Source organism: Amaranthus tricolor, chromosome 1 (assembly GCF_026212465.1).
Source record: "Amaranthus tricolor cultivar Red isolate AtriRed21 chromosome 1, ASM2621246v1, whole genome shotgun sequence".
NCBI classification, from domain to species: domain Eukaryota; kingdom Viridiplantae; phylum Streptophyta; class Magnoliopsida; order Caryophyllales; family Amaranthaceae; genus Amaranthus; species Amaranthus tricolor.
The window spans coordinates 8,390,644-8,462,732 of NC_080047.1; the positions used below are offsets into that span (position 1 = coordinate 8,390,644).

Consider the following 72,089-nt stretch of genomic DNA (forward strand, 5'->3'; position numbering starts at 1 on the left):
ATAGTGCTAATTCAGGGGACAAGACAATAGAAAACAACAAATAAATTAGGGAGTACTATTAAGTTAGTTATTCAACAACTAATTAAGTTGATTGGACACTTTGATAACTCATATCATTATTTAACTATTAATATTGTACCTAAAGTACTGTTTAGTCTTGTCAATAATTATATATGAATCTCTTCGATTTACATCATCTATTAAGATGTAAATCACTATCAGAAGATAATTAATTTTATTTCAGTTGGAAAATAAATATTCTTTTCGTTACTTTTTAAATGTTTTATTTGTTTGTTTTGGGTTACTATTCATCAATTACTTTCAATTTATATTTTATTTTTAATCCATACATTAAAAAATAGTCAAATGAGATTGTATTTGATTCGTCTCAATATAAGGTTTATTAATATCTAGCTTTTATAATTTTTAATTATATATAATTATTGCTAATTATTGCTATTAATTATTAAATTAATACATTGACAAACATGCAAAAAGCAATAAAATATTTAAAATGGAACAGAAAGAGTATTATTTTTTCAAATAAGTTATTGTAATCCATTCTCAATTAATGATCATCTTCTCTCAACATATACACCCTATAATCAAAAAAGGTCTAGACTTAATTTGCAAGTTATTTTCCTTATTAAAGGTAGGTTAAGAAAAGGAGCTGGAAACCTAGAAGGCTATATGAGGACAGCGAAAATTAAATTCATATTTGTGGTATACACACACTCTACTGAGATATAACTTAAATTCTCTTTTTCTTTAAAAAAAAGTTCATTATTAAATGCTTTATATTAATTAACATACACAAATTCTCAAATGAGACGATCTCATGGTAACATCTAACTATTTGGTTGATCTAACTTAATGTACATTTATTATATTAAAGTGATCACTTATAACCTTAAAGTGATGACTTACAATTTTAAAGTGATCACTTTTTATATATTTCTCTTAAAGCGATCACTTATAACCTTAAATTGATCATCTACAATCTTAAAGTGATCAATTAAAAAAATAAGTTAATTATATATAAGCACGTATCGTAAAGAGACGGTCTCATAGAATGAGTTATTGATTAACATAACCCTAAATTTAAGTTAAAGTATACTTGCCTGATATCCATCAAAGTCGCAATAAAAGGGGCAAACACCACCTCTTATATCTGAATTATCACTATAAGCTCCTCTATAACTATCAGCAAATTGAAATGCCTTGATAGCATTTCTAATCAACGTTTCCGAGTAGCCGGGATCGGCTGATCGGAACGCCATTGAAGCGGCTGCCAAGGCTGCCGCAGTCTCTCCGGCTACATCGGAAGCCGGATTTGGTGCATCAACCACATAGACTGTCCTTTTAGTGTCCATGTCCTCCGGCCTCTCCCAACAATCATGGTCACTAAGAGGATCACCCACCTGCATGTACGTGCACACCATTAATAAGGAATGTTTACGAGAATTAAAAAAAAATAAAATATTTTAAATGATAAACATATTGTTTTATTGAATAATAAATTTGATGTAGGAAAAGTGGAAATTATAATCATTAAAAAATATTAAAAGAAAGTTAGTGGAATATATATAAGGACCACAATTATAAAAAAATGTTTTAATAAAGTTAGTGAGAAAAATGTAGAAATCATAAATATTATAATAATGTCAAAAGAAAGATATGTGGAACTTGGAAGATATATGGAACTTGGAATATATGTTTGAACCATAAGCACTATAAACATTAAAATATCAAAATGATGATGGAGAAGTTAAATTTTGTCTAAAATTTGTGATATAAAAATTATTTATGAGAACAAATAAAATAACTCAAAATGACAAATAGAACAACTTTAAAGAACAAAAAGAATAGTATTTATATTTCTTTTTTCTTTTTAGTTACCGGTTAGAACGTTACTTAAAAAAAAATGGGATACATACTGTCATTAAAACAAAATCTAATTTTCGCATTTCCTCTCAAATTACATATTAGTCTCCAATTTATTCTTTTTCAATTATATGAAATGGGCTATAGATAAATCTAAATATTTACCCTTTAAATATTAATGATTTTATCTTAGGATTTTATACACCAAAAGTGCAATTAGCAATGCAATTTTACCAATTGGCTCATTGCATGGTAACAAACACTTCAAAACTCAAGATGAGTGCTAAATTTTCTAACTATGGCCCACCCGTTCAACTTTATGGTTTATAGAACATTTATAGATAAAAAAAAAAAAAAAAAAAAAAAAAAAAAAAAAAAAAAAAGTTGAAAATTACAGGTACACAAGAACCATGACATTGTCTAACCTCCTCTAGTGAAACTAGTTTGGTTAATCCCACTATACTTGTAAATTGATAAGAGTACAAAACTGATCTTAATGCTCCTTTTAAGTTATTTACCTCCAATACGGTTGTAGTCTTGTAATTAGTTTTTCAATTTGTATACTTTCTTTTTCTTAATTTCTGATATTAATTAAAATAAAATATTTAAATATTATGTCGTAAATTCAAAAAGAATTAATGAATGAATTCATATTAACTTCTATTATAAACAAAGACTTCATGCATATTAGCTATTGCTCCTATTACAAATGATGACCCGTTACAACCCAAAATAGATAAGAATATGATAATTAAATGAGTAGTATCAAATGTACATATAGTCTTATCCTATTATTTATATTTTCCATTATTTTACTTGTATACAAATTTACTTTTGTTTTATATATTATTTTATGATATTTAAAATATATACTTATGTAGAATTTTATTTTATTTGTTGTCACATATATAGTTTTATGATATCACATTTTTATAATTTTACTTATAGATAAGTCTTTTACTTAATAGATAAGTCTAAATATAAATAATCAGACAAAAGCATAATACTTTATACAAGTATTTAGGTGCAAGTAAAAAGAACTACAAGTATTTTATAGGAATCCAATGAATCCTTATAAAACGATGCTTGGGGTTCCCAAAAGTGCCATGCAATTTCAAAGTACTATATTACAAAAATAAATTTTTAAAAATAAAGAATAAAAAACACAAATTATCAAATGACACGGTTGTATACTAAGACTATTTCTATAGCGCTGATTTATGTACATTCAATCAATTAAAATAAACATTACTAATTTTAAAATGATTAATTATAAAAATAAACTAATTAATACCCAAACTTATGAGAAACTTCTCGTACAAGACGAGCCGAAAATAAAATATTACCTGAACATAGATCCTATTAGGCTCAGCAATGGTCTTAAGGAGGTAATCAGTGGCCCACTTGATAGCAACCAAGGAATTCCTCAACTCATTAAGAGGCATTATCTCCCCAAATTCCACCACACTCCATGCTAACATTGTAGTGGTGAATGCCATTGGAAAGTTAAACTTAACATTATCACCGGCGTCGTAATACCCGCCGGTTAGGTCAAGCCCTTTCTCGGACCCATCCCCAAGACCCGAGTGAGCCCGCCACCCGACCCGTTGGTCTTGGGGAAGGTAACCCGACCTTTGACCCTCAAAGAAAATTATACATTTTGTTAGTGCTTCTTGGTAATCATGGTAACAATATACCAATTTTTGCTTTCTACTAAAAATTAGTAGCAAAAATGTAACCAAGAAATTACAATAATTAACGTTTTTCATTTTTTTTTTCTTTGAATATTATGGGTGGTTTTTGGGGGTTGTTTGTGTTTGTTAGTTGGGAGAATGAGGAAATTTGATTAAAAAGAGGGGGATTTATATTGCCAAATTTGGTGGAGTTAGTTGCTGTGTAACTTTCTCATTGGATTTTATCGCAGTAACAGAGCAAAAACACACTTAAATTTTAAAGGCCCAATCTATTTTATATTTTTTTATAACTTTAAGGTCTTAAAAAAAATAATTAGATTAAATCAGACTAATATTAACTGATATTTAAATACTCTTTATTTATGCGATCAGACACCTTGTATATTTTCAAAACCATCATGTTATTTATCATTATTTTTATTTTTTAAATTTTCTTTGGTTTATCATTAGGGGCATCACGAGCTAGAAAGTAGAAAGAGAACGAGTAGAGGTGGGGTTGGGTGGGGAAAGTTGTAATAGCCGACAAAATGGTTAATGTAATTTGTAAGCTCACATGCAGAGCAAATATGTACTTCTATATGAGTCACAAAAAAAATTAACTTAGATGAAAATTAAAGATTTTTTTTTTTTAAATCATGAAAATTTTAAGATTATAGTAGTTTACATGTGGGTCCAACAAATAACGAGAAACATACTTTTCGGCTCTACTTCCCCGGAATAGTTATGAGCTTATGAGTAAGATCAGACTCGGATTTAATTAAAATGTAGAGTTAGATCCATAATATCTAATAAAGTTTTAATCTATTTTTTTGTACTTTTATAGATCATGTTATAGATAAATTAGTGCTCTCTCCATCTCATTTACTCATACTATATTTTTTATTTTTAGTAGTTGAAATCATGATTCATTCGATTATATTTATAAACTTACTCATTTTTATTATCTTATTTGCACACGTATTTTTTTTTCTCGATTCTTTTACTTTTCCCTCATCCACTTCTTAGCAAAATACATATTAACAAATGTAGGCTATATCATTATAAAACATCCTTCATCCTCGTTTTTATTTTAAATAACACAAATTTTTAAATAAAACGATCTCATAGTGAAATTATCTTTATTGAATTAGACTATATATATTTAGTCAGTTAAAATAATCATTTACAATTTTATAATGGTCAATTAAAAAATTAAACTAGTTATATAGACTTGTTTCATCGTAATACTATTTCATACAAGACGAGTTGTTAAAGATATAATTGAAATAATCTTTATATACATCTCAATGGTGATCTCCTTTTGAGGCATCGAATTAATCCCATATAAGAGTTTTACTACCAAACGTCTTCCACGAAATATTAAAGATCATACACTGTTTTTCTCTTGGTGTTCCTACCATTACCATTTTGCTTCTCTCCTTTTTTTTATTTTTAGTTTTTTTGTTTTGCTTTATTTTGTAGTTGGTTCTGCTTATTTATTTATTTATATGTATTTAATTTATCTTTACCCTGTAACCACGTCTTCTTATCTTTCTCGAACGGGGGATTCTTTTGGCCGCGCTCTCCTTTATGGGTATGAGTTGCCGCCGTCCTTTCCTCCTCAAACCCTATCCATAATTTTTCTATAAGCGGAATACACTGAGTATGATGATGATGAGAAACTATTTTTCTCTTTGGTATAAACACACCAAGAAAAGCTTTGAACTATATTGGTGTAAGAGATACCTCACTTTCTTTCTAGCTTGAATACAAGTACCATTTTATATAACCACAAATCTATTCCCATCAATATTTGTTATTGTTGGAAATGAGTTATGATATTTGATGAAGAACAATAAACAAACTAATGCAAAGTAAACACCTAAAAAACAGAGCAGCAACAACAATGGCAAAACACAAGAATATATGACGTATCTAGTGATACCTCCCCCTCAAACAAAGTATCTTATCATTAATATAAACTCATTTACACTAATAACTAACCTTACAAAGCTTTAAGAATAATCTCCCAAAAGAAAGAGTGAACCTTTACTTCAATCTCTCACAAATATGCAAATACAAAGAGGAAGAACTCTTATGGTGTGAATCATAGTTTTTACTCTCTTGTATATGCCTCACTTTAAACCCCTAATGATGTTCTAAGACTCCTTATATAGCCCTAAAACATTTTAGAATAACCTAGGGCAAAACACTTAAAAGCCCAAACAAAACCGGATACAAAACAAAATCGTGTACTATGGGCTGCTGTACATTGCTCAACTAGTCGAGCGCCAGTTCTGAGCTCATTGGACAACTTCTGTTTTGTGGCTCGATCGAGCTCTTCATGCTCGACCACTCGAGCCACCTTCGAAACCTTCCATGAGCACTCTCTTGCCTTCATCAAGGCACACACTCCCACTTTGATCACTTCATCAAGTGATCCAAAACATAAGTTTCCATACCTGTTTGCATACACACTATCAGCCTCCAATGTGCAAGCCAATGAGTATGCTACGAGGTAATCAAACTCACCTCCATCATCTTGAGATTTGAGGCCTGACTCAACAGTTAGCTTACCCCAATCCCCATTCCATAATATTTTTTTCGTTCTATTATACTTATAATTGATAATGACATATATATATATATATATATATATATATATATATATATATATATATATATATATATATATATATATATATATATATATATATATATATATATTATATTCAGTTGTGAGTATTTCAAAATAAAACTAATAAATAGTAAAAGATAAATCATAATTTTTATTTTTCTCTTTTTAAAATAATTTTCTCATTTGTTTTTTTAAATACTATTTATAATTCACTTTTATTTTGCATTTAATTTTTAATTTATAAATATAAATATAGTCAAGTGAGATATTGTTTGATTCGTTTTAATGTGAAGGTTATCAATTTTTAATTTTTAATTTATTTTGCATTTAATTTTTAATTTATAAATATAAATATCAATTTTTACAATTTTTGATTATACAAAACTAGAGATATTACCGATTAAATTAATACATTAGCAATTTTGCAAAAAGCAAATGAGACATTAACTCTAAACCGGAGGAAATATTTTTTTAAGTGAATTGGAGTGAGTAATTTATTTTTCACTTAGCAGTTATAGTTATTATTATTATTATTATTTTTAATTTATTACTTGGTAAATGGCATTAAACTACTAATGTAAATTAGAAACAGTTCGTCTTGTATGAGACTGTCTCACCATGAGATGGGTCCATATAATTAGTTTATTACTTTAATTAATTACTTTGAGATCGTAATCGATCGTTTTAAAGTTATAAGTAATCAATCTAAAACTATAAAAAGTAATTATTTTAAAATTATATATAATCACTTTAACATTATAAGTACGCACTTTAAAACAAAAACATATATTAAACCAGCTCAACAGAGATAGTCTCACAACCATCTCATTTAAGAAATAGTGAATTAAAAAAAAATAGAAAATGACATTAAACCTTGGAATCGACAATCGAGTAAGATGAATATATGTGGGTAGGTCTTGTGAGTGAATAGCGGCTGCACGTGAAACCCAGTTTGCATCAGATCTTTTTCATTTGCTTCAGACTGACTTTAGACTCACTCACTGATTTCTCAACTATCAAACCACCAAACTCATCCATTATTATGTGCCTTAAAATTAATTTTATTAAATACTTTTACAAATTAAAATTAATTTTTATTTATTTTAACTAAGTAATATAAATTTTTCTGATTAAATCTGTGCTGATTGTAATATATTTGTAATAAATTATAATTACTGAATTAAACTGTCTTTTACGAATTGCAACTGATTTAAATATGATTGGTTTTTCTTGATTATAACTAATTTTTATAGATTAAAACTTATTTTACTAATTATGTTGATTTTGGTTTGAAGAAAAAATCAGAAACATCAGAGAAGGAAGGGAAGGAGAAGAAGAAGAGAAAAAAGAATGCTTATTTTTGAATTGATACAAGGATACAAAATTACATTTTTGATAAAGGGGAGGGGGAAATATATACTAGTATAAAGGAGGAAAAACTAATTATTATTTCTAACACCCCCCGCAAGTTGGAGGGTGTTAACATCCCCAACTTGGAAGTCAGATTTTGATGAACAGGCCCTGAAAGGTTCTTGGTGAAGACATCAGCTAATTGGTGTTTAGTGGGCACATACTGCAAACTAATTAGACCATCTTGCAGCTTCTCTCTAACAAAGTGACAATCAATATCAATGTGCTTTGTGCGCTCGTGATAGACGGGATTCTTGGCAATGTAGATAGCAGCTTGGCTATCACATTTGAGAGGAACAGGAACAATAATAGGTAATGTGAATTCATGCAATAACCTGGTAAGCCAAGCAAGCTCTGCTGTAACTCTACGCATAGATCTATATTCTGCTTCTGCTGAACTTAAAGAGATCGTGGCTTGCTTTTTACTCTTCCATGAAATGGGACTACCACCTAGACCACTGACTGATTTCCTGGTGTTGGGACAGGAAGCCCAATCTGAGTCACAATAGGCTTCAAGGGTTAAATCTGTGGAAGCATTAAGATGAATTCCTTTAGTGTGGTCTTTGCTCAGATATCTCAAAGTATGTAGTGCTGCTTGCCAGTGAGGTTCTCTTGGATCTTGCATGAATTGACTTAAGTATTGTACTGCATAAGATAGATTAGGTCTTGTGTTTGTTAAGTAATTCAATTTACCAACCAATTTCCTATAAAGACTGGGATTTGAAATAGGAGTGCCAGAGTCAGGTCTTAACTTCAAATTACTTTCCAAAGGACAATGTGCAGGAGTAGCATTCTGTTGATCAAATTCTTTTAATAAATCTTCTGCAAATTTTCTCTGTGTCATGATTACACCATGAGGTTCTTGTAAAAATTCTATACCAAGAAAGAAATGTAAAGAACCCAGGTCTTTGATCTTGAATTTGGAATGCAGGAATGTCTTTAAAGCATCCATTTCCTCTAAATGATTTCCAGTAAGTAAAATGTCATCCACATAAATTGCTACAAATATAGTACTTTTGCCTATGGTTTTGTAGAAGAGGGAATAATCATTCTTGGATTGGATATAACCCCTTGATTTTAGAGCTGTAGATAGTTTAGCATGCCATTGTCTAGATGCTTGTTTAAGCCCATATAAAGATTTCTTTAACTTCAGCACTTTAGTTGGATCAGAAAGAATTAAACCAGGAGGAGGCTTCATATATATGTCTTCATTCAAATCCCCATGTAAAAAGGCATTATTAACGTCTAATTGATGCATAGGCCAATGCATTTTAACTGCTGTGGCAATGAGACTCCTTATGGTTGTCATCTTCACTACTGGAGAGAATGTTTCATTATAGTCAATTCCAGCCTTTTGAGTGCAACCTTTGATAACCAATCTACCTTTGTATCTTTCCACATTTCCATTTACATGTCTTTTGATCTTATAAACCCATTTGCTGGAAATTGGCCTTTTGCCCTTTGGTAATATAACTTCTGCCCATGTGTTGTTAGCTTCCAGTGCAGATAATTCTTGTTGCATAGCTTCTTGCCAAGCAGGAACAGTGGCAGCCTCTTCATAACTTGTTGGTTCTTTTATATTATTAGTAGGATCAAGCAGCTGGTGATTGGGAGATGAAGTAGTGAAACAACAGATATGGTTTGGAATAGAAAATAATGAGGTTAATGTGTGAGGACAATCATGAATATAAGCAATATCAGAAGGAGATGAATTTAGGATAACATGATTGCAAACATAATCCTTTAAGTATACAGGTTGCTGTGTAGTTCTAACAGACCTTCTGATAAGAGGAATGGGAGAATGATTAAGAGGTGGTGAAGAAGAGTGTGTATTTGTAGCAGAAGGTGAAGAGTGACTGGTGGGAGGAATAAGAGGAATGGACTGACTTGATGAAGAGTAATTAAAATCAAATGGTGTTTGTGTAGAAAAAGGAAGAAAAGAATCTGTGTGTTTTAGTGAGGGAAATGAAGTTTCTTGAAAAATAACATCTCTAGATATCTGAATTTTGTGATTATCAAGATTATAAAGTTTATAAGCCTTTTTTCCTAGAGGATAACCTAAGAAAATACAAGGTGAAGCTCTTGGTTGAAATGTATCACGTCCCTGTTTTAGAGTGGATGCATAACATAGGCAACCAAAGGATCTGAGGTGTGAATAAGATGGAGGATGACCAAATAGAATTTCAAAAGGTGACTTGTCATGAAGAATTTTCATAGGGAATCTATTGATAAGGTATGTAGCTGTAAGGATGCAATCACCCCAAAAAATGATAGGTAGCTTGGATTGAATATAGAGGGCTCTAGCTGTTTCCAGCAGATGGCGATGCTTTCTCTCAACTACTCCATTTTGTTGAGGAGTGTCTCTGACACTGGTTTGATGAAGGATGCCTTTGGATTGAAAGAAGGATGTGGCTTCTCTACTGGATCCTAGTTCAAGAGCATTATCAGTCCTGAAGACTTTAATTTTGATGTTAAACTGTGTGAATATCATTTCAGTGAATGTTTGAAGGAGAGGGAAAGCATTGCTTTTAGTTTTAAGAAGGTGAGTCCAAGTGGCTCTGCTAAAATCCTCAACTACGGTAAGGAAGTAATGATAACCTCCATGAGTGGGAGTGTGATAAGGTCCCCAAATATCAACATGAATAAGATCAAATAGATTAGAAGATTGAGTTTGACTGAGTGGGAAAGGAAGCCTGTGTTGTCTAGCCTTTGGACAAATATCACAATTGCTAATTATATCAATAGAATTATCAGGAAAGAAAGAAAAATTTTTGAGTTTATACAAGGGTAAATGACCCAATCTTTGGTGCCAAATATGACCATTTTCATTATTTCTGACAGAATTACACAGGGTTTCATGTGCAAAAGAAGGAAAAGAGGAATTATCAGCTGATTTATGTACATTAGGCAATTGAGAAATGCTAGGAGTACATTTATTTGTATGAGAAAGATCAACAGGATTACAAGCTTTGTTTGACTGAGCATGATCTTTGTGGCATATATTTGCGTCAGATGTGGACGATTCGTAATGTGTTTGAGCTTGAGAAGCAGGAGAATGTTGGAGCAAATATAGCCCTGAGTGAATATCACCAAGATGTAGAGGCCTCTTCATTGAAGGGCCCTGAAAATAACACTTAGAATTAGTGAAGAAAGCGTAAGAAAAGGGTTCTTTGCAAAGTTTGCCTATTGAAAGCAGATTATACTTAAATTGAGGAATATAAAGCACATTATGCAAGGTGATGTTGGGATGAATGTGCACAGAACCAACCTTATGCACATTAACAACATGACCATTTGGCAAAGTAACATGATGTGCTTTAGGAAGGATTTGTGTTTGAATAAAAAGCTTTTCATTATGACACATATGATCACTTGCACCAGTATCAATGATCCAAGTACAATCAGTAGCTGACCAACAACTACAACCAACACAATCACCAGAAGAAACATGAGGAAAACAAGCCTTTATACCTGAACAATTGGAAGCTGTAAAAGCTTGACAAGAAGATCCTTCAGAATGGTCAGTGAGCTTATTGCTAGTTTGTAGGTTATTCATCATGGCCATGAGTTGATTGAATTGAGCTTGAGATATGTTTTGATGATTATTATCATAATTCCGGGTTTGAAGATCATTTTGACTTTTAAGTTTACAAGAATTCCGATCTTGATTATTGTTGTGAAGGTAATGTTCTCCAGGTTGAGAAGGATCATCATCTTGATTGCTCATAGAATTTCCAGCAAGTCTTTTATTTTTAGTGAACTTAAAATCTTTAGGAAAACCCACAAGTCTGTAGCATTTGCTTGCAATGTGCCCTGGTTTCTTACAGTGGTTACATACAGTTCTTTTGCCATCTAATTTCTGTTTGTAATTTTGGTCATATTGAATTCTTTGCTGTTGATTTTGATTGTGATTTGATGCATACATTGAAGCTGATTCATTAATGAATTCTGATGCTGCTTGAACTTCTCTTTGCTTTTCTTCTTGAGACAATAGGGCATATGCCTGACTTACAGAGGGCAATGGTTTCATCATTAAAATATTGCCCCTAATGTGATTGTAATCACTATTGAGTCCCATAAGAAATTGAATAAGGCGTTGATCTTCGTTGAACTTTTGCATAGCTTGTGCAGAACCGCAAGAACAGATAGGCAAAGAAGACAAGATGTTCAATTCATCCCAATTTTTCTTCAATTTTGTAAAATAACCAGCAATATCATTCGTACCTTGGCCTGATAATCGAATTTCTTTTTCCAATTGAAAGAGTTTGGCACCACTTGCTTGACCATAACGATCTTCAAGTTCTTTCCAGATATCATAGGCTGAATCTGAGTAAAGAACACTTTCAGCTATTTCTTGAGATAAGACATTCAAAATCCATGATGTAACCATATCATTGCATCTTTTCCATTGACCATATTTGAAGTCAGTTATATTAGGCTGAGTATTCGAATTGATAAAGATCAGTTTGTTCTTTGCCGACAAGGCTATAGACATTGATTTCTTCCAGGAACCAAAATTCGAACCTTTAAAGGGTTTTGAAACTAACAATAGTCCAGGATGATCTGCAGGATGAAGGAAGAGATGATCTGAATGATTAAGAGAACTCGAACTAGAATCTTGAGAAGGAGAATCTTGATTTATCATTGTGAGAAGCAAAATCAAATCGAAGCAAAAGAAGAAACAGAAGAAAAATTAGGGATGATGCATGTATGAGAATCAGATCTGAGAGAGCGGATCTATGGCTCTGATACCATGTTGATTTTGGTTTGAAGAAAAAATCAGAAACATCAGAGAAGGAAGGGAAGGAGAAGAAGAAGAGAAAAAAGAATGCTTATTTTTGAATTGATACAAGGATACAAAATTACATTTTTGATAAAGGGGAGGGGGAAATATATACTAGTATAAAGGAGGAAAAACTAATTATTATTTCTAACAAATTACAAACTAAAGAGGACATAAGTTGAAATAAGAATCATTTTTTTCTAAATAACTTTTTAATTTTAAATTTGATTTTTATTCATCTTTATCCTTTTCTCATCTTACTATATAATCAGTTAATATTATTTGTCTACTTTCAAATATTAGTATTGTCGCTCCAAATTTTCTATTTTTAGTTACTTAAACTTTTTTGGATTTTTACATTTATATTTAAATATTATTACCTCAAGTAATTTTATTAATTTTTATCCATATAATTTTTCTATGTAGTTTCACTAGTTTAACGAGGCTAAAACTCTACTCTACAATAATTAGTTATTTTCTTGAAAATGAACACGGATATAAATGAAAATAAAAATAAAAAATCACAAAATAATGGACGCTTGGAATTTAAGGCAAAAAAATTTATAAATCCTCATATTTTGCTGGCAAAAGCCGTTCATTTGTACTTATGAACTTGATGTTTAAGCTTGTCGAACTTCTTCGATAAGATCAAAACTTTACTCGAGAATATAAAATTAATTTGGTGGATAGTACTATTTTGATTTTTGACTATTAAAATACTATGTACTAAATTTATAAAAAAAATTTCTCCTAAGAGTTTTTTTTTTATGTGTATTTGTTTTTATAATTAATAAGCATCTAAGATGATGTATTACTCTGTATTTTGAGTTTGACATAAATATTTAAAAAATTTTGATTGTTAAAAGAATATGATTATAAAATTAAATTATATATATTGAAAAAAAATTATTAAAAATATAACTGAATATGTAGGACATATAAAAAAATTAAATTGTCTTGCTATATACTTTGAACTCCTAATTCCTAATTAAATCCTACTTCGTTCGTTCTTATTTGATGTTTTTATAAGAAATTTTTTTGTGGGTTAAAGCTCCCTTTATCCTATGAAATTTAATCAACTTTTCTTTTTAATCCGTCTCATTAAATTTGTCATCTTTCTATTTTCAACCATGATGACATATACTTCTTTTTTTATTTTAATCCATACATTTTACTTACATTTTGATTTAATTCACATTTTTTGTAAAATACCACTTTATCCATTTTTTTCACCAATTTGTCAGTGGAGCAATTTTCATGAGGCAGAGGAAGTAGAATCTTTAAAATAAAAATAATAATAAATTAGATAGTCAAAATATTTTATATTAATTTTAATCGTCAGCAGATAAGCAGTGAACATATAGACCCTTATAAAACAGGATAATTTTTAAAACACTATATATTATCTTCGTTATTCTATTTATTTTTAACCTTTTCTTATTTCTTTATTTCCTAGCTATTTTGTCACACATTTAATTGCAACTATTGTGAAACTACACTAGTAATGCAATATTGCACTTTACTTTTTTTTTTTTTTTGGTTACAAGGTTTGAGGAGGATTAATGGTCGTCTAAGAAATATGATACTTGTTGGTATTAAGATATCATTCACCCGATTTTGCACTTTATTTTTTTATGCTTTATTTGGTATTCATTTTTGCATGTGGAACTCGGCATGTTTGGGATTGTTTGTCCATAGAATTATTAATAAGGTTGATACCTTTGCGGATGTCTCAAGTAAGGGAATAATAGTGTAAGAGTGAATTCAACCTCACAACATTTATACTATTACTACTTTATATTCTTTTGCTTTTGATTTTCCTTATTTGAGTTTTGCTACTTAATTCAATGTGTTTATTGGTGGTAAAAGATGGAGATTATATTCTTCTATATATTACACTCATTAATTTTCTTAGAATATCGATTATTAACTTAAATTTTTAATTTAATATTTGAGTTGGTTTTTTAATATAGTATCAAAATTTTAAATTATGGGTTCAATCTCATTCAGTCTTTCTTTAAGGCGTCATTATAGCGTCATATTATGAGGATAACTTGTAATGCATCCAAACTTCAAGCCCAAAGGGCTCTCAATGTAAGGGGGCTTGATAAAGTATTTAACATATATTAAAGCTTTATCCATCGACTTTAGATTTTGGTTAAGTTAATTCCTTAATAATTACACAAATTTTCAAATGAACGGTCTTATATAATGAGACTATTTCTACTAGTTGACCCAATGTACACTTACATTCTAAAAATAATCACTTTTAACTTTAACATTATTACTTACAATCTTAAAGTGACTAATCTTAAATGATCAGATATACTATAATCTTAAAATGATCACTTATAATTTTAAAGTGATCACTTACATTCTTAAGTAATCATTTACGGTTTTAAAGTAATTAATAGTGATCACTTATAACTTTGAAGTGATTACTACAATCTTAAAGTGATCAATTAGATGAATTGACTGATTATATGAGTCATCTCATGATAAGATAATCTCACATAACTTGCTGTAACAATTTCTATACACCCATAATAGCATAATTAGTATACATGAATTAATCAAAAATAATTAATTTATTGTAAGACATTATTATAATGAAATCATTAACTACAAATGTCACGAGCAATTTCTATACACCCAATTCGTTTTGCAAAGAAAGTTTTTTCCCTTCTTACAAGGGTCACAAAATGACGTCAAGAATACTCAAAAACACTGCACCATTTGACTAGAAGAAAATTTCATTATTTTGTTTTGGTATGTTTTGATTATGTTATTTTTCAAGCCAGTGCTTCCTAATTTCACTCATTTACATTGATGAAAAATAGAAATGCCACTATTATCTCATTTATAGAGTATTATTTGATGAATACACTCATAATAAAATTTTAAGTTAAAAAAATAGCAAGAACCAACAATAAATAATTCTGTCATAGGGCAGATTAGAAACGCAGATGAAATTGAATTGGTGTGTCACACTAAATCATTAACAATACCATAACATTAACCCAGAAGAAAGGTCTGTCTGTTAAATGAATTAGGAAATCACACATTGAAAAGAAAACAAAGGGAACTAACCATACCCACAAGCTTAAGAGTAAGATTGAAAAAAAATGAGCTTATTGTCAAAAAAAAATTTCAAAATAAGCTTTGAGAATTTTTAATTCCTAAAATAAGCGTCTATGTGTCTAAGCCTAAGGTTAAGTATGTTCACTGTTACTAATAACAAATAAAGAAACTGGTTAAAAAAAAATCAAAATTTTTTATTCGTTGTTACTACTAGAAAACAAAAGATTAAAAGGGACAAAAAAAACATGGTTGTTAGTGTTACCAGAAAATGTTTCAATAATAAGCTTATTTTTTAACAAAAACGAGCAATTCAAGTCCACGGTGTATCATAATAATTGTACAAACAAACAAGAATAGAAACAATCCAACAATATTGAACTCCAAATCCAACCCCAACTTTATATCAAAACTTTACAAGAAATTTTGAAATAGACAAAATTATCAAAAAAAAAATACATTAAGCTATATTTCAACTTATTTTCAAATGTAACCGCCTCCAGCTCCACAGAGCTCAGATTTAGTTCTGTTTGCAGTTAGTAACTGTGAATAGAAGCAAACTGGTAAAAAAAATCAACCAAGTAACTGCGAACAGGGGTTCCTTTGTTCGCAGTTAAGTGATTTCTTCTGTTTGCACTTAATAAATGGGAACAACCTGTTTGACTATTTTTTGACTTGTTCAAACTAGCCATTATATTGTCAAACTAGCCCTTAAACCAATTTTTTATAAATACTAAAACCTTATAACTCAATTCATTCATTCTTATTCACAAATTTATCATCCTAAGTTAAGGTAATTTTGTCAAAGTTTAGAGATTATGATAAACTAAATAAACATATATATATATATATACAACTAAATATATACAAATGTTTAACATATACAACTAAATAAACATATATATATATATATATATATATATATATATATATATATAAATATATATATATATAAATATATATATATATATATATATATATATATATATATATATATATATATATATATATATATATATATATACATACATACATACATACATAGATATATATATATATATATATATATATATATATATATATATATATATATATATATATATATATATATTTATATTTATATATATATATATATATATATATATATATAAATATATATATATAATATATATATATATACACACACACACATAGTCAATCAAAACCTAACGCTCATCACCCTCATCTACCCTATCCAACTGAGTTGGTCTTCTACGCCTCCTACGGTATTAAGAGGCGTTTGTGTATCACTCTGGTAAGGGAGGGGACTGGTACTGTGATGGCAGGGAGGATGGCCCAGCCTGCGAGGTCCCCGTAACGTCACCGGGGTATAACAAGTCCAAAGCAAAGCAATGGCAGTCAATAAGGTATGACGATATATACCATACAAGTGTGTGTCGTCAATGGCGATAAGAGGTTTACAATGATTGAAGCCCTCAATGCAAGGTTTAAAAGCCCAAGAGACACGTTGGAAGGTTCTAATATTAGGTCGCACATATACACCCGCGTCATTGTCTTACTTAAAAAACCACTCAACTACTAGGCCTGGGTTAAAATGTTGCAAAACTTTTAAAAAGCATGGAAGGAGAGAGTAAGAACCTTCCCAAGTTCCATATATGGACAACAAGGCTTGTTGCTAAGCACACCATGCTCGCTTATAATTCACTTCTATACCAAAACGATCTTTAACCATCTGCCGCACGACAGAGACCTTAATGGATGGGTCTTTAGCAACACAGTTTCTAATGACATTGTTAATGACAGAAGATGTCAAGTGAATGTGTCCAGCCGAGACAGTGTCATTACCCAAAGCACAAGACCCAATGCTCACCATTGTAAGTAACAATACGCCATGAAGATGAGTATGAATCGAGCGTAGCCCTAAGTCTCCACAAACAGCCCCGCTTACACTTCAAGGTAAGGACGGTTTGGTTTGAAGTCTTCATTCTATACTCCATATTTCTACAAATATGATACACTCTTATAGCTTCCAACAAAGCATCTTTACTATCGAACATCATACCCTTCTCCAACTCCCCTTTTTCGGTGTAAGTAGTATCACAAGCCCAAGTCCTTCAGGAGTTGTCCTCCTCATATTGGTCTAGAGGTGGACATAGGGCATAGGGTGTAGGAGCAACGATTATAGGAATGTTACCTAAGGTCATGTCATTTGCTAACGCATCCTTATCGACATCCACATCATCCTCATAAGGATCGTCAATGAGCTCATTACTCTCATTACCATCATCCCAAGGTCCTATCTCATTACTTTCTCCTAAGTTAACCATTTAATCAATTGGAACTTCATACGGAGGGGGTTGAGAAGGAGTACAAGATGGGGAAGGAACAAAAGGATTTTGAGTTTCTTGAGTTGATATAGGCATAGGTGTAGGAGTAGGATTAGGGTTGGGAATTAGGCGCTTACATTTGAAAATAAATTAATATATAGCTCAATAAATGCTTTTTATTTTTGATAATTTTACTTATCTATTTTAAAAATTCACTTTACAAAAAGTAAAAAGTTGACCATGCAAGCAAATGAAAAACTAAAGCCCAAAGCCTAGAGCCCCAAAAGCCCAAAGCATTATGTCCCGTCACTTGTGTAATCACGAAAATTTAAAATCTTTAAGTCAAAAAATCAAAAAAATGAACCAATTAATTCAACTTTCAAACTTATTCCAAAAGTAAGCGTGAAATTCCCAAACCTGAGGTTTGGGATTGTTCGCAGTCAGGTCAAAAAAGACAAAATAGTTGTTCGCAATTAGTAACTGCGTACAACTATTTTTGCGAACAACTATTTGACCTGTTCGCAGTTAGTAATTGTGAACAACACGAACAACATGCTCCACAAAAACAGGTCAAAATAGTTGTTCGCGATTACTAAATGCGAACAACTATTTTGCCTTTTTTGATCTGTTCGCAGTTAACCTCAGGTTTGAGAATTTCACGCTTACTTTTGGAATAAGTTTGAAAGTTGGATTATTTGGTTCATTTTTTTTATTTTTTGACTTAAAGATTTCAAATTTTCTGTAATCACTAATACATGAGCATTATTTTCATTCTGGCTTTTAATACTTGTTTAACAATTGGGTGACATCTAACATGAAAATCAACCCTTGAGAGACCATCTTATTTAGAGACGCTTCTTATGTTCAATTTATTAAAGTTTAATTAAACTAAAAAATGATGAGCTCACCAAATTATGGATGGTCTCTCAAAGAGACCGTCTCTCACAAGAATTTGTGCATCAAAATTTATTCAGCAAGTCTTGTATGAGACCGTTTCACCGTGAGACGAGCCCATACAAGCAGCCCATTAGTTAAAAAAACATTTAAAAATGATGAAATTTGAATAATATAGGACAATAGTTTTTTTAAAGCATTTGAGTTAATCCAATTGAGACCGTCTCATGGTATGATAGTTGCAATAAAGAATTGGTGAAATTAATGTATTCTGGAGGATATTATATATATTGTCTTGCATAAAATTATATAAAGAGGTCAGTGTAACTTGTAGTTAACTTGTGAGTTTGTAAACTTTTGTGCTAAGACTCTTTTCCTTAGTTCTTGAAAGTTTTAGCCGCATTATTAATTTTGATCTCCTCATCGAACTGGATTATGGATGAACTAAGAACTTTAATTTGGACTTCTGTAATATTATTTTGGATGTTAATTGTGTAATTATTATTATTATTATTATTATTATTATTATTATTATTATTAGTCAATGAATATTACTCCATTCTAATCTCATTATGAATTGAAATTATATCAAAAGTGCGAAAATAAGCTGCACTCGAATCTGTAAGGTCCATAGATTCGGATCTAGGTCTTGAAAATTTAGACCCGCGAATTTGGTAACAGAACAACCCGTTGCCATCCCTACTCCCCATACATGAGTTGAATAGTTCAACTAATATATTTATTAGTATATGAACTATTTGTTTTGAGGTTATTTTACCAAAAGACGATCTCTAAGTAACTCTTTTAGTTATCATTGAGGAAAATAAAAAAGAAAAATTATCTAGAATAATTTAATCTTTTACTGATTTTCCTACAATAATCCTAACTTTAGATTAACTACTAACTTTTGATTAACTACAAATAATCTTAACTATAAAGCATGCTTACTAAGAATGTACCAAGGTAACCTCTTACCTACACAAGTCATTTTGCATAAAAAAAAATTTAAAAGTAAATAAAAAATTAAATTATATAAAAATAAAAAAATATTTAAAATTAAAAAGAGAAATCCAGTATGTTTATTATATGATTTTAACTTTATTTTTTGATATTTTGATTTTTGGTTTTATTTTTCCTTTTTCTTTTGTGTTTGAATTAACTTACAAAAATTGATCACCATTTGGGCCAAAACGTTCATAGGTAAGTGACCCTAAAATTCTGATAATTTATGGTGAATCAAAAATTGAAATTATTGAAGGAAAATCGATAAGATTTCAGATTATTCTAGGTAAAATTTTCAAATAAAAAAGTTAAATTTAATTAAAATTCATTAAAGGTAGGAGGTTATCAAATAATACTGGAAAAATAATTTGGAAAACTTACTTAGAATAATTCTAACTTTTCATGATTTTCCTATAATAATCTACCTATTGATTAACCACAAATAATCCAAACTTTAGGGAGTATTTGCCTAGAGCAAGCTCGGTAATCAGATCTATAGGAAGTTTTATTTTTTTAAAAAAAGATAAATTAAAATAAAATTTTGAAAAACATGTTAAAAAAAATTCTGAATTTTTTATCATCTATAATTTTTGATACAAATTTTGAAAAATTTTCTCTAATTTTACATTAATTTTAAAGTTATTTTTTTAATAAATTATCTACTATAGCAGGTCATTCGATTATCCGAGTTTACTCTGGCAAATACCCTCTAAAGTTGCAATTATTTATAATTAATCAACAAGTGAAATTAGTATGAAAATTCGTGCAATGCACAAAATTATTTGTATAAAACTATCTAAATATAAATTTAAATAGATAGAGAATTTTAGAATATATTGTGCTTTTAATGAAAAAGTCCAATTGCTAATATAAGTATTAATTAAAGTTCTCTTTCTTTATAAGGTAAATATGGATAATCTTTCAATAACGTTATCATAATTATCTTTGTCATTCTTAATATTTTAATGAAAAAACTTTATTAATTAGCAAATACTTCAACATAAAGAACAAATATATATTATATAAGAACTTTAATTGGAAATCTTATGTAACTTTTAAATTCAAAAGTAAATACTCTAAGAAATTTAACAGAACATATCTAATTGTGATATACTACTCATATATTAAAAGAATAAGTTGATGCTAACTTTGATAAAAATTATTTCTTATGATTTTAAGTTGATGTTACTTTTGGTAAAAATATTTCATATGGCAAATCAATATGAAAATGCCATGTGAAATTTTACAAATATTTTATTATATTCTAGATTATTTTACCAAATAAATTTTGTATTTATTCATGATTAATTAAATATTAAATTTTTTTTATGATAATTTTTACATACTAGAGTACCTACTAGTTTTAATCTTTTCGTGCAACAAAAAAAGGAGACGAGTCTACTGCGTTTTCTATTTTTTTGTGAGAAAAAGAAACTTATATAAGCCTAGGGTTTTTCTATCCTCGCATTTTCTTCAATTCAATTTCAGTTATCAAATCCTAGGGTTTTGTTTATTGATTCAATCTATTCTCTTTCAATGGAGGACGAAGATGATACTGTGAAGTCAGTCGACGCGTTTCTTTCTGCTGTTGAAGAGCCAACGTCAGAGGGAGAACCTCAAGTTTCTGAGCAATGCGACACCGTTTTAACTGCGGAAGATGTAATTGAATCTCGTTTACCGGAGCAAAATGTGGTGAAAGGTGAAAATGTTGAGGAATTGAACTTAGAGGATACGGAAATGCAAGAATTGGATGAAAATGGCGTGAAATTGGAAGATTTGGAGGAGAAAAAGGAGGAAGTGGTAGAGGAGGGAGATAAGGAAGTGGATAACGTTAAAGAATTGAATGGGGAGGGCGCGAAAGTGGAAGTTGATGGAAAGAAAATGTTTGTGGATGATGATGGAGTGAAATTAGTGGAATTGAAGATGGGAAACAAGACGGTGATTGAGGAATTGCAATTGGAGGATTCAAAAGAAGATATTGTTGGAGAAATAAGAGAGGGGTTAGTTGGCGAGGGTGTGAAATTGGAAGATTTGGATAGGGATACCGTGGTAGTGGTGGAAGGTGAAGTTGGAATTGTGGAGGATATGGTGAAGGCAGAAGACGATAAGGAGTCAAAAAAGGAGGAAGAACGAGGAGGAAGTGAGGACGATTTGAAGGAGGAAGTAGTGGTGGGAGAAGGAGGAGGTGAGGAAGTTCCAAAGGAGGAAGAAGCGGTTGGAGAAGAAGATGATGAGGAAGAAAAGGAGGAGGAATCGGTCGGAGAAGGATGCGAGGAAGCCGTGAATGACGAGGAGTTGGTGGGAGAAGGAGGTGAGGAAGCTGCCGAGGAGGAATTGGTGGGACGCGAAGGAGGTGAGGAGATGGAGGATTTAGAGGCAAATGTTGATGAGGAGGTGCCGCAAGCTGTGGCTGAAGAGGAGGAAGAGACACCTGTCGCTGAGACAGAAATGGAGACAGAATCTGAGGTGGTAAAAAGTAACAGTGGCAGCAGTGGGAAACGGAGGCGTGGTAAGAATGCTAAGGCAACCACTCCGGTGAAGGCGCCAGCAAGAAAGATTGTAGGTGAAGATGTTTGCTTTATATGTCTTGACGGAGGGGACCTAGTTCTTTGTGACAGGAGGTTTGTTCTATGTTTTATCATTGGAGAGTTTATTCTAGTCTTTGTTAGTTGAAATTTCAATTGTGTATTAGTAATTGATATTCTATCCTTTACTTAACCAATGTCGTGTTTACAATTTTACATGTTAAGCTCTTGTTAGTTATTGCATCAATAATTGCATCAAAATGGACCAAGTGTTTTCTCCTGCTCCCCCTTTGTTGTTTTAGGTAATCTTACATAAGGTTTAGGGATGTATTGATTGAAATTTAATTCACAAGATTGACATTTTCTTGAGCGGCAAATAATATGAAATGTTTTCTTGTGATTTGAAATAATAGAAACACATTTCTGTAAAATTAGTTTTGATGAAGTAATCGTAATGAATTGTTTTAGGTTGAACTTCAATGAATTAGGAAATCTACTTTTCAAAAAGATCAAATGGAAATATATTAGCTTATGATCTTGGTATTTCAGGGGTTGCCCTAAGGCGTATCATCCTTCATGTGTGGATCATGATGATGAATTTTTCAAAACAAAGGGTCGGTGGAATTGTGGTAAGTTGTACATTATCATCCATTGTTGCTTATTTTGGATCGAAATTATTCTCAGATTTTTGTTGTTCTTTTTTGCAATCATATTTTATGGTTCCTAGAGATTTGTGAATGGACGATTTTCAAGTCTTTGTCTTAAATGTTTACTTATGAGAAAGTCCATGATAAAGATGCAGTGTTTGATTTGCACAATCTCATCGCTAAGTAACAACTTCTACGAGTTCTTAGATGTTTTGTCATCTCCACATGTGAAGGTAATCCATCATTAAACAAGTTGTGCACATTGAACAATCGTTTGAGAATACATTGTCTTGTTCTACAGACAAAATGATAGATTAACCCAATATTTTGAATTGCCTTATAGATGACCTCTTGAAAGCCCTAGTTGCTTTATATTAGTTACTTTCTCCCTTCATAATTATTATGCAAAAAAATTAAGAACATCAGAATTGAGGGAGGTCTATTCCAACTGCTCACACTACAAGAATACCTTAGCACATAGTGGAACAACAAACTCCTCCTTTTCCTTTCTAAACCTAACATATAAAATCTACACCCTGTAGATTATCCTTCTTGGATTTACTACTATATACATATTCTTGGCATTTAGCCCATTCAAAATAAATTGATTACTAGAATGACACGAGACATGAGGGCTATTTGGGTACTATTGAATTGACCTCTAAGATGGTGAAAGAGTGAGAAGATGATTGTTTCTCTATATTTCAGCTATTGCATGTAATTAAAACTATATGCACTTATTTTTGTTTAGAGTTGCTGATGATGTCTGCAAAAAATAAAAATAAAACCTTATTTGCTATTACAAGGATTAGATTGTGTACATCCAAAGTGGGAGCCACTTTGACTTGGAGGTAATGAACAAGTTGTTTCTTCAAAAGTCAAACAAAGTTCGAAATATAGATAACAAATGTTGCTACTTGCAGTGTTTGATATTTTCACTAGTTGAGGATGAAGAGGGTTAATCGAATAGATAAGTGAAGAAGAGGGATCATATGAAGTAGTGAAGATGACATAGGATTTAATAATTCTAACAATTTCGCGTTGCTTAAAATGTTTATAAATAAAAAATGGTTTGCAAAGAGATGGTTAATGAGTTGGGAGGGTCGTGAGAGACAAGAATTTTGTGGTAGCTAGGTAGGTGAAATCATAGGATTTGAAAGTGTGTGTCCCTATATGTTTTCTTCACTTTCTCTTTGAGTAACGAATTTAAATGATGATTTTTCTTATAAAGTAAGAAATGTCTAAATTAACTGTATAGAATCTTCAATAAACGTGAAGTGCTAGCCTCTCATAATTATATATCATTCATTAGTTCAAAAAATGTAAAAGTACTATCATGTTTCATGTACAATATAGCATTTACAAAATCTACTTTCATACGAATAATTAAATTAGGAGTTTTAAAAAACTAATGCCTTTTAGCTAGTCAAGCATGGCCATATGTTCCTTGAAAATCTTAGTCTCTAAGGAAAGTGCAACAACAATGCCAAACATGGGAAAAAGCACATATATGACATTGGGGCCACTCCACCCTATTTGATTGTTTGACTTTTGAACTCTTGTGTATCTACTACTTCTATGCATAATAAAGGAAAAATAAAATTTGACAATTACATTAAACTCACTTGCAATGTAAAATTAGGAAACATATCGAAAACTAAAAGCAGTATAATGTGATTATGACATTAGTAAATCAATTTGAATGAGTATGGTTGGCTATGATTTTACTCAAGCTAATATCAATTGCCAATGTTCTTTAGGTTTATTAATTGTTGGTCTGAATTTAAATTTCTCGGTTATTTACAATTGACATTTCTAAGCTTTATATATTCACCCTATTTATTCATAGCAAATGGACAATGTAGGTCTGCAACAATTTTTCCTTACCTTATTGCAATTGAAATGAGAAATTTAGTGGTATTTATTACTAATCACAAAAATTTTGTTTATATGACATTCACGTTGTGGATGACTTTGACTTTTTTGAACCCATTTAACATAATGTTTGGATTTGCCTCAACAAAAGCCTTACTCCAATGAAATGGGGCACGCTACATGAACAAAAACAAATCAGCATAGGATTGATGGTAACAAAAATTATTTGATAGTGTAATATTTTCATCTATTTTAATCAAATGTTCGATTTGGAAATTCACCAATTTTTAAGAACAAGAGGGGAAGAACCACATGGGAAGAGTGAGTTACGAAAAAAGTAACGGAAAAAGTGATAATTTAACGATAATTGTTTAAATAGTTGGATTCCATGACGGAACACGTAAGGGAATAATGTTACCTAACTAGAAATGCGACATTTATTGTGAATATGCGAAAAGAGAAAACGAGACATTTGATTAGGAGATACTAATTTACTAGTGACAAAATCAATTCCAATGATCAACAACATATATTCTCCATCTTAATGCATTCCTATCTATTGTTATATATCCGAGCAAACATGTGAGGTCAAACATGACCTATCTTTTTTTGCTCTCATAAGCTACTTAAATTTTCAACCTTTAATCCTTCAAATGATGTATTTTTCAGTCTTCTTTGCACATGACTAAACTAATGTAGTCTATTTTCTCTCATTTTGACTTATGGCAATACGCTTTCTAATGTTTTCATTTTGAATTATGTCATTTAGGGTATGTCTACTCATTCATTTAGACATATGCGTCTCAACTATACTATTTTTCGACATTGATCTCTTTTGAAGGCTTAATTTTCTGACACTTTTTTTTAATAAATGGCAACGTGCAAGATTTTTTTTCGTTAACATTAGTGACACACCTTGATCGTTTGATATTCTTTTCGTAACTCTATTTGAGCCTCAACATACACTAAATTCTATGCTCAACATCTTTATCAAGATTTATTTTCTTGTGGAAAAATCTTGCGCAGCATTCGATTTCTTGTCAGTTGGGTTTGACCCAACAGGGTACATATTTATTGTTAATTTATTTGATCGTTATAATAGCTAAAAATATCATGTAATTTTTGTCGTTAAAACTCTAAAAATAGCTTTTCTTATTATATTTGGTAAAAAACAACTTTTCAAGTCATACTTGTACAATACTAAACTCATAATAAAAATTGACAAAATTGATAGTAGGTTACAACCCTGTCGGTCGAGTTGTATCAAAATTTTACATTTGTAATTGGTCGTAAGCTAGATTTATCCATTAATACAATGTCATCAGTAAACTATATGCACCATGATAACAGATGCTAACCATGGCTTTCTTGAACCCGCAGTCATGAATATTCATGATTACAGATGCAAAGCTACCATGTCTTGTTTTTGAAGTTGCAATCCTGTTTCATAGCTACTGTAATGTTTAAATAAGCCTAAATGTAATTTCCTTGTTGCTTTGGTTGGTGTATGAATTTAAAATTAGAATTTCTGGTTTTTACATGATCTAGTTAGTATTTCTTTGTCACCACAGGGATGTATATCTTGTGCATCCTTCATTCCTTCCTTATTTTTGATGTCACTTCTGCTTCACTTTTCTCTCATGTCGACACTCTTGTGTTTTGATTGATTGTTTTCTTTCATGTACAGGTTGGCATCTTTGCAACCAATGTAGAAAGACCGCTTATTTTGTGTGTTATACTTGTACGTTTTCATTGTGCAAAGCTTGCAGTAAAGATGCTGTTATATTTCCTCTTAGAGGTAGCAAAGGGCTTTGTGAGTCCTGCATGAAAACTGTAACGATGATTGAAAATAGTGAACAAAGCACGATGGTAAATATTCGCTTCCTTTATTTCTACATTATTGATATTAATGTTTATTTTCCTCATTCTTATTTTGTGTTGATGTATCTCTTAAGGTAGTGGCATTGATCATCTATACCAAAATTGTTGCATGCTATTTGTGGATGTTGACACCTTGTCAATATACTTAAATAAAACCTAAGAGCTACTTTTGTTAGACTCTTTGAAGTGCAAAACATACATGCTACATAGCAATTATTAAGGAACTATAAATCAAAATAAAACCTAAGAGCTACTTCTGTTAGACTTTATTTGAAGTCCAAAACATACATGCTACATAGCAATTATTAAGGAACTATAGATCAAAGCAAATAATAGTGGACATGTTTGCTTCATCATAAAATAACTTTTGAGCATGTTTCAACATTCTATTCTATGCATGATAGATCTACTTGATTTTGCAACATTCATATATATAAGAAAAATGTTGGTTCCTTAGCCGAGTGCTTGAACTAATAATCTATTGTCTCTCTTTGTCCACCAAGTTAGTCGCTCATCTGTTTATTTCGATTTGGTGATATAGTGCAAAAATGCGGTAATGGTCGCGATCACTGTAATAAAACGAGCATGCGGTAGTAAGAGTGATGCAATTATCGTAATGCCTAAATATTGGTCAAAAGCATGAGATACCCTCTTGATTATACATGATTTTTCACACGATTATGATGAAAAAAATATCAGTTCACTTTTTTTTTTTGAAACCTTTACATGTAAAGCTGTACGACCTTGTTTTTGAACTATAATTTTGTCTATTAAATCCAATTTTCTTGCCATACAATCTCGACTCTTAAAAATCCCTAGATTCCAAACTCGCTATTGTACATGTACAAACCGATGCAATATATCATACCTAGTTTTATCCCGAATATTTTCGATTCTAACGTTTTGCTTTTTAATTTTCATTCCTAATCATATCATTATCGCGGGGTACTATTGTGATAAAGAAGGATATAATGTGGTGAAATAAAGAGGTCAAGACAATTATCAAGGAATAGAAAATGCTTTCTTGCATTAGGATATTGCTGGAATGAGGAAAACTCAGCTGAATATAAGGAAATTAAAACCAAGACACATGTATTAGTATGTGAGTTGAAAATAAAGGCTTTAAAAGAGGTGTTTGACAATACAGATTCTAAAGAGAGAACAAAATATCTATAGGATGGCAAAAGATGAGACAAGCAAAAACTAATGATATAGGTGTAGTAAAGTGTATCGAGGCTAAGGATAAGAACATTCTTGTTCAGGACAAAAACATTAAGGATTGAGGAAGAGGGTATTTTGATGAACTATTTAACGGAGAAGCAAGAAAATATTGTAGGAGACAATCACTCTCGTAGTTTAAAATAGAGAATTTATGTGAAAAGATAAAGGGAACTTTTAAAGAAAAAGAAGCTAAAGAAAGCAATTGGGCCAGATGGTATACATGTTGAAGTATTGATATGCCTAACTTGGCTAACTAATCTATTTAACAAGATTTGGAGGACAAATAAGATGCTCAATGACTGGAGAAAGAAGTATGCTAGTGCCCATTTACAAGGACAAGGTAGATATCTAAGATTGCTCTAACTATCGAGGAATAAAAGTCATGGCCATATTATTAAATTATGGAAAAGAGTGATAGAGATACGTTTAGGGAGATGTACCAGATGTTGGATTTATGCTAGGAAGATCTAAAATGGAAGCAATTCATCTTATGCGATGGAATATTACAAGGCTAGAAAAAGTGATTTACTCATGTTTTCTATTAACCTAAAAAAAATACAACAAGGTATTAAGAGAAGTACTTTTGTGGGTAATGACAAAGAAGGATATTCTCAAGAAATACATTAATGTGGTGCAAGATATAAATCAAAAAGTAAAGAAGAATGTGAAGAGTCAACAACAGATTATCCAATGACAAGTGGCCTTCAATAAGGCCTTAGTTTTAAAAAGTGCGCCTTGCTTTGCGCTTTTTTGCCTTGAGCATAGGTTTAACAGTATACGCCTTAGCTAGGCGAGGCAAAACCCACTACAAGAGGTAGCTCCTTGGGCGCCTCAATGTGCCTTGTATGCTCGGTGCGGCTTCTTATTGGTCTGGGTAATGAACTTATGTTTGTTTAATTGAAAAATAAATGAAACTCAACTGAAATTATTCGAATATAAAGTTCGAGAAACCGTTACTTCTTTAAGAAAAACAAGAAGCATGTGAAGAAGAAGAAATGAACTTCGATATTCTGCATATGCTTATTATAATAGCTATGTGCTAGACTGGTGTTTTCAACAAAAATAATGAATGTTTTCAAGCTTGTTGATACCAAAATATGAATTTTATGTTGGTTTAAGTATTATATGTTTTAAAATTGGTTTTAAAGCATTTTTCTGAAAAAGTTCATCTCGCCTACAAAAAGCTCGCACCTTCGCCAACGCACTTTGCGCCTAGACTCTAAGGATCTTTTATGCCTCGCTTCGCCTCACACTTTTAAAAACTAAGATCAAAAAGGCTCGACCTTAAGCTCCTTTCTTCTTGCAACAATCCCAGATAAGATAACTCGATCAATACAAAAAGATGTGTCTTAGTGCATCTTATTTGCTGATAATATTGTTTTGGTAGATGAGATTAGAGAGTGGGTAAATGCTAAGTTAAAATGAATAAGACAAGAGTTGTCGCGAGAGTTAAAATTATGTCGAAGTAAGCTACAATACATGAAGTGTAACTTTAGCACATACAAGATAACGAGATAGACTATAAAGAGAGAAGATAATGAAATCGCTCTAAGCTGATGCTTTAAATATCTTGGGTTCATATTTCAGAGTAGTGGAAACCTCCAACAAGATATGACCTATATAAAATTAAGAGTGAGTGACAAAAATAGAGAGGGACTATTGGGATATCAAGGTGTTTCGCTAAAGCTAAAGGGGCAAGTTCTATCGAACGACCATTAAACTAGTGCTACTATATGGATCTAGGCTTTTAAAAAGGATCATTGTAGGAAGATGGAAGTAGTGGACATACGAACAACTTCGATGGATGAGTGGACGTACCTTATTGGATCGAATTTGAAACGAAGATTTAAAAAAGGGTTTATGATTTGCAAATATTGAGGAAAAGAAGTAAGAAAATCGTTTAAGATAGTTTGGGCATGTGCAAAGATGGGGGTATGAGCGAACCAATAAGAAAGATAGAAAGTTAAAGGTCAAGGACTTAGAAAAGGGCGATGATGATCAAAAATGATTTAGAGGGCAAGAGAGGAAATTCTATGAAGGATCTAACTTACATATTGAGATCTTAGAAAATTGAAATGAATGGAGAAGAAGAATCCATGTGGACGACCATTAGAACTGATATATTAGTTCATGTAGCCAAATCCAATCTTTTGGAAACAAAGCTCTAAATTGTTGCTAATATAGCATTATCATTTAGAGTGTCTGTATGTCCATCTATACTTACGCGTCTCTCCTTTTCCTTAACATCAATGCCATTACATTTAGTGTGGGGTGCTTGAATTAGGGGTAGTTTTGTAGAACATAGATTGTTGGTAACATATAAAAGCCATACAATGTTGCAGACCAAAATGTTACTGCTGTAGTTTTTGAATTGTGTTTTCATATTTTTTAGGTATGAATGTGGCAAGGTTTCATATATCTTGCTTCAATAGCTATAGTCCTCTCTGATCCGTTATGAATGGAGTTCATTTTTATATGAACATATTTGGTCAACCTTAGCAACCTATTAAGTTTCTTTAGCATCACTGATAACAATAAGTTTTTACATTTCCAAAATGTTTTGCTCCTTTTGAAATCTATTTCGTATTATATGAACTCCTGGATAAAGATTTTGTGTTGGTTAGTATTCATACAAGTAATGTCAAAAGTGCCTTGCTTAACTTAGCAACGAGAACTTGCTAAAAATCAATATTTGAGCTTAGTAAACTCTTTTCATCATTTTACTTAGTATGCCCTATTTTATGTGAATTCAAATTGGTGTTCCTTTGTGACAAAGTCTAAAAGTTCACAAATCTATGAAAAAAATTTCTAAATAACATTAGAGATTGCTCCACTTGTTTTGGTTGCTTTACTATGGAGACGAGGACTTGTGGTAGAGACTTTACATGGAGATGAGAGGGAGGGAGAGAGGGAAGTGGTTGCAAAGACCTAGATAATGTGAAGGATCAAATTCTAAGGGACAATCATAAAAGGCAATTGGAACAATTTCAAGGGAAAAAAGGAGTATTTGTTGCAAATTTATTCACAAAAGCTCATCTCATGCACACCACACTGAGACAATTCTTGAAAAAAGAAGCTTATAGGTGATGACCACCAACCAATATATCACTAGAAGACAGTGAAATGGAGAAAAAAGGAAGCTATAAGTGTTGTATCTATCTCCTACTCAATTGTGAAGCAGTAGCCCAACCCTGGAGAGGTTATGAATCTTTTTGACGATGCATGCAAGCAAATACCTTGTGTCAGTTTTACCAAATGAGAGATTTGAACTGAGAATCCCTATCTCTTTCAGGTTTCAAGCATAGGGAAGCACTTGAGTAAAAAAAGAAGTAATTGGTGATCTTATGATTATCGAATCCTAGTTGTCTCATTTTGCGGCCTGTTTTCAGGGATGGAAATTGTTCGTTGAAATGATGGAGGTGTAGAGTGTGTGGTCAAGGGGCAAAGCTGAAGATTGGGCGTGGTCTTGGCTAGGGAACCTGAATGGGTTTTGTTTAGCACGCACCAATACACCATCGTAGGCAGATTTATATTGTTTAGCACGCACCAATACACCATCGTAGTTTATATGTAACTGCCGTTGGCAGGGTTAGATAGGCATTTGGGTGTGTAGGAAGGAGTCAGGAGAAACTGTGCAGTCGTGTTTTTCTTGTATCATGTCTTGTCGCCTTAGGTGATGGAGATGGACATTGGTAGATGATTTTCAAAAAGTTGTGGCACCTTTTGTGTTTCTTTTATCTTTTTTCAGGTCATAAGAATATCTGTCATATCCTTGGTCTTTTATGCTTAAACTTGAGTCTACACATCCCGAATTATATAAGCTTAGCTACCACAATATGGTATTGTGAAGATGGTAAATATGATAAGTTCCTTGCTATTGAAGTTTCCTTGTGCTAAGATCGAGAGGAGCTACCACATGTGTTATACAACAGTCAATAGATGACTAGAATACCTGTCCGACTTACAAGAGAGGCAGCGAGGCTGTTGTTGGGGATGCTAGGGAAAATAAGTCTACCTGATTAGATTAAATATTAATTCTGCTAGGGAGTTCTGTTAAAGTATTAGCGGCAAGATGCCTTGCATTTAGCATATTTGAATATCTGGAGTGATTATAAGAGATTATTGCAGATTATTGCCTTACGTTTTTTAGGCTTTTGGCTATATATAGCTATCTAAATAAATGCTGAAGTATGCTTGAATGAAGTAGAACATACCTCGTGAGGTTGCTTTGCTTGAATCAGCCTTTATTACTCTTTGCTTTTCTTTCTTATTCAATATTCTGATCCATGATCTACTTCTACTTATTTTTAGTTATATATGTAAAGGTTTTTAGAGGACTTGCTTCATCCCTTCACTGAGGGTTATGAACTAATGCAACAGAATTGCTAATATTGTTTCGGCTATCAATTATCAGCCTTTCCATTTATATGATGTTGAGCTATTCTGGGTTATCTTTCTGCTGGCCTTCTGTTTCATATGTAATTGGCTTGAATAATCCTGCCCCTCATTTATTCTCTATTCACACAAATCCTTATTTAAGATGGTCTCCTGGTGTCACAGATTAGCCCAACTAAATTTATTAAAAAATTTACTTTCATGCTTAAAATACTCACTTTTAATTGTTTAATGTTCATGTTATTTTTGGATGTTATAATTGACACTTTGAATTTTAAAACACTCACTTTTTAAAACTTGGGCACCTTGTATGGATGTGTCTTCTGTGAGACGGTCTCATACAAGAGTTGCTCCTCCATTTATTATTTTTGATGTCTGAACTTGATCCTCTGTTGTGTCTAATAGCTTACATCATGTAAAATAACTTGGACCTTGACCAATGAAACCTTCTATTAAATGTTTGCAGTACTTGGGCGTTTCGAATCCTTTATGATCTGGTAACTGTCATTACAGAGTTTAATAAATTCAGGAAAGTTTCTGGTCTGTGTGTGTATGGGTGGAGGGGAATGTTAACTTTAGTAGTAGTACGAAGGGTTTCAGCTGAACTTCATTGGTTTTTCCCTGCACCAACTCTTGTATTAGAGTTGGATTTTTTTTGGAAAGTTCTCTGTAAAAGATGTTCATAACATATTGCTGTTGATCACCAATTAAATTTGTATTTCTTTATGGCAAATGGTTGTGACTTGTGACTGAATGAAGATCCTTTGTAGTGTTTTTGTTGTTATATTGACTTCACATTTGAAATTATCTTCGCCATTACTCTCTTTGCAGGGTCATTCATCTTTCGACGATAAAAGTAGCTGGGAGTATCTCTTTAAGGATTACTGGATTGAACAAAAAGGGAAACTGTGCATTACTTCAGATGAGATTGCGCAGGCGAAAAATTCACGTAGAGATTCTGATGTAAACGATAGACAGCAAACACCAGTTGAGTTACATGAGGGTTATAATGATGCTGGTACTGACTCTGACAGCTCTCTTGCAAAAATAGAGGCGGCTAATTCAAAAACAAAAAGAAAAAAAAGAAAGTCGAAAAATGTGGATTCTGGTACAGAAAGCTCTTCAGAGCCGGAGGCTGGCACAACGAGAAGAAAGAAAAAAAAAAGGTTGAAGTCCCAGGCTAAGGAGGATTCAGATTCAGAAAATTCTTCTGGTAACCAAGTTACACCTGCTAAGAGGGGAAAAAGTTCCAGAAGGTTGAACAAGTCCCGCTCAAAGGATTCTGCGACTGCAGCTGATGGTGAACTCTATATGGAAGGCAATTTTGAGTGGGCATCAAAAGAGCTCCTGGAGTTTGTCATGCACATGAAAAATGGTGATGGATCTGTTCTGAGTCAGTTTGATGTACAAGGACTCTTGCTGGAATATATAAAAAGAAACAAACTTCGTGACCCACGTCGACGAAGCCAGATACTTTGTGACACAATGCTTCAAAAGCTGTTTGGAAAACCACGAGTTGGTCACTTTGAAATGTTAAAGCTGCTTGAATCCCACTTTCTTTTGAAGGAGGACTCCCATGCTTATGATAATCGAGGAAGTTTTGTTGATACTGAAACTAGTCAACTAGATATTGATGACCACACTGATTCATTTTTGGATTCTGGCAAAAGTAGGGGAAAAAAATCACGTAAAAAAGGTGAAGAGAGGGGGCAGTCCAACCTTGATGACTATGCTGCCATAGATATGCATAATATTGACTTAATTTACTTGCGCCGGTGTTTAATGGAGTCCCTGATGGATGATTCTGAAACCTTTCATGAAAAGGTTGTTGGCTCTTTTGTCAGAATAAGAATTTCTGGCAGCAGCCAAAAGCAAGACATTTACAGGCTGGTGCAAATAGTTGGTAATTATTTTTAATTATTTTTTTAGTGGGATTTTTTTTTTTTTTTTCAGAATTAGATTGACTATTGTTCTGCTTAAGGTACTAGCAAGGCACCTGAACCATACAAAGTGGGTAAAAGGACAACTGAGGTCATGCTTGAGATTTTGAACTTGGACAAGACAGAGATCATAGCAATAGATACAATATCCAATCAGGAATTTACGGAGGTGATGACATCTCTTTATTTGTTATCTTTTGGACTGCTGAAGTTAGGAGAAAATTAATCATTTGTTGCTTGTATATGTATTCTTAGGGTTAGATTTTTTTAGGCTTTGTTTCCTTAGTGACTAGAACATGTGTCCTTTGTGGAAGAATAAAGAATACAAGTGCATGATTTGCCGAAAGATAATGGATTTTGTTTGGAGGAGGGAAGATCTCATTGCTCTGTTTTCGGTTTATGTTCACGACCTTATATTTTGGGATTAAGTCTTTTGGTGTTATTGGGAAAGGGGGAACGGGTGAATATTGTATTTGGCTGAAAATAACAAAGGATTGTTGCGCTTTCTGCAAGAAAGAAACTGTATTCACTGTGTTGTTGCTCTGTTTTGTTTATGTAGCCGACGCCCGACTCCATATTTTGGGATTTTAGGCTTTTGCATTGATGGGGTGGAAGGAAGGGGTTGGGATTTTATTTGGCTGAACCCTTTTCGAAAGAAAATACTGTATTCACTGAGTTAGTGTGCCTCAAATACATTTTCCTTGGGATCAAACACCTCACCATATGAGTGGCCAATTTATTCTGCTGAAAAATTTCTCCTTATTGATGGATTATTATTACATCTATAAGAACAAACTGTAATATTTTTGAGTTTTGGTTTATGATTTGGAAAATTTGATATCTTGCTAATTGTCTTTTGTATCTCATTTCTTTTGGACAATTAGGCCATTTGATGTGATTTTAGTTGAGATTTTCAGATGTAGGAGCAAAACTGAATACTTAATAATTCGTGTATTTCTTACCAGTTACAATTGGGCCAGTTTTATGCACTGCTCTGTTGCATTTGATGGTAACCGATTTTAACATATTTGGGAGTTGGAATTTGGAAGTTGTGCTTTTAACATAGCATTTGCAAGTTAGTGATATTTCCTTTATTTAAAAGAGACAATTTAAAACTTGACATTTTTTGTGGTGTTAGGATGAATGCAAGCGATTGCGCCAGAGTATCAAATGTGGACTTATCAACCGAATGACTGTGGTAAGGCTAATTTGTTCTGGTTTTCATTAAGATTCTTGGACTACGTATGTTGCTGATGAAATTTGTTGCTCTTTTCAGGGTGATGTTCTGGAAAAAGCAAGGGAACTGCAGGAAGTCAGAGTAACTGATGTGAGAAACTAAGTACCTTTCTATTTTGTGAATTAGAGCAATTGATCTCTCATGTTGATTTGTTTTGGTTCATGTAGCTGATCCCACATAGTTGGGATTAAGACTTTTGCTTTGTTGTGTTGTTTTGGTGCTCAAGAAATTGTAGTGTATTTCTTATGAAATATCTTGAGGTCCTTTTCTTGGCGGTCCAGAAACCATATTGCCCAAAGAACTGCAGTGATTTTCTTTAAAAGAAAAGATGTCATATTTGAGTTATCATCCAAAAAAGATGCACATTTTGTTGTGCTGTTAAGCTTCTAGTTGTGAGTGAACTGTACTATCTGAGATATCTTTATAGTCTTGATGCTGTTTTATTATGTTTGGAGCAAGACCTGTTTGGTGTGATGAATCTTATCTGTCAGTAGTTGGTCCTTTCTATGCTCCACAGTAACAGCGGTGCTGCCTGTGCATGGGTAATTAACTGTTCAAATCTACAATAACATTGCCAAAGCCTTAATCCGAACATAGTGAGTTGACTACATGAACAAAAATAGTTCAACACGAGAGACTTAAGAGCACTATTTGAGTTTGAAGATGCTTCAGTGCCAGTTTGGCTCCAAAAAAAAATATATGGCACCTGTAGAAATTTTGCTCCTATCCGTTATACTCTCTTCCAAGTCTTGACTATAATCTTGAACTTCCATATGCATTATTGTTGTTACTTAAGATCCATTTAGATCTCATTACTGGTCAAGTCCACTCATGGTTGGGTTTTAAGTCTACTTTTTGCTTCTGTTCTGTGAAGTGTTCTATTGATATAAACTTTCAATCATAAAATCTTATTATTTGCTTATGCGACTTTTATTGTTTTGCTTTTTTAGTAACACCATGGTAATAACTTTGCAGTGGCTGGAAGCAGAGATACTGAGACTTACCCATCTTCGTGATCGAGCTAGTGAAAAAGGACGTAAAAAAGAATATCCTTTGTATAACTGTACTAATACTTGCTTCAGCTGGTAGTGGGTTTGTACCTCAACCTTAAGTTCAGTGTCAAATCCTCCAAGGGACTTGGGGGTGTGGGGGGGTGAGGTTCTTATCCCTCCCCCCCCCCCCCCCCCCCCCCCTCACTCCCAAGTTTCTGGCTCACGAACTAATATATGAGCAATTAAGGTCCTACTAGAGAATTAGAAATATGCTTGTATGGTCCTTTATCTTTTAGTTAGAACTTTCTAATATTGATTGGTATATTTTATATACATATTACTGACTCGAATAAAAGACTGTATTTTTTTTATTAGCTTTTTGATTATAGTGGACTATAAATTATAAGGCTAGTATATCTGTTCAACAATTTATTGGTAACGCCTATGCAACGGTAGGGGTAGATTTTTTCACCCTGCCTGTAGAATCTTGAGGTATTGAGTTGATCGTAATATTGAGTTACTGATCTTGGAATTTCTGTTACTGTAAAACATGACTAACATGTTCTACTATCCCCACCTAGTGTTGCCATTTCATCTTTATGTAGCTTTTCAGAATGTTAACATATGCTTTTTTGAGATGGCGGTTTTGGAGATTCATGCAAAGGGAACATTGATTTTTGTGTGATCTTTGGGGAAAAGATCCCGTTTTTATAGCCGAGTCACCTCATGTAGTTGGTTTCTTATAGAAGTTTCCAAGTCATTTATCATTCTCTGAAAATAGAAGTGGTTAGTTTGGAGTCTTGTGTCGGGATTTTTTGTCATAGGCATAATCTGAATCTGCTTTACTCACTTTACAAGTGTGTTACTCATCCTTGCGATGTAATTTTAGTTTTTGGCTGTCCTTAACTGGTTTTAACGCTCAGAGAATGTGTAGAGAAATTGCAACTTCTGAATAAACCTGAGGAACGCCAACGAAGGTTGAATGAATTTCCAGAAGTGCATGCAGATCCAAAAATGGATCCAAGCTGTGAGTCTGATGATGAAAATGAAATGCATGATAAGAGACAAGGTTTGCCCATGACAATCGAATCAAACTTAATTTGCTGATCATTATTCTGATGATTATCTGTTTGTAGGAAAAATTGTTTACTGTCAAGGGATCACTTTTCCTCATTTTGTAGGTAATATGAGGCCTAGAGATGGTGGGTTTTTCCGACGGGGCCGGGAACACTTTTCATCACAGAAAGGAGGCTCTGCGTCGAATGATTCCTGGACTGCAAATGCAAGACCTCCCAACAAGACTTGGGAGCCAAGCAGAAATCTGTCTAGCCGGAATTATTCTAGCAGGAGGGAAGATACTACTACTGCCACTCAGTTCAGTGAGCATTCATGGAGTAATGGGGTCGACAAGGGGACACCTAAATCAAATAATTGGGACAAGCCAAGGATTACTCAGGATACTTTGATGACTCGAGCTGAACAATCCGGAACGCGATCAGACTTATCTGTAACACATACATCGGAATCTTCACAGCCTTTATCCACTGCAGGACAAACTGATGTGAAAGCAAATGAGACAGAGAAGTCCTGGCATTATAGAGATCCAACTGATAAGGTCCAGGGTCCATTCTCTATGGCGCAGCTTCGTAAATGGAGTAACACCGGATATTTTCCTGCCGAATTGAAAATCTGGAAAACCTCACAAACTGAAGATGATTCGATTCTTCTAACAGAAGCATTGGCTGGAAGGTTTCAGAAGGAGATGCGCCCGGTAGGAACAAATTTAGATGTTGGCTCAAAGAACAGAAATGCACCATCTTCAATGGATACCTCCAAACTCTCGGGTGGAAGATATGGTTCCTCTAATCTCCCATCTCCAACTCCTTCCCGTAGCCCCTCTGCATGGAGTGGGAAGCCAACGTCGAGTTCTTTCAAATCAACTGGTCAATTCCAAGGGAATGAACGACTACCTTCTCCTACTCCAACAACACCTTCATCTGATCCAAGTGGTGTGGGCAGAGCAACTTTCTCTAAAGGTAATGTAGTTGGGAACAAGCAAGAAACTGCAACGGCATCTCTAGGAGCAGTTCAACCTGCTCCTGTTCCTGCTCAGTTTCTCTCGAATTCTGGTATGATAAATGTGCAACAAATGTCCTTGCAGTCGGGTTTACAAGTAGCAAACCAACCATTCGTCCCTCCTGATAAAGCTATGAACCCAACAAATTTAGGTCCCCATGCTTCCGCAGCTCAGGGCTTCTCAAACATTGTCCAACCTGGCACTGGGCAAGATACTGTCTATACTCAAAATTGGGGACCTGGTTTTGTTGCGAGACCTGAAATTGTAAATGCAAACCTCACACCCAACACTGGGTTGCCGCCACAGGCTGCTTACCATCAGTGGACTGGTGCTCCCGTTAGCAACCAAGCTCCACTGCATACTGCTGCTGGATATCCACCTGGACAAGGAAATATTGCCGCAAACTTCCCTACTATGCCCGCGAACAATGCATGGAGACCATCAGTTCAAACCAACATGCCTTGGGGTGCACAACAGCAATCAATGAACCAAAATGTAGGATGGACTGGGCCAGCAGCAGCCATGGGTCAGTTAACCAGTCCTACACCAGGAGCACCTGCTATGGCAGTTCGACCTGGTACTGTAGGTTGGACAGGCACAGGGCCGAGTCCTACAGCTGGAAACACCAACATGGTTTGGGTTGCTGCACCAGGGAACACAGGTACATGGGGAGGTGATCAAAACCCTAACGTTGGAGGGGCTCAGTGGAATAGGCAGCCATCATTTGGCAGCGGAGGACAAAGAGTGTGCTCATTCCATGAAAATGGGCATTGCAGAAAGGGTTCTGCGTGTGATTTTAAGCATAATTGAATGTTGTTAACATTAGTAGATAGTTGTAGTCTTCTTTTGCCTTGTACAGTCATTCACATCCCAGATAGGGTTCAAGTTTCTCTAATAGATAGTATCTCCTTAATTTAAGTAACTCATGTTAGCTGTGCCCACAATTTTCCTCCCCTTTCCAACTTAATTTATTAACGCTTTTACTTATAGTGGATATTTTAGGCAGCTTATAGTTAGCACCTAGTTTAGTAGTACTAAAATAATCTGGTTTTTGTGAGTGTACTGATTTGCTATAAAGAACTAAAATGCATCATCAAATCTTTCTTGCTCGGGGATTATATGTTTAATTTTACTATCTATCTATTTTTTGTTGAGTCTTATCATCATGCAACAAAACCTATGATATATAATCACCATTTCACTTTTTACTTTTCAATCAATGATCCAAATTAAATTATCTTATTAGAATACACGTTTTACTTTATTATTACTTCTTTGTTTATGAAGTTATAAAAGTCATATTTATAAATGGATTTCATTCGTATTTAACAAGATTCAAATCATGTTAAATTTCTTTAATATATTTATTATATTTTTATACTTAGTTCAAATGCTATTTCGTTCTCTTTGACAAAAGAACTCTCCAGTTTTTGTGATAAACAAATGAAACAGAGAGGCTATTTAACATACAATTTACATATATATCTTATTTTAGTATGTAAATCATATTAGATCGTTACTCAAACATATAAAATTACTCAATATATTAAAGGTAAATTATTTAATATTCCTCTTATTCAAGTGGTGGAGGGAAGTCAACTTTCTCAAAAAGTAATCTAGTTAGGAACAAAAACAAATTAGTCCTTTAGATGAGCTCTTTTATTTGTCCTATGAGACTGACACAGGGCAAAACCTTCATGTTTATAAATAAATTAAAATCATCACGGCTTCTCAAACACGGTCATGGCTTACCATAAGTGGATTGGTGCTACTACGAGTAACCAAGCTCCACCACATTCTTCAGCTAAATATCGACCTGACAAGGATATGTTGCAGCGAACATGGTTTACCTAAGAAAATAGGTACACGGAGAAGTGATCAGAACCCTAATGTTTAAGAGGCTTAATGGCATAGGGAGCCATCATTTGGCAGCAGGGGCCAAAGAGTGTGCATATTCCATGAAAATGGCCATTGCAGCCAGTAAGGGTTTGTCTCGTGTTTATAAGCATAATAATTGAATATTATTATCACTAGTAATCTTCTCTTGCCTTGTAAATTCGTTTGCATCCCAAATAGGATTTGAAACTTGCAATTTACATCTTTTTATCAATACGAGGTTTTCCTCATATCATTTACTCAAATCCACTACGAAGTATGTACAATCATTTAATCTTAACGGCATGTTTAATTGTTGGTATTAAAAGGTAGAAATGGTATTAAAAAGTTAGTACACATTTATGGGGAAAATCTCTTGGCAAAGTTAATAGTCGTGTTTATTATATTTCAACTATATTATTTTCTTCACAAATTTCATTCCAATACATTAATATTTTATATACTTTTACGTTGTTTTTATCTCTATCTCTTTATATGATGAAGATGAATATATATTTACATGTCTTGGATGCAATATATTGTAAAGAGTATGAATAATTTTTTGCTCAATTTACGTTGATTATAGCTAGAGAGTAGAGACTATAATATATGGCTAGATGGCCTTGATACATGTCTAAGATCAGCCAATTACTACAATAAAAATACAAGTTACTAAAATTAGGATAACACAAAGAATATCCCATAGATATAATTATAGAATATAATACTCCTTTTAAATTAAAATTAATGTTTCATTTGTTTTTTACACGTTTGTTAATGCACTAATTCAATCCATAATATCTCTAATTGTGTAAAAATTATAAAAAAGTTAATATTAATAACCTTCATATTGAGATAAATCAAATAAGATCTCATTTGACTATATATTTGAAATTATAGTTTAAGAATTAAATACAAATTAAATACAAATTAAGAGTGAAATATGAATAGTGTAAAAAAAAGGGATATTAACTCTAAATTGGAGGAAGTACGAAATAAATAAGTACATGGTAATGAGAAAAATACAAAAAATATGAATAAATTAAATACTTAACATATACGACCACCATAATACCAATAAGTATTTTATGTTATTTGGTATAATTTAATCCAACCAAATAACCAATATTTACATGTGTGACCTTTTATGATCCGATTATATTTAGTATCAAATTAATTTGATCAATATACAGATCAAAATTGGTTTCTAGTAAAACACTATGATTACGTAAAATTCGAAAGTATTTTATCTCCATAATATATATCTTATTTATATTTAGTGTTTACCCTTGATCCAACGATATCAATTCCCTCAGCTTTTGTCTCTATCTCTTCATGTATATATATTTTTTATTTATTTTAACAATTAAACCATAATAAAAACAGTTTTTAGCTGTTACGCCGACACAATCAAAATCTTAAAGAAAAAAAATTGTTAGAAATTGAAAGGCATATTCATCAGACAAATATATGCTTTTCGCGACCGAAAGACAGAGAGGATCTAATAAACTAATGATCACAGAAAGAGTAGTAGACACCAGTTGTATTACGCGGAATAATAGTTTCCTTAATTATATCATAATTAAGTATATACTCTTAGACAGTAACGTACGCTTCCTAAGATCCGCCAAAAGTCATATTTGGAGATTTGGGTTACAAATCTATAATAAGTCTGACATTTATTCGACCTTGTAATTAAATTTTATATAATTTAACATTAAAAATAGATTATTAATTGTGTAAAAATTAATATGGACATAAAATTTGATTTTAAACCGAATCGAAACATCTAACCCGAAATTCATCCAATTAGGCGAATGTACACCTCTTGTACCAGTCCATCGTAATCATTTTGCTCCATTTACTTTTGGCGTAAGACTAAAAAGTTGAATATAATGGATTAAAGTACAGATAAGATGCTTAAAAATAAGAGAGAAGAATGTAAATAGTAAAGCTCGTGAGATCATACAAAAATAAAAGCAGCATGTCTTCTATAAAATAATCTCACCATGAGACAACATTATATATTTAGCTCAATTTTCTAATTAATCACTTTGATATTATCAATTTACGATTATCACTTTAAAATAATAAGTATATATTAAATTAGGCCAATATTTGATATTATAATTGATCATTCAAGATTATAAAAAATTATCATTTTAAAATTATAAGTAATCACTTTAAAATATAAATATATATTAGATTAGGCGAACAATACAAAATGGTAAATAGTATAGAATATGATAAATTTATGAGGACGAAAATGAAAAATGAGAGATGCAAATCGAGTAGGGGAGGATGTCACATGATGCACCGACAACTGTAGATTCTTATTATTTTTTTTGAAATGAACAACTTTAGATTGTAATATTCCATTCCATCTAAATCTACTCCAATTTGCATATCTTAGACTTACATTTTTTATACGACTCACTAAAATTATGCGTTTTGATTTATGTTGGTTCATTGGTTGATGTGAACATACTAAGAACTTCTAGTGTAGAAACTAAGTTGAGGCATTTTTTTTTTATTTTTTTTTTACAATTAGAGGCATGTGTATTGTATTCTCTCAAACTTTTATTCTACATAATCATTATACTTATTGTACCTTATTTATAAAAAAACAACTATGTTAAGAGTATATAGAAGAAAGAGAGGCGACAACTCATATCTATAAAAGAGAATGCCGCTAAAAAGTCCTTTAATTTAAGAAAGAGTCAAAACTTTTATTTCACATGAACATGTTGATTTCAATGTAATTCATTCAATATAAGGTAGACTCACCCTAAAAGCCATCATCCCAATTTTGACAACAAATGTTTTCTTGAGAAATCGTCTTTTGTAAAGATGATTATCAAAAGCCGTTTAAATCTAATTTATATTAATTTTAAAAAAAATTATTGCTCAAATCAAAGCGCGCGTGTCAAGTGCAGTGTGAAAAGTCACATAATATATTTAGGGTTATAACAACATTTATTTGGGGTTATAATATAATACATTTGGTGTGACACCAGCATATAAAACCTTAATTTTTACTTTATATAAAATCTTAATTTTTGAGATTAGTGAATTCTTAATAATTAAGCGTAAACTTTATATAAATAGCTCCAAATTAAATGTCTGAGTAGAAGCCTTGCATTATCATTCATTTTTTGTTGGTATTTAGAGGACAATCCTCCATATGACAATAATTACACTTCATTAGTAGCCCATGAGGCCATGACTAAATCTTGAACGAGTTGTGCAAGTTTTGCAATTGGATTCCTTTTTTCATACTCAGTCGCGGATTCAGACCTCAAGTTCAGTGAAAGCATAAACTAGTACAGAAATAATTTATTAAAAATATTTCAAACATACCTAAATTAATCCAGCATGCGTTTACATCATAGATATAATTAATCAATACTAAGATAATCAATAATAATGTTTAGCTTAATTGGTAAGATGCATATGTCAATAATTTAGGTGAGTGCCCTCAAGTACGGGCGGGTGAGCCCCCTTGGCTCCGCCCATGTGCATACTATAACCAAATATTATATATATATATATATATATATGTATATATATATATATATATATATATATATATATATATATATATATATATATATATATACATATATATATACATATGTATACATATATGTATATATATATATATATATATATATATATATACATATATATATATATATATATATGTATATATATATATATATATATACATATATATATATATATATATATATATATATATATATATATATATATATATATATATATATATATATACATATATATATATATATATATATATATATATACATATACATATATATATACATATATATATATATATATATATATATATATATATATATATATTCATATATACATATATATATATATATATATATATATATATATATATATATATATATATATATATATATATATATATATACACACACACACACACACACACATATATATATATACAAGTCCATAACCCAATATTTTAGTAAAGTGGATCTTCGATCCTCACATGCGAAATACTTCCAACACTTCCCCTTACATGTGAGCCACATCATATATCCAAAAACCATATGCTTTTGGGAAAGAGTGAACCTCATTAAGTGTATATGCAAGCCGACACACTCATTATCCATGGGTGTGTCCATACGAGTGGGCTCACAAGGTGAATATGTGACGAATTGTCACGGCCTAATATAACCAGCTCAACCAAAAATATAAGCTTATGGTTGAGACCCCAAGATATATTATATAGTACTCTAACATTATATCATCATGTATATTCCGTTCATAAAAGTTATAATAAAGTTCTGAAGAGGGATAAAAAAAACAAATTGAATAAGTACAAGGTTGCGACCAAAAAACCCTTTAATTGAATTGTGATGGTTATATATTTTATCCTAACCAAAAGCGCTTGTGGCTTAATGGATAGAACATCTGCTTGTGGAGCAGAAGGTTTAGAGTTCCCTACTAGGCGCAGGTATTAGTTGGAGGGTTTCTTGACTGCGCGCATCTCTCTTTATCCCCTCCTTGAGAGAACGAATATGATTTATTTGCATCTTTCAGAAAAAAGAGAAATCTCCACTCAGACCTTCTTTATGCGGGATACTGAGAGTGTCCTTTACTTTTATATCTCTTATCCTAATTCCTACCATTCTTCTATTTTTAGAAATAAAATTAATATAAGCGGCTTCTATTTTAACGGATATAGCAATAACAATTATTAATAAATGGCGATTAGTGATTAGTTGCACTTAGAGGGATTAAGAAGGAATTGTTGTACTTATAATAAAATAATTAATCGACTTAGACGATGCATGTTGATTAGATTATAGTTGTTACTTGTTAACTAACTTAATACATTAATTAAGGAGTAGCTTTTAGCTTATAGATTAGTTTTTGATTAGTGGTATGTCTAGCTTAATTTATAATTCGCCGTCTTAGTAAGATGTTTGGTGAAATCACACAATCACTAAAAAAAGTCTTTGAAAATGTTGTTAAATTATTTTAGAGTTCACCATAATCCTATTAATATTAAATTAACTAAAAATTTTATTAATACTTCATTAAATTGTATAGCATATAAAATTGAAAAAAGTTATGTAATATATGGAGTATAATATAATATGCAAAAATGGTAGTTTGACTAAAACTAAAATCCTGAATTTGACCGTGTGATTAACATGGTTGTGAATTGTGGTAAACTTAATAAAAGTTTTGGAGTGTATGTAACAGCCCGACTTATCGTTCATTGAGTAATCAGGGTAATCATGGGATTCATTTCCCAAGCAACGTAAATCACAATTCCAAAACTTGAGTAAAAGGGTCACCAGCTCTTTAACGTAACTAACTCAACTAATTTTCAAACCAAACATCTAACTAAAACACAAGGTAATTATACAATTCAGTTCAAGTCCAATATAACCAACACAACCAAGTCTAATATACTTTTATCCAAAAGCCTAATACAAACCTACAAATTCCCACGTGCTCAGCTCAATATACATCCTTGGCACGGTATTCAACACCGCTAACCCATCGTTCCCGACCGGTTTCGATCTGTAATCAAACTAAAAGTTGGAAACAACAGAGGGTCAGATTAAACTGAATGAGAAGTAACAATCCAAAACAACAAACACAGTAGTTTCCAAATAAGGGTTTAAAAGCAACATCCGTTTTCTAGATCTATGTGCGCACAGGGAGTCTAGTTTGAGAGGTGCCCCACAACTCTATGGCTATGTCGCTCTCAGGTGAAGCTAGTCAATATCTGAATGACAACTCGCTTCAAAAACAAGGAGTAGGGAACAATGTTCCTCAACTCCGTCAATGACCAGCTCGCAAGCCCGATCCATTGACCATATCATAATATCAACATAAGCATTCACAACAGCATTTGTCTCAACAATTTCCAATTTCAAAAAAGCTTTAGTAATCATCTAGAAGGTTATTTGATGATGTCGTCTCCTGAGCATAACAAGGTCACAACATCACTAAAGAGCGTTCAATACTATTATACTAATATATAACTTATTATATCTCCTCCTAAGACTAAAGCTTAACTAAGACTTTTCTTTTAGCATGTCTAATTAAACATAAACGTCTACATTGAAACCAAAGTCAATAATCATCTAAAGAATCTAATAATCTCTTCAAGAATATCAACTAATCCAATATGTTATCAATAACCAATGTTTCCCAGCACAACTCATAATCTTGATATCCATAAAATTAATATCATCTACACAAGCCCATCTCTTTTTATTATTGTCAAACATTGTGGTAATGGTTCTTAAGGATAACAATAGGAATAGAAGAATAAAATAATTCAAGAAGAAAAGATGCAAAGATGCTTGCAAATTGATGATAAGATATGTAAAAACAATCATCAAAAGGACAGAGAACATGAAATTATTTACTACCTCAATAGAATGGCGGCAATTGAAACCCAAAGAAGGTAATGTCGCTCAGAAATCAGACTTAGGAACAAGGTTTTGTGGTTTGCTTCTTTCGAAACTCACAAGAACAGGGAAGAATCAAGTCTGGTCACCGATGAACGGATGTTGCTTTTCGTTGTGTTTACAAGAATCAACTATTAGAGAGAAACAAAAATGCCATTGTCGTTATCTTGAACCAAGGACGAAGAAAGGAAGAAAAATATATCGGTAAGCTGTTCAATTCGAAAAAATCAGAGAAAGAAAAAAGATGAATATACCTGCTGTTGCTTTATCCCTAATTCTAAAATCAGATGCAGAATAAGGGGTCTTGTTCTTCGAAAATCAAGGGCGAAAATCATATGGATTAGGGCTTTGTTGCTTCGAAAATCAAATGAAGAAGATGGATTAGGGCTCTGCTTTCCTTCGAAAATCAAATGAAGAAGATGGATTAGGGCTTTGCTTTCCTTCGAAAATTGAAGACAAAGAAGGATAGGAATGAAAGGGGAAAGGTTTTGAATGGCTTGAGAAGGAAACCATTGTTGTTTTAGTTCTTGAAACTCATGAAATTAAGGTTTAAAAAGTTAGTGTTGATGAAGATGATGAATGCAGGCACAAAACTGATTTTTATTTTATTTTATTTTATTTTATTCCTTTTCTTTTATTTTTATACCTACATGACTCATAGAAGATTTCCTAATTGTTTTGAACCCAAACACCTATTCTCGATTTCATTTGAATCTCACCCAAATATTATTTATTTATTTATTTATTTTAAATTTCCGAATTAATTTCTCGTTTGTTACAATGTATTATGTATGCATGATCATGGTTTTTGGACTTTTAAACTTCATGTTCTTATTAATATAATAAATGTCAAAAAAAAAAATACTACTACATAATAAAGTCGTTAATCTCAATGATACGTGGTAACTATTTTTTTTTAATTAATATAAGCAATATTTTCTTCATGATAAATATTAAAATATTCTTTATAATAGACTTATATTTAAATCGGTTTACTAACATATGCACCAGAAATATCCTCTAAAATATTAGGAGTAATATATTTACCTATTTTAAAAGATATCTTCTATTGAATTCAAATTATAACCAAATTTATTGTCTAAACCTATGTACCAAGTGTGTAGTTTTAAAGAAAATCGTATTCAAATATACTATCAATTTGACATATTTATAAAAAGCTAATAGCAATAACAACTGCATGAAGATATTTTGTATATTTGCACAGGTAGTTAAGATGGTGTAATATCTAACTTCAAAAAAGAAAAAATCATACAAGGTGCTCTTTGTTGTCTTAACTAATTTATCAGCTAGCAAATCAACCAATACTTCAGACTGATTAAGTCAATCAACCACATTAACCAACGAAATCAAACTAATTTTTTTTTACCCCCTTTGTTGAGAGTAAGGATTTCAAACCCCAAAGTTTTCAAAAACCTAGTAATTGAATTTGGGACTCCATTTTATGGGGGTCCCTACAAGCACAGTTAACACCATGATTATACATTCAACCATGTATGTTATCCTGAGTCCTGAGTCCTAACCTTAGGCTTGTTATGTGTTGATTCAAGAGTGAATTTCCATGAGATTGGTGATGGGTTTGATCACTTATGATTGCACATGTTCTATCTTGCACTCTTGAGAGTGAAGATGAGAGTGTTATGAGTTATGGAAGCATATGCTTTAGGTCATTAAATAAAGTGATGAATGATGACGAGTTGGTGTGGCTTGGTGAAGACAAGGTACAAGTGAAGAAATGCCCAAGCATAGCAGCTGCTGGCTCGAAGTTCAGAGGGTACTGAAGCCTGCTCGACTGGTCGAGCAAAGGTGGCTCGGTCGAGCAGGTTCATCCGGGGAGACAGAAGGTTCTGAAGTGTAGCTCGACTGGTCGAGCAAGATCCGCTCGGTCGAGCGAACCCCAGTTTGAGAAACACATCAGTTTCTGTTTTATGCGGGAAGTTTTGTGGGCTTTTAGCCATTTGTCCTAGGGTTCTCTAATATGTTGTATGACTGTATAAGGAGTCTTAGGAGTTTATTACGGTTTAAGAGAGAGCCTAATACTAAGAGTTAACTTGGGTTTTGGCCAAGAGAGTTTACTCCACATTTATTAGGGCATTTGAGGGAGATTTTTTGACATCAAAGGTTCAATCTTTGCTCTAAGAGGTTGTTCTTGAAGCTTGTAAGGTGAGTCATTAATGTATTGTTGAGTATATTAATGATAAGATACTTGTTTTGAGGGGGAGGTATCCTTAGATACCTCATATATTGTGTGTTTCGTGCTTCTTCCATTGTGCTCTGTTTTAGTGTTTGTCTTTGTATTTGTTTGTTATTGTTTCTTCGCCATTGCCATAGCCCATTCACAATATTATGTGATAGTACAAGTTATATCTGATGTCTATTAGTTCAACCAGCCGCAGGGTCCCCTATGTTGCAACTACATACCACTGTTTTTATGCTAAGCAAACAGATCGTATCCTGTCTTCACAATTTTCCAAAACAGTTATTAAGTCTCAATAAGAGATCACATATTCCTGTGAGAGACGGTCTCTTTGAGAGACAATCTCTAATTGGGCCGGCCCATTATATATATTTTGAAAATATTGTAAGAAGGTATTAAGAATGAAGTAAGTTGACATTTAAAATATTGTAAGTAGGCATTAAGGATAATGTAAGTTGGCATTAATCTTTATTGGGTTGGACTTCAGATACGTCTCTCAAAGAGACGGTCTCTCAAGAGACTAGCTAATAACAGATTACCACACTTTATATTTAATTTTAATCCGTTCTTTAATTTTATATTATTTTAATTTTTAAGAAGTGTCTCCACTACTTTTTTATTTTAATCATGCATTTTCTCTCATTTTTAATATTAAACATATAATTTATTGATTTCTATCAATTAATACTTATGTTAGTTGTTAGTGGTGTAATGTCTTAAAAATAGGTGTATTATAGAATGGTTAGCAGATTTACTACTCAAAGCCATTTTCTCATACTTCTATTGGTTATTAATACACAAATTAATAATTTTATTTGTGAGTTTACTATACGAAAATTACTTAGGGGTATGTTTGTCAAAGGGTTAAAGTTGTGGCTAGTTTACTTATTTAGAAGTATCGGAAAATAAGTCACATGTTTTAAGTTAGTATTTTAAATCAGTTTTTATAAAGTATTTGGTAAAAATTAATTTTCTATTGTTGATTATTCATTACAGAATAGTAGTTAAAAAGCCAAAAACTAATAAACAAAGCAACTACAACTAACTATTTTGTTTTTGGCTTAAAACAGTTTTTTAGTTGGTTAAAAATTTTACAATCATATATTTTTTTATTGTTTGAGAAAAAAAGGCAAAAAACTTAAAAGTCTAGAAAAAAAAAATTACATGTGCAATTTTTAAATAAGTAATGTCAGTAGTATTTTATTTTAGTGTTTTTTTTATATATAGATTTGTAGATTATATATTATAGATAGACTTATATAACAAAAAATTGTGACATATATCTCTCCAACAAGATAATTTGTTTAACCGTTAATAATTTAAATTATGGCTGAATTTAAAAAATTTAAATTGAAAAAAATGTTAACATCATTACATGAGTCATTACCATTCACTTAGTAGTTAAACACTTTAAATGCAAAAATGTACTAACAATAAGCCTATTGAATATAAATGACTTATTAGGAAAGAAAAATCAAAAAAGAAAGAAAAGTAAACACATTTTACTAACTAATTTGTCTTTATCAAAGATTCAATTTTCAATTACCTTTCAATTCCAAAAGAGGGGCTAATCATACCAACGGAACAAAATTATTTTTTCTTCAAAAAAGAAAAGGGGAAATTAGATGAAACTTTACATGATATACTTACTAGAGAAACTAAAGAGAGGGAAAATTATTACAAATTTTGAAACCACTCCCAACATTGGTAATTGTCATTATCAATATGTTTAATGTCTTTCAATTAATCAAAGTCATTGTTGTCTACTAGTCTATGGAAAAAGTATATTCAAAAATCCATTTACAGTCTTGTTTGGTTGCTTGTACTAAACAGTGGTTACAGACTAATGTAGTATTTATTTATAATGTAAATTTTTATGAAATATAGTATGTCATTCTCATAGTAATGTAAAAAATATAATAGAATATCCTTAACAGTCTTGTTTGATTGTTTGTACTAATAAATGGGGCAATTGTAATTCATTGTTGTATATATTTTTATGAAATGTATCATGTCATTCTCATGATAATGAAACTCTGATCACAAAAAAAGTGTTTTATCACAATTTTTCATTACCAACTAATTTCACATTTTCAAATTATAATACATTGAAATTAATTTTAAAGAATATGAGATAACTAAGGGAGAACAAGTATTATAATTAAAGTTGTTAAGAAATACTAAAATTTACAATTACTTTTTATAATCAATTTCACCATTAAATTCTTACGACTAAATGGGCCGTAAATGATTTTTCTACAAAAATTATAGTAACTTTTCATAATCAATTTCACCATTAAATACTGACGACTAAATGGGACATAAAGAATTGTTTGATTTATCCTAATACTTATTTTCTTTTAAAAATATTTTTTGGAAATTCCACGTGGTAACCCTGAGTTTTTTGGGTTTTTTGCCTGGTAACCAAAATTTTTAAAAATTCACACGGTAACTCTGAGGTTTACGTAATTGTTCCACTGTGACCTTTTTGCACATAAAAACATTAGTATTTGTTAATTTTGAAGTTTTAAGGCTGCTGTGTGCCTATTTATGCGACTTACCGTTCCAAATGCTATCAATTTCAACCTTTTTTCCCAAATCATAAACCTAACTCTACCATCTTTCATCCAAATCATATTTTTCATCCCAAATCCAAAGATGGTAGAGTTAGGGTTTGTATTTTGTGAGAAAATGTTCAAATTGATGGCATTTGAAATGGTGACTCGTATAAATAGGCGTACAACAACTTTAAAACTTCGAATTAACGTTTGCTAACGTTTTACGTGCAAAAAAGTCACGGTTGAACAATTTGGTAAACCTCAGAGTTACCATATGAATTTTTAAAATTTTAATTATCACGTAAAAAACCCAAAATTTCAGATATCACGTAAAATTTCCCAATATTTTTTCATGAAAATGTTTTCCACTGAAAATAGAAATGATAGTACTTGATTTCGTATATATGTTTTGATGGAAAACTTATAGCGGGACATAGATGCTGAGGATGGAAGAAAAAAATTGATTTTTTTTTTTTTTTTGAATTTTGGAGATTTTTGCAAATGAAAATTATTCCCTCCTATTCAGCTTATGTGTACCATTTTCTTTTATGGTCAAGTCATCTTAATTGCCATTTCTATTTTTGGTATGGGTTTTTGACGTTTATGCCCTTAATAGTTTTATCCTATTTTCAATTATACCCTCCATTATTCATACTAATTTTCCTCCCTTACATTACAAAACCCATAATACCACTCTCTTTCCTACTCTTAGGGTCCCACTTTTAACTCTCTTTAAAATCCGTAAAAAGTCAAATGAGACTCCTAAGGTGATAGGAGGGAGAGGGAGTATTATTTTTCCACTCATTTTTCATTAAAAATTTTTGTCATATCAAAAAGAACATAAAAACATAAAATTTTCTTTTCAAATCAAACACCTCTAATTAGAATTATGATCGTCAACTTTATAATTTATTTATGTTTTTGATAAAGATAGAATTCGTTTAAATTTAGAACATTTGTACATAGTGGAAATTTCTCACTTGTTTAAGTGCTCAGTACAATTTAGAGCATGATTGACGGAAATGATTAAGACACGTATGGGGCCATACAAGGTTCTATCTAATTTGTTTGAACCCCCTAAATGGAGAGATGTCACATGGAAATCTTAGTTTTTTTTTAAGACAATTAATTCTATCAACCTTCTTCTACGTTACCTCTCATTTTTCAATAAGCATTTTATCATTTTAAGTTGTAGTAATGTGTATGAAGAAAGAGAGAGTCGAATTTAAATTTTTATTTAAGAAATTAATATATGTTTAAATTCAAATAAAATTTAATTTTCAACATTTCTATTTATAAGAATCATATAAAAACTACTTAAAATAGTGAAAACTAAAAATTAACAATGATATTCAATTTTAAGAGTACATCGGTACATATTCACTAATGAGGTATATATTTTGGGTGAAAATTTTATTATTTAAGAAATTTGAACAGAAAAACACACATACCCTATGTACCCCTTGAAAAGACTTATACACTCCAAATATAATATATATATATATATATATATATATATATATATATATATATATATATATATATATATATATACATATATATATATATATATATATATATATATATATATATATATATATATATATAAAAGCAAAAATAGGTAACAACAACTAAAATGGAGAAAATTAAAAATCAAACTGAGATATACACGTAGTGACAAAAGGGGTATAAAATATCTTAAAGGGTATACATATTTAAAAAATTTTCACCCCAAATAAGTACACCTTATAAAATATGTGTACACTTTTTAGAAAATGTTCAATCATTTACAAAATTATCATTCGAATATATACACCGTTTAAACTCGTATGTATATCTATTTTCAGTTTTCATGTCCTAAATAATTGCATGAATTTCTAGACAAATGATCCTTATGTTATAACCTTCAGCAGTGTGTACTAGTATCTGTAACAAAACAGTAAAGTAAATTTATAAATTAATAAAACTCATAAAATTAATGTCTAAAGTTTTCCAACCATGGTTCACCGTGATGAAGATCCCTTATGAGTTATGGCTATTCCTATTACCCAAAAGATTTGGAGTATAAATTATTACTCCCTCCTATTCTGCTTATGTGTCTCATTTTTTTTTGTGATCAAGTCATCTTAATTGTCTCATTTTTATTTTTGGTATGGGTTTTTGACTTTTATGCCCTTAGTAATTTTATCCTATTTTCAATTATACCCTCCATTACCCATACTAATTTTCCTCTCTTACATTAAAAACTCATAATACCACTCTCTTTCCTACCCTTAGGTTCTCACTTTTGACTCTCCTTAAAATCCGTGAAAAGTCAAATGGGACTCCTAAGATGGATAGGAGGGAGTATTAAAAAATTAAACTTACCAAATTAAAGTTGAGCTTAAGGGGAATATATATCGGTAATTGCCTGATTGGTGTTTTTAGGTTAAAAAGAAAATCTCTTTATAGTAATTTTTGAACTTTTATCTTAGATATTTCTTCTTTTGATAAGATAAAGAAAAAGTTTCCCAAAATTCAGCTCTAGGACATGTGGTACAACCCTAAAGAACCTTAATGATTACACATTAAACCAAATCATTCCAAAATCTTTTTTATTTTTTCATAATTAATTATCTTTAAAACAAAGTTTATTGTTTTCTTTTTGGGGTTTTGCGTCCAATATATAATGGTTTTAAGTTATATTATAATTCATACTTATTTTCATCTAATATTTCTATATTTTTAATTTCTTATGTACATATTAATTAGAAAAGTAAGTATTAATCACATTCATATTTGTGTAATTTGACTTAAAGCTATTAAATAATTCTATTTTTGAAGTGAATTTAATATTTATTTACGGGCGCTATAAGAATTGTATATGTTATTTTTTCTATTTACATTTCAAAGAAAAGCTTCATTTTCTTTTTAGTTACTCTCTTAATTTTCAAAAGTTTGTCCATACTATTATTGTGGTGGTTCTATATTGTTTGTCCGTAATCAATTTTTTTTACCTAAATACCCTTAATTTGTACGAAAATTTAAATAATGTACATATTTTGGTGGTAATTTAGTAAATAATTAGATATTTTCTAAAAGATGTATATATATGCTTAAAAGGTGTATATATTTGGATGATAGTTTTGTGAATAATATGAACTTTTTCCTTCATAAAAATATATGCACCTTATATGATAGCAGCTAGTCTCTTGAGAGACCATCTATTAGAGAGGCGTCTTTCATGCCCAATCCATTAAAGCTTAATTTTAATGTCTGCTTACATTATCTTTAATGACTACTTATCACATCCTTAATGCCTAATTACAATATCTTAAATGTCTACTTAAGTTATTTTTAACGCCTACTTACAATATTCAAAAAATATAAAATGGGCTGAGCCATTTAGAGATGGTTTCTCAAATAAATCATTACTCATAAGAATTTATGTAATATAATATGTACACCTTTTATTGGATTAGTTAGTACATTAAATATTTACCATTCAATTATATAACAAACGAAAACATGAACTTATACGAATTTAAAAAGAAAAAACTTGTGCATGTACAGGTTCTTAACATGAAATTAAGAAGTTAGGATTCGCTCCATTGCCTAAAAAAATGTAATAGAGAGTCTATTATTTAATTTAATGATTAAAATTGTTAGATAAAAGAAAATAGGAAGATTTTTGAGATTTTATTTTTTATTATAAAAACGGTGTCAAAATATTAGCATAGCTAATAGAGAAAAGTAATGGACAAGATCCTAATACGAAATTAAGCATCTTGTATTGAAATCCATTATGTATATTTCAATTTGAAGCATCCAACAACTGCAAATAATAATAAAAATAAAAATAATGAAGAAAAGTGAGATTTTATTGAAAAAGAAATAACTTTTTTTTTGGAAGATTAGTAAACCCAATTATTTAATTAGGATTCACATTAATTTAAAGAGAAAAAAATCCAATAGGAGATGCAAATGAAGATTAAAAAAAGGTGTTTGGAGCTGCTATTAACATGTAGTTGTAACTGTTTACCTGAATGCTCAAGATTTAAGAAGGGGGTTTCGAATGGTGTATAATTTGTGTGTCTGAGTTTCAGAGATGAGATGGGAGCAATGGAGATTTGAGAAACGGCACTCAGAAATCAGAATAAGAATTAATTAAAGAACGAAAGCAGTAGTGTCTATTGGAAAAAAAATTTGATGTTTACCAATTTTAATTATGCATACAAAAAAACTTTTTATTTTTTTTTAAAAAAAAACTCTTTTACAATAAGCAGGTCAACGGGTACCCGCTTTAATATATTTTTCGGCCTATGACCCGACCCGTAATTTATATTTTTTTCCCTTTTATGACTCGCCATTTAAGATGCGGGTTGACGGGTCAGTGGGTCGGATCGAATTAGTTGGGCTTTTTTGAACAGACCTAATTTTTAGTTATCAAAATCGTGATATGGATCGTAGGATCGTACGATCCTACAACCCAGATTAGTGCCAGCGATTAGAATCGTGCATAGGATCGACATCATTCAGGATCGTGCAAAGGATCGTGGGATCAGTCAGGATCGTTGGTGGGATCGGCTAGGTTCGTGGGCAGGTTCGTTAGGATTGGTTAGGGCCGTTGGTAGGATCGGTCAAAACTACTAATTTAAGTTTTTTTGGTAGTATCTTTGTTCTTTTTTGCGTACTATGGTTTATTATTATCCTTGTGTGTATGTGCTATAAATATATTATATGTAGTTTATATCTTATATATATTTTGTCATATAATTAAGAATAGAGAAAAAATGACATTAAAAAAGTAAGATATGTATGTATTTTAAAAATTAAAGCAAAATCTTTAAAAAATGTATGGGTTCTTCATGCTTTTTTAAATTGAAAATGATTAAACAATAAACATAAATAAAATACAACTTTTTAATTCTGCAAATTTATAGGAACGTCCGATCCTATGATCCAATCTTACGATCTAATCCCACTAGTTGATTTCGATCCTATGTAAAATCTCAATTCTGACAATCTTGGTATTTACCACTTTAGTTGTTTTTGCATGGTCCCGCATATATATATATATACATATACATATATATATATATATATATATATATATATATATATATATATATATATATATATATATATATATATATATATATATATATATATATATACATATACATATATATATATATATATATATATATATATATATATATATATATATATATATATATATATATACATATATATATATATATATATACATATATAGGCATGGCCACGGTCCGGGTTGGTCCGGTTCCGTTCCGGTTCCATCCGGTTCCGGTTCCACCCGGTTCCGGTTCCATTTGGAACCTGTCGCGAACGGTTCCGGTTCCGGTTCTGGTTCCTTGGCGGTTCCAAACGGTTCCTTGGCGGTTCATGAGGCGGTTCCGGCGGTTCCAACTCACGGGACGGGCGGGTCGGACCATCGGTTCCATTTTAATTTTTTCTTTAAATTTTTGTATAATAAAAAAATACTATAATATCGCGGACGTACCTTTGATGATTACTTGATTATTAGCGAAATTCATTGCATGTCAAGTTGTCATCGTTATTGAAATATTTACTAAAAAGAATGGAAAAAAATAAATTAATAAGAAACGAATCAATGATAATGTCGATAAAGATGATTAATAAAAAAAGAGGGAGAAAATGGACTTGAACCTAGTACCCAAATGAATACTAAGCTGCCTACGTATCCCGAAGGAATCAAAGCCCACGTAGTTCTTTGTCATACCTTTTATTTATAGTTGTTGAGTGTTGATTCATCGTTGTCGCTTGTCGAATTGATCCTATTCGTCTTCGTCATCATCATGTGGTTGATTAGATGCTTCCGCTGACTCTCCTCCTGACGATGATGAAGTTGTATCCATCATCATCCATGGATCATCATCGTCGTCTTGATCATCATTGTTCCTTAGTCCTTGTGTTCGAATCTCAGCTTGATCCCAATCTTTCTTGCAAACACATATTTGAATACTATGTGGAGCAAGACGAGATCGCTTTTCATCCAAAACTCTTCTACCTGCACTAAAAGCAGACTCCGACGCAATAGTTGACGCGGGAATTGCAAGGACATCCTTTGCAATTCTCGATAAAATGGGAAATTTAACAGATTTTTCTTTCCACCACTCCAAAATATTATAGACACTTGGGTCTATTTCAAAGTGGTGTTTAAGATAACTATCTAGTTCTAAATATGTGGTCGAGGAAGAAGAAGATCCTACAAAACTATCATCTTGAGTCATTATGTTAGCTATTACTGAATTATAGAAAGTGGGACGAGCCGAAACGCTAGCACGCCTAGACATATCGCGTTTCGGGTTATATACACTAGCGTAAAAATCATACAGTTCAGCTAAATATTTTTTACATGTTCCTACATAATATTGTACATCAGAAGACGGGCGATCTAACGATTGATAATAAAATCCTATTACTTTAGTTAGGACCTCAGTTTTAAAACGTGGGTCCAAAATGGTTGCGATTCCATAAATATAAGGAAAATCGGTAAAATATGATTTCCATTTTTCCATCATATCTGCAAGAATCGGCCTTAATTGTGGGTTAGTATCTTCATGTGTATGTTTAAGTAGATGATAAAAAATAGTAATACATTCACTTATTACTAAGTGAACGTTCGGTTCATAAACATAAGAAAAAATCTTAGTCGCGTGGTCATACGCTTCTAATATGTTATGTACACCTATTGCTAATTCCCAAGTTGCATCAGCTATGAAACTATCTGTATACTCACTATATATTTGTGTTATTACTGGGCGATAAGCAATCGCCTTTCTTAATAAATCGTTGGTTGAGCCCCAACGTGTAGGAGTATCTAATGACCAATACACTTTTTTAAGTTGGTATTGGTCACATAATTGTTTATATCTTCTTTTTATCTTTCCGGTCCTAAGCCATTTCACTATATCCCTAATTGGTTCTAATAATTCACTTAATTGTTTTATACCTACTTGACAAGATAAGTTAACTATATGCGCACAACAACGTATGTGTAATAAGCTACCCCCAAGGATTAAACTAAAGGCAGGTTCGTTAAACAAAAGTTCTATACATTTAATGTTTGCGGTTGCATTATCAGTTGAACAACAAAATATTTTATCTAATAAGTTCCATTCTCTACATATCTCTACTAATCTATATTTTATGTTTTCACCGGTATGTCTTTCTGGCATTGTCTCAAAAGCAATTATTCTTTTTTGAATAATCCAATTTCGATCTATCCAGTGTGCTGTTACACACATATAAGGTTCTAAACGTGGGGGAGCAGACCAAATGTCAGTTGTTATGCTAACCCTACCATTAAACGATTTAAACATTTCAACTAATTCATAGCGCATTGATTCGTATAATTTAATTGTGCGTCTTTTAAGAGTGCTCCTAGGGATTGCTCTATATTGTGGTTGCAATTGTTGTCTAGTGAGACGCTCGTATGCCCTACTTTCACCGTGGTTAAAAGGCAATTCATCACAAATTACATACCTAGAAAATTCATCAATCATGTCATTACGATTATATCTAAAAGGCATACCTGTGTTGGGAATGTCCCATTGTGTCTGTCGGCTTCCACTTGTGGTCCCGCTGCCGCTTGCTGCATGAGTTTCTTTTGTGATTCCATGCTTCTTTGCCAAATGTTTGTTAAAAGATCCCGTTCCACCACCTAACACGTATTCACAAAACACAGTAAATAAATGTTTATAAAATATGAATATATAATGTATGAATGTATTATGTATGTATAAAAAACTTAAAAAGTATTTACCTCTGGTGAAACTGTATGAAACTAAGGGCTTTACTCCTTGACTTTCACAAATTTGACAAGTGCATAAGAAAATATCTGGATTCTCGGTTGGTTCTTTTGTGAAATACGACCACACATGTGAAACAGCTCTACCACTAGGAGGTGGCATTGCCGGAAAAGGTTGTCTTACTGGTTCATCTTCATCTAAATAAATAATTTAAAATTATAAAACTAAAATTAAATAAATAAATAATTTAAAGTTTAATTAATTTGAAGAATAAAATTATAAAACTAACCGATAGTTTGAAAATTGACTCGTTTACCACGAGCTTGTCTTTGTTGTTGTTGTTCTCCTTGTTCTTCATGTGATCTTGTTGATGACTGTCGAGATATATTTATCCCAATTGGGGTCGTTGGTTCCTCTTCTTGTTCTTCTTCTTCATCAATTAGTATTTCTCTTTCCATTTCTTCTGCATAATTATGTAGCTCCGGGTCGTACCCTTCCGGATAATTATGTTCATAATTATAATTACTAATGGAGGGTGTTGTTGATACCGACGGAGTAGAAGTGGCCTTTCTTTTGGACGAACTGGAACCTCCCAATGATTTTGCCACTTTAGTAACTTTTTTTGTGGCTTTTTTCAAAAATGAAGACATGATTGATAATATTGAAGTAATAATAGAAATATAGAATTAAGAAATAAATAAATAATTAATTATGTAACTAACTAAATTAAGATATAATTAAAAGACTAATTATTTAATTAAGAGAATAATTGCGTAATTAAAGAATTAAGTAGAGAGAGTAGGAGAAGAGATGAGTTGTGAATGAAAATGATTGAAAGTGATGAGTATATATAGAATATATCCCAACGGCTATAAACGGTAACAAACGGCTAGTTTTTTGGCGAACCGGTTCCATGGAACCAGTGGGCCGGTTCAACCGGACCAGTCCCGGTTCCGGTTCCACGGAACCGTTGAGCCGGTTCAACCGGACCGGTTCCGGTTCTAGAACCGGTTCCATGGAACCGTTGGACCGGTTCTCCCGGACCGGTTCCGGTTCCAAACCGCGGGTTTTTTTACCCGGTTCACGACGGTTTTTTCCGGCGGTTTCACGGTTCCGGCAATTTTTTCCGGCGGTTTCACGGTTTCGCGGTTCGGGGCGGTTCGGAACCTGTCGCAAACGGTTCCGGTTCCAAGCGGTTCGGGACCGGTTCAGTTCCGGGTAACCCGCCCCGTGGCCATGCCTATACATATATATATATATATACATATATGTATATATATATATATACATATATATATATATATATATATATATATATATATATATATATATATATATATATATATAAAAGGAAAAGCCGTCATGAATCTGACAAAAAATGAACAACTTTGCCTAAGCTGAAAGCAAAGGCAAACGTATTCATTAAATTATGAGTAATATCCACTTTCAACATTTATCTTCTTCTCTCCCACTACAACTAATTTTTCGCTTTGCGTAAACTTTACCCTAACTTCCATCCAAATCCCTTATACTAATACCAATATACTAATACTCGTACCTACCAAATTGGTTACATACACTATATACTATATACTACTTCATATAATTGCTTCTCACTTTAAATTTACGCAAAATGAGAGTTTTAATTATGTTATTACTTTAATAACTAAATTTAAAGAGATTGAAAAACTTAGTGTAATTATATGAGCTAAAGTTTCTCTTCGAAGACATCTGATAAAAAAATATGAGCTAAAATTTTTTTTCTTTCACTTAATAATTTTCCGGGGGCGGAGTTTCATGAGGTTATATTTAGTCATTTCAGAACATTATGTCATTTCTAAGTGTCATATATAACCCGTCAATACTCCTAATTAATTTGTATTAATTTTCTCCATCAAATTAATAATAATATATGTTTTTCATATCCCTTAGATATAGCCAACCCATTCTCCTAATTAATTTATTTTTTTTTACCAATATTCGATCGGCCCTAGGAACTATGTTCATCTTAAAGTTGATTGGTTTCTAAATGAAGGAGAATTTAGATATTTTCAACTTACGTTATAATCGATTAGTTAATCAATTAAAACTATATAACTACTGCCTACTGGTATTATACTACTATGAACTAATTATCCAATATATCTCCAAGGATCAAAGGCTTGATCTCAAGAATACCCCTTACACAAACACTCAAAACAGAATAATTTAATTACATATTTTTGTAATTTAATTACACTCAAAACAGGTATTTTTCTAAAAAATCTTGCTATATATTTAATTACATATTTTTGTAATATATATGGTTACCACATTTTCCGATTAATTTATTTACTTTAATATTTTTTAGTATTTGTGGTTCTCATATTTTTTTTCACTGATTTTATTATAATATTTTTAATGCTTATTGTTCCTATTTTTTCGCTACTAACTTTATCATTCAATAAAATAATATATCCATAATTTAAAATATTAAATTATTCTAAATATAGTAAAAGTTTTATATAAAAACATTTGATAGAAATAGCGAAAAAACAGAAAGTACACTCTAATAAACTTGAATCGTGAAGAAATACTTTTAATTCATAAATTATTTTAATGCTTAATTATTAATAAAATTTGCCAATTGACACCCTCAATTGTTTATTTTTACTTGTTGATTAAATTGCGAAATATGCCTCACTTTAAAAATTTGCATTTACGAAGAACAATATATATCCAAGTAATATATTGCATTGCCTATGCTTCGTTAAATTTAACCTAATTATTGACCGAAATACTGCCAAACCCTCGCACAAGTCACAACTATCGGTATATACTTACCATTCTCAAATCTCTAACTTTATGTTACCTAAGCTAATTTAAAGTGTACAATTGCTTAGGGCCCTTAAAAAATAATGGTTTTATGTATTAATAAATTTATATAGTTTAACAGTTACGTGTATATTATTTGATGATATGTCTTTCTGTGATATTGTTAATAACGGATTTAAAACCTACCAACGTAAAATTTTGACCTTTTTTTTACTATTAATATCATTGATGAAGGACTTAAAATTTTGAACATAAAAAAGTGAACAGGATTATATATTTTTTGCTCCGCTTCTACACATGTAGGGACTAGAAAGTTACTCTCTCAGTCCCTTTGATATAATAATAGATCATTGAATTGTTTAAATGATATTAAAGAATAATTGAAATATATAGATAAAAATATAATAAAGTGATGAGAATAATTCTATAAAAAGAAAGTAGCAATATAAAAAATACATATTAAAATAAAAAAGTAAGGCGTTTCAAAGAGAAAGAGAGAGTATATAAAGGTAATTCAGTTACAATAATTTAGCAAAAAAACAAAGTTCACATGATCCTCCACCCTTGGCTCCCTACCCTTATTAAACTATTTCACGGAAATTTCATTGCATGAGTCACTCACTCACTTAAACACCTATAATTCTCAACCAATTTAAAATTTTATTTTTTTAAATAATTCTTAAACACCTATAATTCTCAACCAATTTAAAATTTTATTTTTTTTAAATAATTCTAAATTTGTGAATGTCTTTATCATTATGGTACTAAAAGTCAATATTTGACATAATCCTTTGGCGGCCGTGATTTTCCAAATTCTATCTTAATTTGTCCACTTTTTCAATTTGTGTTGTCAAGTCTATATTGACACATCATCATTGTAATTAGTGACTTTGGTTTAGTATTTTAAAATTTAAAATTCGAACCTAGTTGATTATTTGATTATTTTGCTATACATTTGTTTGACTGTGTAAAAAAATTGAAAAATTATAATTTTTTTGACAAATAAAGAATTCATTTACCATAATAAAGCCAATATAAGAGAAACTCTTGTGTGGATTTGGTGCACAGTAAAATAGTGTGAACCAAGTTTTAACACTCTTATTCCTACTTTCTTTACTTCACTCTTTATTTACATACTCCAAAGTAACTAGAAAAAAAACTTTTTGAAAAAGTTATTTAATTCATTTTATTTTAATTTTTTTTTGTCAAACGATTTTCTAATAACACAAAACAAAAAACTTTTCAAATAGGGTATAAACCCAGATATCCAGAATTCTCCCAACTAATTGCATCAGTGTGAAAGTGAGGTCCACCTTCTAGGAAGAGTTTCTCCACCTCACTCTTCATATGCATGGGAGAAGTCGGGATATCCCAAAAAAGTCACACACGATGTTACAAGAATTTGGCTTAAAAAGCTACGACAAAAGGAACAAGCAAAACAACAAGTTAAGCCAACAAGCGAAAAGGCTCAACAACAGGTTCCTCAACCAGAGTGCAGTGGCCCCATTTGGAGATAGAGAGGCGAATCTGATTTTGGAGTCAGCTTTGATAGTGTCTACTACCCTCCCTACTGTCATTACCTTCTTCTGTCATATCGCATCGTTTCTTACTCTCTCCAGATAGCATATACAAAGTTGCAAGAGATTGCAGCTATGAGTCGCGATTTTGCTTTAGGTAAGCGACATTTTCGAAGTATGTCTTTCATGTTCCCAATGTTTCAGTTTACGCCCATCCAATTTGTAAGTGCTTTCGTGCATTGAACGCTGAATTTACACTTGAAGAAGAGGTGCTCAATCGTTTCGGTTTGCATTCCACAAATGGAGCACAAATCATCATCCACCACACCCATGCTTTTGATCCGATGTTTTATTTTGAGTCTTTCATGGTAGGCGAGCCAAACCATAAAGCGGCTTCTTAGAATGACTGCTCGGTTCCACATTGCGGTAACCCAACATATTTTATCTGTGGTCCCCATTAGATCTCTGTACACGGCATCGATGGAGTATTTCGGGCTTTTCATCCAGTCCCTTAGAGTCTCCTTCACCCCACATAGTTTTTTTACCTATAGAGAGTCTTGCATTGTGCTGATGTGCCAGACTGTTTTGCCTACATCTGCTAAGTTCCATATTTGCAAGTTCCTGATTTCAAGCCCTCCCTCCTTTTTAGGCTTGCAAACCTTCTCCCAATTCACATTCCCTAGCGCTCTATTGTCAGTTTCCCCGTGCCAAAGGTATGAGCGACACACAACATTGATTTGGTTTATGACTCTTTTAGGAAGAATACTAGTTTGACCCTAGTAGTTAGAGATGCTTATAAGGATTGAGTTGACCAGCTGAAGTTTGGCTGTACAGGAGAGGTTCTTGGCAAACCATGAACGAATCTACGAGGTATTCACAATCAACAGTTGCATACCGTTTGGATGTGAGGGGCATTCTTAGGTATTTTACATGTAGGCTCTCAAAAGTAAAGTCTAGGGTGCTAGCTGCATGCATCCTGAAGTTATCATTGACCCTTGCGAGGTAGATACCTGATTTAGAGTAATTGGCTTCGAGGCTCAAGCTTGAGGAGAAAAGCTACACCCCTTGGTAGAGGGTCTGAATTGATTGCGTATCTCCTTTACAAAACAATATCAAGTCATTCGCGAACACTAGGTGGTTTAGTTTCAATGTGGAGCATCTAGGGTGGAACTTGAAATCCTCAACTTCATCTTCTGCTTTGAGAATCCTCAAAAGGTATTTCATGCCTATGACAAAAAGTAGGGGAGACATGGGATTACCTCGCCTAACTCCACGTTTAGCCTTAAAGGGTTTCAGAGGGTTACCATGCATTATTAGGGAGTATTGGGAGGAGGAAACACAGGTCATAACTCTCTTTACAAACCAGGTAGGAAAGTTGAGAGTAGTCATCATGTCCTTTAGGAAGTCCCAGTTCAAAGTATCATAATCTTTCCGAAGATCCATATTAATGAGGCAACTAGGCATGCAACTTCGTTTTCCATAGTGCTTTACCACATCTTGGCACAAGAGGATATTGTGAAGAAAGCTGCAACCTTCCGCAAACGCGCCTTGATTAGGGCTGATGATGGCCCCTAGGACTAGCTTCAGCCTACTACATATGAGCTTGGTGATGTATTTGTAGATGACGTTACAGCATGAGATAGATCGGTAGTTCCCTGGGCCTTTTGGGCACTGTGTCTTTAGGATTAGAGTGATTGTCGTCACGTTCCAGGCCTTCGGGAGGACCCCAAAATCAAAGTACTCCTAAATTGCTCTGGTTACGTCCGCACCTACCACTAGCCAAGAAGCTTTGTAGAAGCCACTATTGAACCCATCTATGCCAGGGGCTTTATCCTCAGGGATGCTCCATAGGGCCTTTTTTATTTCTGCCTCAGAGCACGACAAGGACAGAAGGTTTTGTTGGGTTGTTGTGAGGACTGGACCCTTGTACAATATTCATGTTGATAAGACGTTTATTTTCAATATCGTTGCATAAGAGATCTATGTAGTATTTTTGAAAAATCTCTTGGATCCTAGCCTAGTCACTGATGGTCTCCGAACCCATGTGAAGCATATTGATGGTGTTTGCTTTATGTCTGTGCTTAATGGACTGATGAAAGAACCTGGTGTTTTCATCTCCCATGGCAAGCCAGGAAATTTTAGCCTTTTGCCGTAGCGCCAAAATTAAATATTATTTTAATTGTAAAAAATATTTTTTTCTCCTAATAAAATTTTGATTCGATTTTCATGTATCGCTCAATACCATTAAAAAAAGTCGACATTTATACACGGTCCTTCTTAACCGTAAATAGTAGCATTGAAAATGGAAGTTTTGTAAATTCATTATATTTATTCCTAATACAACTTAGAAATGCTTTTTTTTCAATGTCAAAAGTGGACTTGGTATTGTTTACTAAATGTATAGTGTTAGTTGCCTCTACATGTCATGCACGTATAATCCTCTCAACTTGTAATTCTACTCTTTTTCATGCCATGTTATGTCCATTATTTATTTGACAAATTAGGAGTTTAGACCACATAATTTTAAAACTTTTATGGAATAAATCATAAACTTTACACATCTCTAAAACTTTTTTACAACAAAAAATCTCTCTAATTAATATAGACTTTTGCTATTGCCTATATATTTAATTAGCAATACTTTTTAAAATACGCATATTAATGACATTTTTAACAGGTAGTATTTCAAGCTACACATAAATAAAATTCATAAATAATTTATTTGTTAAAATTATATATTGAAATGAAACTTAAAAGTTTTCATATGACTATTTTTATCAGAATATAATTAATAAAAGTCAAAGTAATGTAAGTATAAAAAACGGATGAATTATAATTTTAACTTATAATTGAAAATATATTTAATTTCTAATTTGTATATGAGAAGATTTTTTATACTATTTTATCAAAAGTTTTTTGAAAATATACTAGTCCAACCCATGCTAAGTTTTTACTTAATCTACTAATAAAATATCATAAGATAATATTTGTATGTAATATTCTCTATTAATTAAATAGTTGGTTTGATTAACATAGAAAATATGCACAACTTTTTTATTCGGAATTCAATTGATCAACCATACAAGGACGAACTAACCAATAGGCCGCTTTTAATTATTGAAATGGAAGTACTCCTCTTCCCTAGAAGATTTGTTAAATTCAACAATATTTAATAGTTTTGGGTATCTAGCATTTAGAGAAAAGTGAATTGTGAGACTTAAAATATACTTCCTCCGCTCTTTTTTTTTCCATTTACTTTTTTACAGTTTTTAATATAAATTTTCAATTTCAATAAATCTAAATATAAATAATAAAAAATTATAAAAAATAAAAATAAAAAAGTATACATTAAGACGAATCTAATGAGATCTCACAGAGATATATTTCATCTTCTAAATAATATATGTCAAAAACATAATTTAAATTTCTCTCTCTTAAGGTAGAATATTTCAAATGAAAATAACATTAGAGAACAAAGAAAGTAACATTTAAAATGAGAATTTTTTTTGAATTTAGAGTCATAATGTTTAAATCTCTTTTTTTTTTGTTTTTTTAATATTATTATGGGTTACTATTATTCAACCTTTTTTTAATCTTATTCATAGTTTTTATAAGTAGAATATATAGGGTAAGATGATGATGGTAATACTAATAACAATCGAGTTCAAATGAGACTTTGAGATTAATAAAATTTTATCTCTTGTGTATGAATGTTAGTTAAAATTTTTTAACTAAATTCTCAACCTTAAATATCTAAATTTTTAATTCACTCATATGCTCAGTTACATAGGATCTTATGTTATTCATATTGTTGTATATTTTCATAATATTAAATTTTTATAATTTTTTTTTGTAATAACTAGATATAAAATAAAACAATCGAATTAATGCATTAGACCGTATAAAAAAAGTATTTAGATGCAAGTTTAAAAAAACGTTGGTTTAAAATAGTTACTAAACTCTGATTTTTCGTTATTCAATGCATTATTTTGTTCTTTAATAAGTTTAATAATTAGGTATAACTAAAATTATAAAAATTTGATATTATAAAAATAAACATTAAAACTAATCAATTAAAGCTATAATTTTTTCTTATATAGATATTGAAAAAGTAAATTAAAGCTATAATTTTTTCTTATATAGATATTGTAAAAAATATTTCCTCTAATTAAATAATTTTAATTATGAGTTTTTAAAAATTCTAAAAAGTTGAGTATATATTAAGACGAATCTTTCAAATGTTTTTCTCATTTACTTTTTTCGCAGATTCCATTGCAAACTAAAAAATTAAATAATTTTAATCATGAATTTTTAAAAATTTTAAAAGTTTGAGTATATATTAAGACGAATTTATCAAGATTCCACAAAAATATTTTTTTTTATAAATCGACGAGAAATTGTAGTTAAAGTTAGTCATTAAAATTCGTAAATTCTGTTTGAAAAAAACATATGAAAACGAAGGGAGTATTTATAACATTCTTTAAAATATATTGAGAAAAAATATATATATTGAATAATATTTTTATTAGATTGAAGACTTTTTTAATTTTAAAATTATTTATTAGGTTGAACATTTTCTGAAATAAAAATTTAAAATTTAAAAATACTTCTATTATCTTAGGAGATATATCACATCAAAATAATTGAGGAATGACACGTGGGGCACAATAGTTTAGGCCGCCCTTAGTGGGCACTCAAAGTCATAAATTAGCATGAACCTAATTATATTTCCACCACCACCACCACAAAATACAATAAAATTTAAATTCATAAAAAGTAATTCAAAAATTCAATTTAAGGTCTAGAAAATAAATAGTATTTTATAGTATTACTCCACTAAAAGTTAAACAAATAAAGAAAAATCAACCTACTAACTAAAATTAAATAGAAGTTTTTTTAAATATAAACTACAACAAATTTAATTATACTAAGCAAAAATATTATTACCACTATAAAATACTAATACTAAAAACTAGAAATACTAAAAAAAATTTTAACTTCTCCCTCTAAAATCTGTTGCAACTAACCTGCCTACCGACGCCAACCACCACCAAAATTGTATATAAAACCGGTTCATCCTAAATTTTAAATCCCCGACCCGGTTCACGATTTTTTCTCTCTTAACTACTCAAAACCGATGGAGTTGAACCGGTTTCAGACACGGTTCCTTCCTTTTTCTTCCTCATTTCTAACACCTTACGGTGGCTATTTGAATGCATTTCGCTAGAAAAAGTTGGGCTACAAGCCGGTCTATATTCGGGAAATAGTCGGCCCGATTTGAACCGGACTCCACATGCATTACACAATGTTTTTGGACCGTTTGGACCGGCTCTCCATTGCGGCGTTTTTGTTACTTGACAGTGGGTACATCTTCTTTGAACCGGCGGGTTTTCACCCACTGCCGACGGTACAGCCGGTTTTTTCTTCTGCTTTTTTGGGGCCGGTTTTCCAAACCCAAATATCATCCCCATGTTGTAAACCGGGGGAGGAAATAAAAGGGTTGAAACCGGTGATGACGACGATGAAGACGACGACGACTCGGTTTTTGACGATGAATTAAAACTCCATGAAAAGTTTTCTGACCTTGACCGTTTGCTTCTAGGTTTCACTGGAACCGCTGATGTCAAACCGGGAACTCTAACAAAAACCGGTTCATTAACCGGTTCAACCCGGCTCATGGAATTAAACCCGGTTTTGCTTTTATACCCTTCTAAAACTGGATTTGGACATGCATAAGTATGTTCTGGGATAGAATCATCCATAAAATGTGACCACAATTCAAGTTCTTGCATAGCATCCGCCTGTAAAATTTCATGAAAAATTTTCGAAAAATTATCACCCAACCCATCAGACAAAAAAATTATTAAATTTTTTTTTGAAAAAATAAAATTACCCTCACCGGAATTGCAAGGTCGGCAGAAAAATTGATGAAATTAGAGTTAAAATCATCAACATGGTCTTGAGAAGAGAAGGAATTTGAAGAGTCTTTTTCTTCTTCTTCCTCAAACCCATCAATATTTTCTTCATTTGGGAGGTCAAAAAACTCGTCAATGGAGAATTCTTCGTTGGGTAAACCAGTAACACACACATAATCCTCTGTATAACCTTGTGGGTTGCTCGATTTCATGGCTAACTCCGTCGAATAGCATGATTTTAGCGCTCTTGCTTCCATGCACTCCATTTATAAGGAGTAATTTTCTACACAAAACAAACGTTTTAGAATAACTTAATTAAATTAATGGGTGCAAATTGAAGGGCGTTTCTTCAATATTCGAAAATTAATTGTTAGTAAATTGAAAGAATATATAAATATATATATATATATATATATATATATATATATATATATATATATATATATATATATATATATAAATATATACATGTAAGAACAGTTCATTAATTAAAATCAAAATTACAATTAAAATTACCTGGGTTTGAAATTGGGATGAAAATTTGTGGGTTTGAATTGAAATGAAAAATTGAGGAGAGAGAAAGAGAAAAAAAAAAGGTTGGGTAGAAGTTGGAGTATAGTTGAAACTTGAAAGAAATGGATATGAGGGGAAAGAGGAGGAAATGAGAACTAAAAGAAAGGCTAATTCAAGGCGGGATAGGTGGGTGAGTTAATGGTTTATCTTCAAAAATGAGACTTTTTTCCCTCTCTCTCTCTCACTAACTTTATATCCTTTTACCCTTTTTTATTTTTTATTTTTATTTTTAAAAATTTTTTGAAGGAAAAAAATAGAAGAATATCATGATTCATGTGATAATTAAGGAAAAATAATATTTTGAATTTTTAATAGTTAGCTATAGATAGAAACACAAAATATTAATTATATTAATGTTATGTGATTTTGACAATTAATAAGTTTTTGAACATTTTTTTATTAGACTAAGGAAAAATATAGAAAAGGATATTACTGGTTAAAGCTAATCTTGTCGAATCACACCTTGCCGCAAACTATAAAAAAAGTCGACAAATAAAACTGTGCTATCCCGTTAATATGGTATAATTAAAGTTCAATATATGTAACATTTAAGCTCTTTACGTCACAACTCAAACAAATATCAAAATTAATATGTATATATTTTATTTGTTTCAATTTACTCGCAATATTGAAAATACTTATACAATTCACTTATCTCCCTTAATTTATAATTAATTTGTAATCTATAAGTTAAAACATAATGGAGTGAGATTTTGTTTGATTCATCTCAATGCAAAGATTATTAATATCAAATTTTTATAATTTTCTATTATACATAATTATAAATATTAAGGATTAAATTAGTACATTGAACCGCGTAAAAAAGCAAACATTGTAAGTATTTTAGAACGAACGGATTACAATTTAATCTTCTACCAAAAACGTTGAGATTTGGTTCAATTATATTTCTTTGTATGGTTTATCACAAAATTAATTTGATTTCTTAGTATTGGTGTATTAAATATAATTTTTGAAAATGGCCATAATAACATAGATTTTTGAATTCAAATTATTGTACTTAAAAGAAAAGTTTTGAACACCCATTTTATGGTGGATTGTGGCAAGTTCTTTTATAAATTTATGCACTTGATAATCTTATTCCTATAATTTATACTTTTATTGAAACTTGCTTCATATATATATATATATATATATATATATATATATATATATATATATATATATATATATTTATTATTTTAACTTGCACGCTTTATTATTACCGAGTTTGAATGTAATTATTTGTGTAGATATTGTTTTCTCAATTTTTAAAAGCTTATATACATTATTGTAAAGAATAGTTTTAATTTTTTTTTGTGTATATCGGAATATTTGTCATTTTATGCACGTGTTAATCTTATTCCTTAGTCTTGTTGGTTCATAAAATCATGAATTTTCCCACATTTAGTTCTTATAAAAACATGGTCTTGCTTGATTTTAGGATTCATTAAATGCCCACTTCCATTATCATCATCTAACTAATTTCTTGGTATTCTTTAAATCACACTCTTATCTTCATTTTTAAACAATTTTTACTAATTGAAAAACTATCGTTCAAAAATAATGGTTGATGGATAAAAAGTAAAAGTTTATTATTCATTACCTTTATTCTTTCTATATAACTTAAATTTTTCACAACAACACAATAATTCTCATTTTAAATTTTGCTTTCAATAATCAAAAAGAAGTAATCCATAGTCGTTGAACAACACAAAAGATGAGTAAATTGAATAAATAAGTGAATAAGTATATGTATATAAGATTAAAAGAAGATTTGTGAAAATTAATTTATTTACCACATAAACTTAATTATTAAATGTTTGTAGTTGTTATGATATTATCATTATCAAAGT

The 72,089-nt window shown here is 31.4% G+C and overlaps 3 protein-coding genes across 3 annotated transcripts in view; 1 reads left to right on the plus strand and 2 right to left on the minus strand.

Moving 5' to 3' along the window:
• LOC130826149 (endoglucanase 24-like) overlaps positions 1-3,866 on the minus strand; it is a 7,618-nt gene extending 3,752 nt beyond the window's left edge. Inside the window, exons 1-2 of the mRNA XM_057691708.1 lie at positions 3,231-3,866; positions 1,122-1,421 (exon numbers count right to left, since the gene is read on the minus strand). Coding sequence (XP_057547691.1) covers positions 1,122-1,421; positions 3,231-3,653 — 723 coding nt within the window. The 5' untranslated portion in view covers positions 3,654-3,866. The remainder of the gene's footprint in view (positions 1-1,121; positions 1,422-3,230) is intronic.
• A 17,204-nt stretch (positions 3,867-21,070) lies between these two features.
• Positions 21,071-39,594, plus strand: LOC130815456 (zinc finger CCCH domain-containing protein 19). Its single transcript, XM_057682140.1, has 10 exons — positions 21,071-22,310; positions 22,764-22,843; positions 26,424-26,605; positions 33,065-34,136; positions 34,215-34,342; positions 35,312-35,371; positions 35,450-35,500; positions 36,386-36,456; positions 37,320-37,471; positions 37,584-39,594. Exons 1-10 carry the CDS (start codon positions 21,226-21,228, stop codon positions 39,287-39,289), a joined length of 4,587 nt encoding a protein of 1,528 aa, XP_057538123.1. The 5' UTR covers positions 21,071-21,225; the 3' UTR covers positions 39,290-39,594.
• Positions 39,595-68,604: 29,010 nt separating this feature from the next.
• LOC130826478 (GATA transcription factor 5-like) lies at positions 68,605-70,461 on the minus strand. Its single transcript, XM_057692067.1, has 3 exons — positions 70,180-70,461; positions 69,648-69,946; positions 68,605-69,549 (listed from the first exon to the last, which is right to left on the minus strand). Exons 2-3 carry the CDS (start codon positions 69,927-69,929, stop codon positions 68,869-68,871), a joined length of 963 nt encoding a protein of 320 aa, XP_057548050.1. The 5' UTR covers positions 69,930-69,946; positions 70,180-70,461; the 3' UTR covers positions 68,605-68,868.
• Positions 70,462-72,089: the final 1,628 nt, after the last annotated feature.

Coding starts and splice junctions, on each gene's coding strand:
- LOC130815456 (XM_057682140.1), top strand. CDS start 21,226: ATGGAGGACGAAGATGATACTGTGAAGTCAGTCGACGCGTTTCTTTCT. Junction 34,137..34,214: donor CAGGCTGGTGCAAATAGTTG/GTAATTATTTTT, acceptor GTTCTGCTTAAG/GTACTAGCAAGGCACCTGAA. Junction 34,343..35,311: donor CCAATCAGGAATTTACGGAG/GTGATGACATCT, acceptor TTGTGGTGTTAG/GATGAATGCAAGCGATTGCG.
- LOC130826478 (XM_057692067.1), bottom strand. CDS start 69,929: ATGGAGTGCATGGAAGCAAGAGCGCTAAAATCATGCTATTCGACGGAG. Junction 69,550..69,647: donor CTGCCGACCTTGCAATTCCG/GTGAGGGTAATT, acceptor GAAATTTTACAG/GCGGATGCTATGCAAGAACT.